Source organism: Marmota monax, unplaced genomic scaffold (assembly GCF_021218885.2).
Source record: "Marmota monax isolate L192 unplaced genomic scaffold, Marmota_monax_Labrador192_F-V1.1 WCK01_AAM20220418_F8-fsc00170, whole genome shotgun sequence".
Lineage (NCBI taxonomy): Eukaryota > Metazoa > Chordata > Mammalia > Rodentia > Sciuridae > Marmota > Marmota monax.
Window position 1 is genome coordinate 1,759,137 of NW_026692395.1, and position 69,304 is coordinate 1,828,440.

The window sequence follows — 69,304 nt, forward strand, 5'->3', positions numbered from 1 at the left end:
GCCCGGAGCTTCCTACTCTACCGGGTGATCTCCCATTCAAGCCTCTGTAGGGTGTGGGATCTGACTGGGTGGGCAAGGGTAACAGGATTATTCTGGACAAGTCTTAGTGAATGTTACTTCTCTTGCTCACTCACTTACACACACAAGATTGGTATCACACCGCATAACTGAAATACCCCCCAGTCTCTCCAGATTCAAGTTATTCCCAAACACATCAACCAATCACTGGGAGTCACTAAGGTCCCAAAACAGCACCTCTGCACCCCATTATCTTTCTTCCACAGAGAGAAAGGTTCCAGGATTTCCTTAAAATCAGTATATCCTCAATCAGTGTACCTGACAATGTACCCTCAAATTCATTCCTTTCATGCCCAACTCAAGGACCCCACATTCAGCCTCTAATTAGCCTCCCAAGTTCTGATACCTCAGACTAGTTTCTGGATACTACAGAATCTGCCATTGTAGACCCAGTCAAGGGCCCCCAAAATCTGACCCTGCCCCCTTTAATGCACTCTCACGACTCCTTTAAGCCTCAGTCCAAGCAGGCCACCACAGGATTCCTTAGGTGCCCCCCCAAGATCGGCGCCCCAACGTCCTCCAAGCCTAGGCCAAGGGCCTACAATCCCAGTCAGGGGTCCCAATGCTCTCAGATGAGCACCCCCCCCCCCGAACCCCAGTTAGCACTCCCGGCCCCAGGCAGCCCCGCACCTGAGCAGCTGGGCCGAATCGGCCGGCCTGCGCTCCTCCAACAGCACGAACACGGCTCGAGGGCCCTCCTTGTTGGCCTCTACGCCGTCCCGAGCTGGCTCGGCCGCATGAGACATGACGCCCGGCCCCGGGCAAGCCCTGCCAGGCCGGTCGGGCCTCGGCCCGGTCCCCCTAACAAAATAAGAGTCCCCCTCCCCCCGCTCGCTACCGCCTCCTCCTCCGCTAAGCCATGGAGCTAGCTCTGCGCGGGCGGGCGGCGACGGAGAGATGGGATGGGCCGTGAGTCATCCCCCGCCCTGAACGGACCGACACCCCCCCCACACCTAACCCCGGACGACCGCCCTCCTCCCCCTCGTCCTCTTCCCCCTCCTCCCTGAACTGGGGAAACTCCACAGGAAGTGACCACACTGGGGATGGACAGCTCATATAGCCACACCCCTTAGTGAAGCATCCAATCGTTGAGGTGAGACTCCAGGGGCCCGCCCTAAGACACGCCTTTGAGGCGGACTGAACATTGAATTTGACCCGCCCTCATTCAGGGAGGGGGCACCTAGACTACGCCCTCAGTGACGGAGGCAAATAGGCGAGGGGTGATTTGGTTGAGTCACGCCTCCATGTTTGCATCGGTGTCTGAGCCACGCCTCCCCTTCTCAAATTATCCCTCCGCAAGATAATATTAAGCCGCTCCTCGGCTTTTCTGCGTCTGCGCACCAATGGCCAGTGGGCTAGCCTAGGGTCTCCAGGCCAAGCATTTAGCTTCAGGAACCGCGCCCTCTCCCGGTTCACGTTTGCAATATCTGCGTCCTATACCGCGCTACAACCTCGATTTCACCGTGCCTTCTCAGCCAAAGCCATAATAACTACGAGGCAGAAGCAGCTACACTTCCTGGAGGTGTTGGCCAGAAACCCTGCCCTTTCAGTACCCACAGTCCAGTCCCTCATCTGTCATGTTCTCTGTTATCTAAAGTAGTTATTGTACTATGGTCGTTGTTCTACAGAATAGATGCTTAATGAATCCTTGATGGATGGACCAATGACTTGTAGAATCATAGGGAGCCAGGTTTGAATATGGTAAGGGACTTCCCTTCTCCGAGCCTTCGCTTTCCAGACCTGTCAAATGGAATCCAAATACCTGTCTGAGCCAGGCGCGGTGGTGCACGCCTGTAGCTCTGGAAGCTGAGGCAGGAGCATCACAAGTCCAAAGCCAGCCTGGGCAGTTTAACGATACCCTCAGCAATTAGAAAGACCCAGCCTGAAAATAAGAAATAAAAAGATCTGGGGATGTACTTCAGTGGTAAAATTGCCTCTGGGTTCAATCGTCAGTTAAAAAATAAAAGAAAAAATAAAAAGAAAGAAAAAAACGGAAAAAAACCTATATTTTGAAACAGGATCTTGCTAAGTGTCCCAGGCTGGCCTCAAACTTCATTTTTCCTGCCTCAGACTCTCAGTTGGAGAGTTCTTGCTTAGCATGTAAGATGCCCTGGGTTCAATCTTCAGGACCTCAGAAAAAAATCAAAATTGAGCTGGGAGTGTGGCTCACCCCAACTCTAAGCCCAGCTCTGAAAACATAGACCTCACAAAAAAACCCAAAAGATTTTTATGGTGCCCTACATATGCAAGAATGGATAATTTTATGATAGAAGAAAAAAACAGGAGGGTATCATCTTAACAGATTAAAATATTACAGCTGGGGGCTGGGGTTGTAGCTCAGTGGTAGAGCACTTGCCTCGCATTCATGAGGCACTGGGTTCGATCCTCAGCACCACATAAAAATAAATAAATAAAATAAAGATAATCTGTACACCTACAAACTAAAAAAAAAAAAATTAAAAAATATTACAGCTGGCAGGATAGCACATGCCCTAATCATAGTGGCTCAAGAGGCTGAGGCAGGATGATCACAAGTTCAGCAATTTAGGGAGACCCTAAGCAACTCAGTGAAACCCTGTCTCTAAATAGAATACATAAAAAGGGCTGGGGGATGTGGCTCAGTGGGTAAGCGCCACCGGGTTCAATCCCCAGTACCACCCCTGTCAAATATATATATATATATATATATATATATATATATATATATATATATATATATATATAACGTGGCTGGGATCCCAACACCATGATGCATGCCTGTAATCCCAGTGACTTGGAGGCTGAGGCAGGAGGATCACAAGTTAGAGGCCTGCCTCTGCAATTCAGCAAGGCCCTAAGCAATTTAGTGAGATCCCTGTCTCAAAATTTAAAAAAATAAATAAATAAAAAGGGCTGTGTATGTCACTAGTGGTGAAGAACCCTTGGTTCAATCATGAGTACCATAAATAAATAAATAAATAAATAAATAAATAAATAAACAAACAAACAAACAGCTAGCACTGGGGATGTTGCTCAGGTGTAGAGCACCCCTGAGTTCAATCCTCAGTACCAGAAAATGACAACAAAAATGGTGACTTGGGTCCTGATAGGAATTAGTAAATGGTATTTCTTCCCCATCCACTCCCCTCCCCCTTCTCCTTTTCCTCCTCTTCCTTCTTTTCTTTTCTTTTTTTTTTTTTTTTGCAGTACCAGGGTTAGAACCCAAGGTCTTGCACATGATAGGCGAACACTGAGTTACATCCCTAACCCTTTTATTAATATAGTTTTCAGTTGTCAGTAGACCTTTATATTTATTTATTTATTTATATGTGGCACTGAGAATCGAACCCAGTGCCTCACACCTGCTAGGCAAGCACTGTACTACTGAGCTACAACCCCAACTAACCCTTTTTATTATTTTGGGGGGTGGCTACTAGTGATTGAACACAGAGGTGCTTTATCACTGAGCTATATCCCCAGCCCTTTTTATTGTTTTTTAAATTCAATGTCTCACTAAGTTGCAATTGAAGGACTTTGGAGGAATGGGGTGGTTAGGAGACAATTTGAGTATGTTAGTAGGAGCTAGTGGAGGGTGGATCATTAATACAATTATGAGATTAGAAGATGATTTGAGATGCTATCTTGTTTTCTTTGGGGAAAAAGGATGGTTTAGGGGTCTATCAGAAGATAGTGGGTGTTTAGGGACAGAGTTGCAAGGTAGTTAAAGAGTAGAGCTGTTAATTGCCATAGAATGGTGTGGTAGGCTAAATAATGTCCCTTCCAAAGATATCCACATCCTAATCCCTGGAACCTCTGAATGTTACTTAAATGGAAAAGGACTTTGTAGATATGATTAAGTTAAGGATTTTTTTTAGGGCTGGGGATGGAACTTAGGGCCTCACACATGCCTGCCAAGCACGCTAAGCACTCTATCATTGAGCTATATCCCCAGCCTTTTTTTTTTTTTTTGGTACCACATATTGAACCTGGGGCCCTGTGTATGTTTTATTTTGAGACAGGGTCTTGTTAAATTGCTTAGGGCCTTGCTAAGTTGCTGAGGCTGGCTTTGAATTTGTAATCCTCCTGCTTCAGCCTCCTGAGTCACTGGGATTATAGGTGAGTGCCACCACATCAGCACAGATGTTTTATTTTATTTTGTTTTGAGACAAGGTTTTGCTATATTTCCTAGGCTGGTCTTGAACTTGTGAGCCTCCTGCCTCAACCTCCTGAGTGGCTGGGATTATAGGTGTGCACCATAGTGCACAAGTGCATTTTTTTTTGCTTGTTTTTTTTGACAGGTTCTCACTATTTTCCCCAGGCTAGCCTCTGACTCAAGCAATCCTCCTGCGTGAGCCTCCTGAGTAGCTGGAACTGCAAGCATGTACCACCATGCTCAGCTTCTAAATTAAGGATATCAAAATGGGTATAAATCCTAATTGCAATCACAAGTGTTCTTTTTTTAAATTTATTTTTTAGTTTTTGGTGGACACAACATCTTTATTTTATTTTTATGTGGTGCTGAGGATCAAACCTAGCGCCCCACACATGCCAGGCGAGCGCATTACCGCTTGAGCCATATCCCCAGCCCCACAAGTGTTCTATAGAAGGTAGGAAGAAGCAGATTTTACTGACAGAAACTAAAGCAATGTGGCCATCAAGACAGATTATGGTTATGTGGCCACAAGCCAAGGAATGCTAGCAGCTACCAGAAACTGCAAGAGGCAAAAAACAGATTGTCCCCTAGGACCTCCAGAGAGAGTACATCTCTGGTGACACCTTAATTGTAGTCCTAGTTCAACTGATTTGGAACTTTCCCAGAACTGTAAAAGAATAAACTTCTCTTGTTTAAAGCCACCAAGTTTGTGGTAATTAGCTATAGCAGAACCATTGGAAAGTATTTGGGTACAACTAAAGCCATTGAAGGGATGTGAGGTCAATGGAGGGTGGTTTGGAGTTTAGTTGGGAGGCTGTGGGAAGGTAAATTGTGAATGTTTACAGGTAGCATTGGGGGCCATGGGAGGGCAGTTTAGGGTGTGGTTGGGAATTCTTGGAGGGTGATTTAAGTGTTATGGTTGGGAAAAACTGGAAGATAAAGTTCTATAGGTATAGTTCCATGTATTTTTTTTTTTTTTTTTTTTTTTTGGTGCCAGGGATTAAACCTAGAGTGCTTAACCACTCTGCCACATCCCTAGTTATTTTCATTTACTTCCTTATTTAGTTATTTATTTAGTTTTGGTACCAAGGATTGAAACCAGGGGCGCTTTACTACTGAGCTACATCCCCAGCCCTTTTTAGTTTTCATTTGGGGACAGGGTCTTGCTGAGTTGCTTAGGGCCTCTCTAAGTTGCTGAGGTTGGCCCCAAACTTGTGATCCTCCTGACTCAGCCTCCTGATCCTCTGGGATTACAGATGTTCACCACTGCACCTGGGCCCAAACTACTGTTTAATGACTTTCATACCCAACCTTATCTTAAATCATGTGGAACTGCTGGGTGTGATAGTGCAGGCCTGTAATCCCAATGATTTAAGAGGCTAAGGCAGGAGGATCGCAAGATTGAAGTCAGCCTCAGCAATTTAGTGAGATCCTGTTTCAAAATAAAAAAATTAAAAGAGCTGAAGAATGTGGCTCAGTGGCAAAGCATCCCTGGATTCAATCCCTGGTACAAAATAAGTGGTTTTGGGGTACAGTTCTGGGACCAAGGAAATGTAGTTAGGAGAAACAGAGTTGGGGGCTGTTGGAAGGCAAATTTTGGCAGTGAGACTTGTAATTATTGGACAGTAGTTTGGGGTTAGGGTTGGGTATCATTGAAAAGATACTTTTGGGATACACTTGGCAGTTTGTGTGTGTGTGTGGGGGGGTTACTGGGGATTCGATCCATGGATGCTACCACTGAGCTACATCCCTATCCATTATTTTTGACGGTGTAGGGATTGAATTCAGGGCCTTGTGCATGCAAGGCAAACACTACCAACTGAGCTATATCCCAGCCCCTCCAGTTTTCATTTTTCATTTTGAGATAGACTCATTAAGGTTGCCAAGGCTGGCCTTGAACTTGTGATCCTGCTGCCTCAGTTTCACAAGTAGCTAGAATTACAGGCATGTGCCACCACACCCAGTGAGGTTTTTTTCCCGTAAGAGCAAGGGTCTCACTATGTTGTCCAAACTAGCCCCTGAGTCCCTGTGTTCAAGCTATCCTCCTATCTCAGCCTTCTGAATAGCTGGAACTACAGGTGTGTGATACTACTCTGCTTTCTCAGGAGTTGATATAGGGCAGTTTGAGGGTATAGTAGAAGCTGTTAAAAGGGTTTTGGGGTATAAAAATAAGGCCGTGAAAGGGTAGTTTAGTGATGATTGAGGATCAGTGGAGTGGTTTAGGGATGATGTGGGGTATTGTCTGGGAGCTTATGTGTGTGTGTGTGTGTGTGTGTGTGTGTGTGGTGCTGGGGATTGAACCCAGGGCCTTAGTGCATGTGAGGCAAGTACTCTTCCAACTGAGCTATATCCCCAGCCCTTGGGAGGAGCCTATTTTGAAGTCTGGATTTCAGGAGCTATTGTAAATTGTAGTTAGGGAGCTATTTTTTTAAATATTTTTAAGGAGAGAGAGAGAGAGAGAGAGAGAGAGAGAGAGAGAGAGAGAGAGAGAGAGAGAGAGAATTTATTTTTAATATTTGTTTTTTAGTTCTCGGCAGACACAACATCTTTTGTTTGTATGTGGTGCTGAGGATCGAACCCGGGCCGCACGCATGCCAGGCGAGCGCGCTCCCGCTTGAGCCATATCCCCAGCCCTAGTTAGGGAGCTATGAGTGGGTGATTTGGGGAACAGTTGAAAGATGATTGGATAAGCCAGGTGTGGTGGTGCATGCTTGTAATCCCAGTGACTTGGGAAGTTGAGGAAGGAGGATCACAAGTTTGAGGCCAGCCTGGGCAAATTAGTGAGACCCTGTCTCAAGGAAACAAAACAAAACAAAAAAGTGTTGGGGATGTAGCTCAGAGGTAAAGCACCCCTGGGTTCAATCCTAAGTACCTCAAATAAAAATACAAAGAAGATAAAATGTCATTGGATATTTAACTATTCAGAAATAAAATGAGCAAACTCCTGATACATGATGCATGTTATGACATAGATAAACCTCAAAAAACTTATGCTGGCCATGCACAATGGCACATACCTGTAATCCTACCTACTCTGTAGGCTGAGGTAGAAGGATTACAAGTTTAAGGTCAGTTGCAGCAAATTAGTGGAAACCCTGGCTAAAATTAAAATACAAATGGTTCTGGATGTAGCTTAGGGGTAGAACACTTGCCTAGCATGCACAAAGCCTTGGGATCAATTCCCACTAGTGCCAAAACAAAGTTATGCTAAGTGAAAGATGCCAAGTCCAAAAAAATCCTCATGTTGCATTCATATGAAATGTCCAGCACAGGCAAATCTGTAGAGACAGAAAGTAGATTAGTAGTTGCCTAGATCATGGGAATGTTAATGGGGATACATTGTATTCACACAAAGAATCTTATTGAGATAATATAGATGCTATAAAACTGGGTTATGGTGATTGGTGCATATCTTGGTAAACTTTCTAAAATCATTGAGAACTTTTAAAAGTGAATGACATTTATGGATTGTTAATTATATCTCAATTAAATGTTTTTAAGAATGATCATTGGGCTAGGCGTGGTAGTGCACGCCTGTAATCCCAGAGGGTCAGGAGGCTGAGACAGGAGGATCGCGAGTTCAAAGCCAGCCACAGCAATTTGGTGAAGCTCTAAGCAACTCAGTGAAACATTGTCTCTAAATAAAATACCAAAGAGGGCTGGGGATGTGGCTCAGTGGTTGAGTGCCCCTGAGTTTAATCCCTGGTACCTCTACCCCCTAAAAAAGAATGATCATTGAAAAATGCTTTGTAATTTGGTTCCCTAATGTAGTATTTGGTGTGCAAATGGAGTCATTGGAGGGTTTGAGGGACATGTTTTGGGTCACTAGAGTATGATTTGGGGGATCCCTATAGCAAGATGGTTGTTGGTTATTGGGAGGACTAGTTGAGGACTGTTGAAGAGTGGTTTGGTGATGCAGTCTGAGTCACTGGACTGTGGTTTAAAAGTGCAGAGTGTGTTAATGGTGATCTGAAGTGCAGCTAGAAAACCACACAAAGTGTATTTGGGAGTATTTGGGATATTGGTAGGGGCTATTGGAAGGTAATTTTGTGGAAAAAGGAAGGGAGGTCAATTGAATGTATTTTGTTGGGGAGTGTGTATGGAGCTTGGTTTGGAGGTAGAACATGATATGTTTGGAATTGATTTGAAGTGCAGGTGAGGCCCATGTCAAGTGTAATTGGCAATGTTTGGGGTGGTGATGGGGGCTCTTGGAAAGCACTTTGGGGATTGATAGAGTATGGTGGAGAGCACATGGACAGCAATCTGGGGTCAAATGAGGGTGTTTTGGATACATACTAGGTGATTCAGAAGTAATGTTTGGGGCTGGGAATGTAGCTCAGTGGTAGTTTGCATTCCAGAGGCACTGGGTTCCATTCACAGCACTGCAAAAAAAATGCTGTTTGGAAGCTAGTAGTTTTGGGGCTGATTGCAGTTAGTTTGGGGGGAACAACTTGCAGGTACTGGAGGGTAGTTTATTGGTACAGTTTGAGTATCCACGGAAAGGTGGATTGGAGGTACTGCTTGAGATCAATAGAAGTAGCTTGCAGATACAATTTAGAGAACTGTGGAAGGTGGTTTGAAAGTTGAAATTAAGAGGTAAATAGAGTGATTGGGGAATTGGGTCCCTTGGGAGGGATCTATGAGTAATTTTTTGATGCAATTTTGATATCCATGGAGGGTAATTTAGAGTTATACCTTGGAGTCAACATAGTGTGCTTTGGATACAGCTCAAAGGTCCTTAGAGTGGTTTATTGGTGCAGTTTGGGTGTTCATGAAGGGTGGAATGGAGAGACTGCTTGGGATTAATATTACTTTGGGGATATAATTTGGTGGATGATGAAGGGTGGTTTGGGGTGAATTTGGGGAAAGGCACAGAAGGTCGATGGGGAGTTTAGAGGTGTATTGATGGCTTACAGAAAGCAGTTTGGGGTACTGCTTGGGGATCTGTGAAAGGAGACTAGTGGTGAGGGGCGCCAGTCTGCTTACTGAAGGGGCGTGGCCTGGGCAGGGGCGGGCATGGCTGCCCTCGAGAAAGCGTGTGCGCACGCGCTCCCAGTTTGTTCGCTCCTGGCGCTCCCAGGGCAGGAAAATCGAAGACCCGAGCTGGCGCCTGCGCACTTCGTCTCCGCCGCTGCTGTGGTCTCGCGCCCCACTCCCCAGTTTTCCCCAGGCTCGAGCTCAGCAGCGGAGGTGGCGGTGCTGCCGGGAGCGGATGCACCGAGTTAAAGGTGGGGGTTGGGGGTCCACAGCCTGCAGAGGGGCCAGCACACCTTTCCCATCCTCGGGGCGCCCCCCATCTTGCCCCCACGGCTAACGGTCGCGGGGCCGAATGCGGCCCACCAGAAGGGCGCGGAAGGGGTGTAGGCGCGTGTCCAGGGACTAGCAGGGCTCAGCGAGGGAGGGGCGCGCCCACTATCCCTGCTGGCCTACACCGACCCCGCCTACACCGCGGTGCAAGGACCCTAGGTGAGTAACAACCCCCTCTAGGGGAAGAAGGGAGGGGACAGGGTGGGGTGATGGCCTGGAAATGCAGGCAAGAATGTACCTGCGTGTACACTCACGACCTCTGACCTTATGATATCACCCCTGACCCCTGTCTGACCTCTTTTTTCAACCCCGGACCCCTGCCAACCTTGGTCTTAGGACCTTCAGTTAGATCCCTGACCTAATCATATTCTGGCCTGCTGTGATCCTTAACCCTTGCTTTGTCCCCCCTTAATCCAGTATCACCCCCAAACCCTTGCAGATTTTTCCTCAGGATCCTTGGTCTGACCCTAGGTCCTTGTCTGACCATGTCCTGTATCTCATCTTGCCCTGTCTTGATACCCAGCTGACCCTAGTTTATGTCTGGTTGCTTGGATCTGTGTGTTCCCAAAACGCTTATCAGGTGTCTGAAACTCTTCCATTTGTGATCTGTCTTCCTAACCCCAATCTGATCCAGTTCTATCCTGATTCCTGGCCCCTTATTTCTGTACTTTCTCCCCACCCTGTACTATCCCTCTGGTCTGTTTCCCACCTCCTGATCTCCCTCTTGGCCCACCACTTTTAAACATCCCCCTATGTCTCCTACCTGTCCCTGTCCCCAACCCTTTCCTGTTTTTCCCTCTTTTTTTTTTTTTGGTCCCATCTCTACCTCTTTCCTATCCTCATTGTGTCCTGGTCTTTTCCTGTTCCTGATCTCCCTTATGAACCTGCCCTTTTTTCCCTTTTTTCCCTCCCTTGACAGGCTTAACCCATCCAAGTCATGTCTTCTTGGATGCTGTTCTACACTGACTTTCACCCTGCCTTGCTGTTTTGTCTTCTTGTACTTTTTCTCCTGTCCTGAACCTCACTCCATCCTCTGGCCAATGTCCTGGCTCATTCCCTGTCCTGCCTCTTTTTTTTTAAGCAGTACTGGGAATTGAACCCAGTGGTGCTCTACCACTGAACTACATCCTCCAGCCCTTAATTTTTTTTATATCTTTATTTTGTTTGTTTAGTTTTTGTGGTGCTGGGGATCGAACCCAGTGCCTCACACTTGCTAGGCAAGTGCTCTACCACTGAGCCACCACCCTAGCCCTCCAGCCCTTAATTTTGAAACAGGATCTTACTAAGTTGCCCAGGCTGTCCTTGAACTTGTGATCCTCCTGTCTCTGTCTACTGAGTTGCTGGGCCATTGTGCCTGGCCCCGTTCTGCTTAGTGATCTCTATCCTGTATCCCCTGTACTCCTTCCTTTCCTGTTCTTTTATCCTATTCCCAATCTTTTTTTTTTTTTTTTCAGAGTAGAAATTAGAAGTTTATTAAAGGACAGCAGAAAAGACTTCTCCTGGAGGAAGAAGGGGACCCAAGAGGTGGAATCCCCCTATTCCCAATCTAACACTACTTTTCTACCCCTTACCATGCCCTTCCATCCTATTCAGGTCTTCCTCCTTTCTAACATCTACTTCCCCTCCCTTCTGAGTCCAGTACATTATACCCTGCCCCTGAACTTGAAGGTTCCATTGTTCCCAGGGTTTTTAAAGTATACTCCAAATGCTGAAGAGCAAGCAGTACTGTGAGCTCTGTGTGGTTGATGGGATTTTTGTATGTGATCTCTCCCTCCCTCATCTCCTCTCCAGTGATCTCCAATAGAGCTTGCATTTCTCTTCCTGCAGGAGGGCATGGAAATCTTCCTATGTCCCCTGCCCTCCCTAAGTGTGAAAAACACCCTAAATTATTCAGTGACTCTCTGGGAGTCAAGAGGTGCAGGTCAGGTTTCCAGCCTTACTATGTCCAGGGCTGTCACTAGTTGGGGGGAGGCAGGGAGATTGAGAACATATGTGGGGTAGGGGCCTAGAGTATGTATGAATCTTCTAGGTCACATTACCCGCCTTTCCTGATTTTTTTGGAGAGGGTACCAGAGGTTGAACTCAGGGGTACCCAACCTCTGAGCCACATCCTCAGCCCTCTTTTGTATTTTATTTAGAGACAGGGTCTTACTGAGTTGTTTTTTTTTTTTTTTTTTTTAAAGATAGAGTGAGAGAGGGAGGGAGAGAGAGAGAGAGAGAGAGAGAGAATTTTAATATTTATTTTTTAGTTTTCGGCAGACACAACATCTTTGTTTGTATGTGGTGCTGAGGATCGAACCCGGGCCGCACGCATGCCAGGCGAGCGCGCTACCGCTTGAGCCACATCCCCAGCCCCCTTACTGAGTTGTTTAGTGCCTCGCTTTTGCTGAGGCTGGCTTTGAACTCGTGATCATCTTGTCTCAGCCTCCTGAGCTACTGGGATTACAGGCATGTGCTACTACACCTGACCCCTTCCCTGTTCTTGATCCTAGGTGTGTAATCCCTGCTTTTCTGGCTGGAGAAAAGTCTATTGTAGGTCAGAGGCTTGGTGGGGGTAGGTTGGAGGTTGGGGTTTATACACTTCTCTCCTGGTGGTAAACAATAAAAATTTGGGTGCTAAGTCCATCCCACCTCTGTGGGACCAGTGTGTGTGTGTGTGTGCACGTGCACGCTTTGGGGGTAGGGGGAATGCAGGCTGTCACTGGATGTTAGAATCAGGCCCATCTAAGTGGGTGTGGTTGCACACACCTGTAGTCCCAACTATTCAGGAGGCTGAGACAGGAGAATCACTTGGGCCAAGGAGTTTGTAGCCAGCTGGGCAACACAGCATGATAGTCTCAAAAAAAGTATTTTTAGTTGTTCCAAAGGAAATGAAATATTTACGTCTATACTTAAAAAATATTTACAGAATCTGTTTGCTTGAAAATTATGAAGTGGTAAGACAATAAGCTAAGGAAGGCTTTAAAAGAGTCAATAGATTGGATCCCTCAACATAGAAAAGCTATCAATTTACAGGTTTAATAATTTTTTTTTGATACCAGGGATTGAACTCAGGGGCACTCGAACACTGAGCCACATCCCCAGCCCTATTTTTGTAATTATAATTTAGAGACAGGGTCTCACTGAGTTGCTTAGCACCTTGTGGTTGCTGAAGCTTGTTTTGAACTCGCAATCCTCCTGTCTCAGCCTCCCGAGATGCTGGGATTATAGGCGTGCACCACTGCACCCAGTTTACAGGTTTAATAAATTTTTGTTAAAGTCCTAAAAAAAAAAAAAACAGAAAAAGAATCAGGCCATCCAGTAGTAACAATTACAACAATAACGTGAGATTCCTTTGCTATGTGAATATTCTTGATTTTAAGGATGGATAGGGTGAATAGTGAGATGGTAATGTGTTATTCACTTATTCCTGCATTTCTTATAGAGTAGTGAATTTGAATGATGAATATCAGACCCATCTTATTTATTCAAGACATTTCTCCAAATCTGTCAATAACAACTAGTTGTTCTTCACTGTCCCAATCTATTTAGTGTCTGAGTTCTGAGTCAGGAAGATTTCTTGGAGTTCAGACAGTGAAACCTAACTGAAGGTACTTTGTGGTCCCATCTTACATAGTGAGAAGTGAAAGTTCAGATAATCAGGGATAATGACTCCAACTCAAAAGGTATTCAGGAAGGGCATGGTGGCGCACGCCTGTAGTCCCAATAGCTTGGGAGGCTGAGGCAAGAGGATCACAAGTTCAAAGCCAGCCTCAACAATTTAGTGAGGTCCTCTGCAACTTAGCAAGAGCCTATCTCAAAATAAAATATATAAAAAGGGCTAGGGATGTGGCTCAGTGGTTAAGTGCCCCTTAAATGGGTTCAATCCCTAGTATCAAAAAAAAAAAAAAAATCCAGGGGCTGAGGATATGGGTTTGTGGTAGAGTGTTTGCCTAGCATGCACAAGACACTGGGTTCTGTCCCCAGCACAGTTTAAAAAATTTCAATTCCTATATTTGATAGTGAGAGTTCCAACAATTTATCTGAATGTATTTGGTTTCTGCATTTTTACTTTGGTACCTGGGATTGAACCTAGGGATGTTCTACCATTGAATTATACCCCCAGCTCTTTTTTTTTTTTAATTTTGAAACAGGGTCTTGCTAAGTTGCCCAGAGTGGCCTTGAATTCCTCAGCCTGGAATTATAGGTGTGCCCCATGGCGTCCTTGTTTCCTGAATTTTTAATTTTTAATGTTGAGTTGAGGGAGAGGTTGGAGATTAGGGAAAACAGCCCTGTTTCAAAAAATGTCTGGTTTGGCAAGTAGGGAGGGTTTGGAGGCTGAGGGATACTAGCTGTCTTTGAAATGCATCTGAATATATTTATATCCTGATTTTGGATAGTGAGAGTTCAGACAGCTTATCAGAGAGAAAATAGGTCTGTTTCAAATTTATCCAGTGAGGTTGAGAGACACCGGCTGCATCTCAAAAAACAAAACAAAACAACAACAACAAAAAAACCCCACAACCCAGTCCAGATATATCTGTTTGATTCCTGAGTTCTTTGGGGAGGAATACTTGTGATTATGACAGCCATCATAACTGAGCACTTACGGTAGTCTATTAACTGATTTAATGCTCACAACAGCTCTGTGTGCACTACATACTGTTCTCATCATCCCCATTTAACAAATGAGAACATTGAGGCACAGAGACATTAAGTGAGTTGTCTAAGCCGGCATACAATAGTAAATGACAGAGCTGGGTCAAATCCCACATCTACAACTTATTAGCTGTGTAGTATCCATGGGAGACTCAGGACCCACTGGAGTAGGGCTGAGAGTTTGGGCCATCTTCCAGGCTGTTAAAAATCATCAGAGCGGGGCTGGGGTTGTGGCTCATGGTAGAGTGCTTGCCTAGCATGTATGAGGCACTGGGTTGGATTCTCAGCACCACACATAAGTAAATGAATAAAATAAAGGTCCATTGATATCTAAAAAAAAATTTTTAAAAAATCATCAGAGCAATGATATGTGTGGGTGACTCTGCCCTACTTGTCTAAATGGCCAAGGAGGTCCAGCTACCTACTCCTCTCCACTTCCCTGCACCCCAATCCATCAATGGATGAGTTTATTATTGTTATTACCAGTCATTAATGATGTGGTGAGTTTCCTTGCACTTTGAAATACCTTCCAGAGTTCCTTTGGCCTTTATTATCTTTATACTCACCTTTTACCCATTTTATAGATGAGGGAACCTAAGCCTTGAGATTCAATCTGCATTGCCAGCCTCAGTCTCTTGTCCCTGTTGGCTCTGATTTTATATACATCTCACTTCCTACCGTCCTAACATTCTTGGTGGCCCGCAAGAGGTGGCAGAGGCCATGGCCAAGAAAACACTCCCCACTAACACCGAGCTAGTTGCCCACCTTTCTGTTGTCCGACTCCACCAGCTCTGGGCAGAGAAGGAGGGAAGAAGGGGGAAGTAATGAAAGGGGCCTTTGTGTGCCACACCGGAAATCTCACACCCAGGAAGAAAGGTGGGCAGGGATGGCAGGAGGCCTTAATAGCATGTGACAAAGGGAACTCTCTTGCTTGGCACACCTGCCAAAATAGGGAGAGAGCATTCCTCACACTCTGCTCTTTCATGTTGTAGCAGGGCTGCTGCAGGGACCTGGGTTAGGTTTGGGCCTTGAGGTCACAGAGCAGACGATCCCATATGGAGCACAGGATGTGTGGTGTGCGCTGGGACAGGCCCAGAGCCCATGTGGTGTTGTCCTTACATTGTAGGGACTTGGAACCCTCAATTTCCTTGTCTGGCATGAAGCCTGACTCCTGTCCAGAAATGGCAAGAGGAAGAAATGAAGGAGACCCAGCAAGGATGTGAAGAAGCCTGAACCTCCTTCCTACTCCTCCTCCTTCAGGAGCAACCTCTGCCTGCCTTCAGACCCAAGATTCTGATTCTACCTGCTTTTTTTGGCGGGGGAGGTGAATACTAGGGATTTAATCCAGGGGTGATTTACCACTGAGCTATATCCCTGGCCATTTTTTGTTAAATATTTTTAAAATATATTTTTAGTAGTAGATGAACACAATACCTTTATTTTATTTATTTATTCTTATGTGGTGCTGAGGATCCAACCCAGTGCCTCACATGTGCTAGGTAAGCATACTACCACTGAGCCACAACTCCAGCCCCGCCCCAGCCCTTTTTTCTTTTTTTATTTTGAGACAAGGTCTCACTAAGTTTCTGAGGCTGGCCTTGAATTTATGATTCTCCTGTCTGAGCCTCCTGCACTGCTGGGATTACAGGCAAAGGTCCCCTCCCCCACTCCACCTGCTCTTGTGGGTAGTGATCTGTATCAGGCCTCTTCACCTCTCTGAGCTTCAGCTTCCACATAAGTACAATGGCTCTGAGAAGGTAGGCCTATTACATTCTTCCATGTTTGTAGGACATAAATTATTGTGGTTGGTTTACTAGGATTACTTCTTCTGGACCTGTGGAAGGCTGTAGGGTCTTGAGATCTGGCCTCTTAGAAAGGTTGACTTCCTCTGTCCCCAACTTGGAAATTTACCCCAATGAATTACTCCAAGGACTTCTCCCACCCCACCTTGCCCTAGGAGGAAGGGCAGGGGCCTTGGGAATGTGATACATACTCCTAAGAGACACAAATTTGGTGTAACACCTGAGCCTCCAATCTGTTTTACAGTTCCCCAGTCCTCTGGTCCCCCAACCCCAAGGCGCTACCATCAGCAGGCAGGCTCTAGTCCTCTGGAAATCTGGGCAGCATGAGAGGCAGTGTGTATTCCAAGACTCTTAGCTCTTCTTTCCCAGGTCTCTACTTAAGTATCTGAGGTGAGGGGGGGTATTCCAAATTCTCTACTTGGCCATGCAGGGCACTGTGAAGGGACTAGGCCCTGAGGCTGCCCTCCAGGGATAGCCCTAGCGCTAATGGTAGACAGGCAAGGGTTAAAAGGTGTGGGCCGGCCCAGTTCCTGGCCAGGTAGGCTGGGCCATTACCTAGTGGGAGGCAGCCAAGGCATCCGCCACTGTTGCTCACTGCCACTGCCAGCCGATTGAGACAACTATTTTTTTTTTTCTGAGGTACCCGAAGCTACCCCACAGCACTCTCTGACATTGGTGAGCACCTGGGAGTAGTGGGCCCAGGGGTGGGGGGGATGAGAGCATTAGGAACCGGGGTATGGTGTACTAAAGTTCCCTTCAGAAGAGAGCCAGGTCTGTGGGAGAGGTACACCAACAATGTGGGGTGGGGCTAGGGGGGTGTTCAGCACAGAAGGAGGGCCTGAGAATCACAAAATGTCCTACTTCCTTTCCTGGGACAAAGTAATTTGGGGCCGGAAATGGACGAAATGGACAGGGGAAGGATGGGGGAGAAGACACATGAGTTCCCCTTCTCCACTCCCCTTAACTTCCTCTCTTCCTTTCCTCCCTGCCAGAGTAGCTTCTGTCCTTCTGCAACCCAAGGCCAATGCTTCTGAGAAGCCAGACTGAGCTGTTTGAAAAACCATTGTCTAGACACCTGCCTGCCCACTCCCTGTTTGTTCACCTAGAGTGGAGAAAGCTGGCACAGGGGGACTCAGGGGGCAATTCAGACTTTGAGAATGTTCCAGGGGTGTCAGTGTGTGGAAATGGGGGGTCTTGGTGACAGTGTTGGGGTGCCACCCCGGTGAGGTGTCTTGGTTGTAAACAGTCATTACAGCCAGGAATTTCTCGGCTGTGGTGTCAGAAGGGCAGACCTGAAAAACCTGCTGGGCCCGCCTCTGGGTGTGGGGGGTGCCTTCTGCAGCTCTCTTGCTGCAGCCCATCCCTGTGACAGGATGTCAGGACAGGGTCATGGGGTCATCAGTGGAGGTCCCAGGAGCCCGTGTGGGGACACGCTGGGGAGGAGATTGCTCAAATCCCTTTTCTACCATCTCTGGATAGGGACTTGGCAGCCCTAGGTTTCCAGGCAAGAGTGCAGAGGACATGTGAGTGGAGGCAAAGATTTTGGAGCCAGGTGTGGGGCGTTGACCCTGTGTCTAGCCTGCCCAGTGACCCCATGACTCATACCCTAGCTATGTCCCTGAGGTCAGGTCGACAGGGTAGAGTCAGGGTTCCTGTGTGGACCCTGTGTTGATTTCTAAGATGCTCTGAGCTCCCAGAGAAGGGAGGATTGAGGTAGCCCCATGTGAAATGTGGGGCCACTCATAGTGAATGGAGTAAATGGGCCTATGTGGGGAGGAGTTGTGTTCCTTTGGTTGTGTTCCTTTTGAGATGGAAGAAGGTTCAGGGGAGCCTGGGAAAATTTCCCAAATCCAAATGGGACTTGGGTAAAGTAGGAACTCTAGGAGCCAAGGGGCAAAGAGAAGTTGAATTGGGACATCAAGGAAACCCTGCCATTCTGGGAAGGGTCATACCTTAGATGGGTAGCCATGTGAGGGCCTCTGCAAAGTACATGCTGTGTCTGGATTTTTCCCCCTTTTTGGTACTGGGGATTGAACCCAGGGGAGCTTAACCATCACATCCCCAGACCTTTTAATTTTTTTAAAATTTTGAGACAGGGTCTCACTAAGTTGCTGAGGCTGGCTTTGAACTTGTTATCCTCCTGCCTCAGCCTCCCGAGCTGTTGGCATTATAGGTGTGTGCCACCTGTACCCAGCTTTCATTTTTATTTTGAGACCAGGGTCACACTATGTTGCTTAGGATCTCTCTAAGTTGCTGAGGCTGGCCTCAAACTTGTGTTCCTCCTGTCTCAGCCTCCTGAGTTGCTTGGATTATAGGCATGTTCCACCCCACCTGGCTGTGCCTGGATTTATAAAACGACTCTAGAGATTGACCTCATACCTGATGTTGAGGACAGGGCACAGCTGCTTTAAGACAGTGATACAGACCCTATGGGGCTGATAGGAGGACAACAGAGAATCCAGGAGCAACTTATAGGCAGCTTGGCCATACCCCACAATATAGAGATGGGTAAGGGGCTTGTACCCCTGCCTCTTTGGTTGCCTGGGTCTTCCCTTGGCTACCAGATCCACAAGCTCTGGATTTCAGGGTAGGTGGAGATGGGAACTCTGTGGCCCCATGAGGCCCTCCCAGTCACCTGTCATGAAGGTTAGGCCAGGTGGTGGGAGGTGATGTAACCCTGCTGCCCAGCTGGGACCAAGCAGGGTGTGGGAGGGAGAGAGCAAAGTCTAGAGGAGAGGATGAGGGAGGGCTGGTAGCTGGCCAAGGCAGACTTCATGGTCCATCAGGGTTTCTGGGCACAGAGAAAACAGGTGGCTTGTTATGTGGTTATGGACTTCACTTCTCACAAATCTCTGCAAGGTGACCTCCATATGCTAGTCTCAGACTAACCTGTGGTGGAGAGAGGGGATGGAGGGACCTTGGGCTAGGTGAATATTCCTTGTTACACGAGGGCTACAGGATGGAATTAGGACAGGTATGGACCCACAAATCTGGACTTGAACCCTAGCTTGGCTCCCTCAGCTTTCATTCACTCATTTACTCAGTCAGCCAACAGACATTCATGAGGCACTTGCTGTACAAACCTCAGTGGTTAGGGTGCTAGAGATACTGATTTAATAGTATCTCCTGATTCAACATGCCTCATGGAGGTACAGGGGAGGCACAGTCTCTTGTTGGACAGCAATTGTTAAGTGATATTTAAGCCCCAGAATTATAAATGAGAAATGGGGCCGGGTGGGTAGGAAGTTTAAAACAGCACTCCAGATGGCCATAGCCTGGGCAAAGGCCCCTATGTGGCTTGCTGGACCAGGCAGTTTATGATAAAGTTGGTGGGGTTAGAACAGCCTTAGTGGTGGAGAGTGTAGGGCCAGGGAAATGGGCCTGGGGTATGTCCTTGACTGTGGGCAAGTTATTCACCTCTCTACCTTCCTCTCCTCACCTCTAACATGGGGTAATAATAATCAGAGAACTCCTATCCCCAGCTAGTTGTGAAGATTCAGTGTGACATAGTAGGCAACTCTTCCAGGCAGCCGGTGCTTTATAAGTGCCAACTAGTGTGATATTTGATTGAATCTTTACCATCATTTCTCTCTCTCTAGGCAAGACTCCCGGCTGTGGCCCATGGGCCTCTGAGGAGGCGTAAGTCTGCCCAGCTTCCCACTTGCTGTGTTCCCACTCAATGGGAAGGGAACCAAGGTACCAGGGTAGTGTGGGTCCAGTCATTGACACAGAATCAAAGGCCAGGCCAGGCAGGTGGGTGGGGCCCAGGGCACTTTGTATTCCCAGCTGGAGTGTGGGAAGCTGAGTTGGGCTGGGTACCGGAGTATCATGGGATGTGCTTTCTTAATGGCTCCTGTGTGTCACTGCTAGGCCTTGTCCACCATCAGCCACGGCCTCCTGACAACACCAGGATGGAAGTTAAAGGTCAGCTGATCAGCTCTCCTACCTTCAATGCCTCAGGTTGGTGGCTGGTTTCCCCCTCTTGCGGCCTCTTCCCCTGCTCTCCATCACCACCTGTCTGTTTGGGAAAGGTTGGTACCTGGCCCCACAACTGCTTCAGGATTGCCCAGTTGTCCCATTGATCTTTGTTTTTTCTGTCCAGCTGCCCTTTTTGGAGAGGCTGCCCCCCAGGTGAAGTCAGAGCGTCTGAGGGGACTGCTTGACCGGCAGCGGGCCCTGCAAGAGGCCCTGAGCCTGAAACTTCAAGAACTCCGAAAAGTGTGTCTCCAGGAGGCGGTAAGAGTTTGGCCTGAGGGGTGTCAAGTGGGAGGGGGTGAGGGGCTGGGACCCCTAGATAGACAGACTGTGGTGGAAATTGCTAAACCACTAATCTGGACTGTAGGTCACCCTCTGTCTTCTCAAAGCTCAACTGAGATTTCTTAGAATCAGTGAAATATGGTGATACAGGCCTACAGTCTCTTGTCTACCCTTTAAACCCTCCAGATCCTCAACAAACAAACAAATATAAACAAACTGGAGCTCAGCAGTAGAGTGCTTGCCTACTAGCATGTGCCAGGTGCTGGGTTTGATCCTCAGCACCACATAAAAATAAATAAATAAAATAAAGGTATTATGCCCATCTATAATAGAGAGAGAGAGAGAGAGAGAGAGAGAGAAAGAAAGAAAAATTTTTAAAAAGGCTGTGTCCAAAATTTGGTAGCAAGGCCTACTCTGAATCTGTCATGGGGTGATTTCTAGGTTTGATTTATCCTTCTTATTGTGAATGCCCTCATAGCTTGCTAGAAACCTTGAAGGGAGTGTTTTTAATATGCAATATATAGAATGTGTTGCCTTTGTAAAAACTAAAAGCTTCTGGACTATAAAGCAGGCTACCCAGCCTCCCACGCACATACCTCAGGGATTTGGGCTATTGAGGGGATGAGAGTCTACACTGCCCACCACCTTGGTGGAGATCTTGGGAGAAGGAAGAAAAACAATGTGTGGGATGCTGAGAAGGGCCAAGCTCCTTGGAGGACTTCTGTACCTTCTGGGATCATCACTGCTTTACTCCATCTCCCTAACTAACCTTTGGTAGTCTCTCTCCCTCCCCGGCCCCTCCAGGAGCTGACTGGCCAGCTGCCCCCTGAGTGCCCACTGGAACCTGGCGAACGGCCCCAGTTAGTGCGCCGTCGGCCCCCTGCAGCCCGTGCCTACCCTCCACTGCATCCTAATCCAGCACATCACTCCTTGTGCCCTGTTGAGGTGAGCAGATGGGTGTGGAAAGTAAGATGGTGAGGGGAAGTAACAGCGCCAGGCTTGGGATGGGGAGGAGGTTGTGGCCAGGGGAGAGAGAGGCTAAGATAAGAAGGGAAAAATCTTCAGGAGTTGGATTCTTGGAACAATGCTAGTCCCTACGTCTTTCAGGACAGGTTAGCCACTTTCAAAAGACAACAGGCCCTACCCCTCATCAATATGGACCCCTCTGCCAGAGAATGCTTAAGCTTCACCCCTAGGCAAATTGGTCTGCCCACAGGAAGAGCAAACTGCACTTCCAGTATAGATGGGCTCCTCCACTCTCTGGCCCCTGTGCCTGGCAATTTCTAACATTTGGTTCTCTCCTACCCATCTTGGGTCCCGTAGGAGCTGGAACGGGAAGTGTCGGTGCAGCAGCAGATTGCAGCCGCTGCCCGACGCTTGGCCCTAGCCCCTGAGCTGAGTGGTGAACAGCGGCGACGCAGGCGCCAGGTACAGGCGGATGCACTGAGGAGGCTGCATGAGTTGGAGGAGCAGCTGGGGGATGTCCGGGCCCGCCTTGGCCTCCCAGTTCTCCCTCCCCAGCCACTGCCGCTGTCTGCAGGGGCACTTATCACCACCCAGGGAGTCTGCCTGGGCACACGCCTAGCTCAGCTCAGCCAAGGTGAGCCAGGCCTCAGCACCCTACCAGTGAGAATGGGAAAATGGGCCAGGAAGGGACTCTTTTAAGTAATGGAAGTGGTAGGGGTGGCATGGATGAGCAGCCAGTGAAGCCCAGAATTTAAGGGAGCCACTGAATGAGAAGAATTAGAAACTGACTCACAGGTAAGGGCAGGCCCTAGGGGACTGAGCACTAGACACCAGGAAAGTGAAGACCCAGCCTGTGGTGGTCATGCATTCGGATAAAGGTGGATTCTTGGGAGAGGGAACAGGGTGAGATGGTATACTCCAGAAGGTGAGCTAAGCAGAGAGCCCATTCAGTGGTGTAAGGGGTTGGTACCCAGGTCTTGGAGTGATAGGCCTGGTTCTCCCCCTTCTCACCTGTAGAAGATGTAGTTCTGCACTCGGAGAGCAGCTCCCTGTCAGAGTCTGGGGCCAGCCATGATAATGGTGAGGACTCCTATTCCCCAAACCTGCCCACAGTTCCCTTTTCTGTCTCCTCAGCCCATCCTGTTGCTCAGACCCTTACTTGTTTAGCTCCTCCTTAGCCATGCCCCATCTGGTTGTACCACCCCCCATTTTAGCTTCATCATATCCCTCACCCCCTCAGCCCAAGGATCTACTTTTCAGCCTCTTCCTTACCCATTTTACCCCACCTCTCCCCTTATTTCTTTAGCTTGCTTAATTATGTCCTAGCTCTTGCCCTTTCCTTACTTCTCTAGTCCCTCCCTGTTGCTTCGCCCCAGTCCATACTGCCTCTTCTGACCTCTAATTGAATTATACCCCATTCTCTCCTTCCATCCAGAGGAACCCCGTGGCTGCTTCTCTCTGGCAGAGCGCCCCTCACCACCAAAGGCTTGGGACCAGCTGCGAGCAGTATCTGGGGGGAGCCCTGAGCGACGAACCCCATGGAAACCACCTCCTTCAGATCTTTATGGGGATCTGAAGAGCCGGAGGAACTCTGTGGCCAGCCCCACCAGGTGAGGATGAACCTCTTCCCCTGCCTTCCCCAGGAGCCAGGAATGGAATCCTGAGCCTGGGCTGGCAAGAGGGCCTGCTGGTGGGTACAGTCTCTAACCTGGGCCCCGACCTGGGCCTGCCCGTCTCTGTCTAGCCCCACACGCTCGCTGCCCAGGAGTGCCTCCAGTTTTGAGGGGCGAAGTGTGCCTGCCACCCCTGTCCTCACCCGGGGCACTGGCCCCCAGCTCTGCAAGTAAGGGGACTCTGAGGGAGGGTCTGAGGATCAGAGAAGGGAACTGTTAGTTTTAACTGGAAGTGTTAAGAAATTATCAAAATGTGGGGGCATGGGCAACTGGGTTTAAAAGGTGAATAGGAGTTGTCTTGGAGAACAGGGTGGGAATTGGGGGCAGAGGCACAGATGCTTGAGTATGTTTCTTTTTCCTGTATCTTCTCATCTCTGAATCCTTGTGTCCTTATTTGTGAAACAGGCACAGTGACATCTGCCTTTGAGAGACACAGGCATAATAATTTCTGGGCAACATGTCCTGGGTGCCTATACTGTCTGCTAGTAATCAGTGTTTTGTGTGATATCAACTCATTTAATCATCACAAGTTCCCTCTGAGAGCTGTGGTCTTGTCATTCCTGTTTTACAGATGAGGCACAGAGGGTTAGTTAATGAGCTGGTTAGTAAACTGAAATCCTGGTGTTTGAACCCAGGCAATCTTGACTCTGGAGTCTGTGCTTTTAATCACTATACTATATACTCTTTGTTTTGTCTGGTTTGGTTTGGTTTGGTACTGGGGATAGAATCCAAGGATACTACCACTGAACTACATCCCCAGACCTTACTTTTCATTTTGAGACAGGGTCTTACTAAGTTGCTGAGGCTGGCTTTGAACTTGTGATCCTCCTGCCTCAGCCTCCCAAGCCACTGGGATTACAAGCATGTGCCGCCACGCCTGGTTTATTCTATTGTTTCTTAAACAGTAGGTACTTATTAAGTACCTACTTTCCCAGGTTGCAAACAAAACCAAATCCCTCTGTTTTTGAGGCCTGTGTTCTGTGCATGGTGGCTGTTGGGATGATTGTTTTGGGCAGTTCATAAACATGGTGGTGCAGAGTTTAGGCAGGTCTTAAATTCCAGGCCTAAGGACTAGGACTTGGTCCTGAAAGTAGTGAGGGTTAGGGTTAGGGTTAGGGGATAAGGAAGAACGCTCTGTTTGACTGCTCCTCTGCTAATATTTTCTCCCCAGCCCTATACATATTTGCATCTCCCTTAGTGTTAACTGCCCTTTTTGTCTATACATTTCCAACCCCAGGGGCCCCCAGTCTGGGACCAAATTTCAGCTGTCCTTCCTAACACCTTCATGCATCCAATTTCTGGTCCTGGGCCCATTTTAGAGATATGCAAGTGGAGGCTCAGAAAGAGATGGTGTGGGGAGGGCATTCAAACCCCTTGCCTGATATTTTTTGACCGTACTCCCATTACCCTCACCTCTGCACCCCAGGCCCGAAGGCCTCCATTCTCGACAGTGGTCCGGCAGCCAAGACTCCCAGATGGGCTTCCCCCGGGCGGACCCTGCCTCAGATCGCGCCTCCCTCTTCGCAGCTCGCACTCGCCGCAGCAACAGCTCTGAGGCCCTGCTGGTGGACCGGGCTGCTGCTGGGGGAGCTGGCTCTCCGCCTGCCCCTCTGGCTCCCCCTGCCACTGGCCCACCAGTCTGCAAGAGCAGTGAGGTGCTGTATGAGCGCCCCCAACCAACCCCTGCCTTCTCCTCTCGCACAGCAGGGCCCCCAGACCCTCCCCGGGCCGCCAGGCCTAGCTCAGCTGCCCCTGCTTCCCGTGGAGCCCCCCGGCTCCCACCTGTGTGTGGGGACTTCCTCTTGGACTATTCCTTGGACCGAGGCCTGCCCCGCAGTGGCGGCGGGGCAGGCTGGGGGGAGCTGCTGCCTGCAGCTGAGGTCCCAGGACCACTCTCCCGCCGGGATGGGCTCCTCGCCATGCTCCCTGGCCCACCACCCATGTATGCAGCTGATGGCAGCAGCCCCCTCCTCCGCAGCAAGGACCCCCACACCCGTGCCACCCGTACCAAGCCCTGTGGCCTGCCCCTGGAAGCTGCTGAGGGTCCAGAGGTGCATTCAAACCCTCTGCTATGGATGCCCCCACCCACCCGGATCCCCCCGACGGGTGAGCGCAGTGGCCACAAGAACCTTGCCCTGGAGGGGCTGCGGGACTGGTACATCCGGAACTCGGGACTGGCCATGGGGCCCCAGCGCCGGCCTATGCTCCCTCACGTGGGCCCACCACACCCACCCTTCCTTCATGCCCGCTGCTATGAGGTGGGCCAGGCGCTGTATGGGGGCCCCAGCCAGGCTCCGCTCCCGCACTCGAGGAGTTTCACGGCACCCCCTGTTTCCAGCAGGTATGGGGGGTGCTTTTACTGATGGGTAGGGGTCTCTTGAGGCAATTGGTGAAGATATCCAGGCCAGGGATCAGCTAGTCATGATTGCTAATGACTGGGACCACAAGGAAACTAGCTGCAGTGTTGACACCGGTCATTTCCAGGTGTGACCTGCACTAGGCCTTGAGGTCCTGGTAGAGGGGGATCCTGGGCACTGGTAGCAGTTCCTTACCAAGTCCTAGAAGGAGTTTAATGTTTTAACCAGTGCATGTTGGCTGGAAATGAGCCTTGAAGCCAGGGTGCTGGGAGGAAGGGACGTCATGTGCCCTCACCTTTCTCTTCCTCTTTTCTCCATGCCCCATGCTCGGGAGCATAAAGGTGCTTTTCTGTGCCTGCCTCCACCTCTTTAACGAGACTCTTTTCCTCTTTCTTTCTGTGTCTTGTCTGTCTTTTCCTCTCTCTTCTCTGTCTTCCCCACCCTGTCCTCCGGATTCCTGCTGTCCCCTTCTAAAGATACTACGCGGACTTCCTGTACCCCCCGGAGCTGAACGCTCGTTTAAGTGACCTGACGCTAGAGGGGGACCAGTCTTCCAGTTCTGACCCCCAGACCCCAGGGACACTGGTCTGACCCCTTCTGATATGCCCCTTGTTGGTCTGGGCATGGCTCTAGTCCTGGGAGCACAGAGCCGACCTCGCTGAGCCCTGGGATGTGGTTGCTCTCACTCCTGGGAGGGGCGCCAACCTGATCTTCCAAGGCCCCTGGCTCCCCATGGGCCCGGGAAGGTGTCTAATACCCTGCTTCTCTCACACTGTGCTGGGGACTGGGGGACCTCAGCCAGCTTCAAGGAGAGTGAATGATGTAATGGGGATTCCAATCCCCTTCCTCCATTTCTGTTTACAGTTGTGATTTAGTATTCACTGTCTTTGCCCAATATTAGGCATTTTATAAAAGGGAAACTGTGAGCTCGTCCTGGTTGGGTTCATTCCTGTTCCCCTGCCCAACCTGTTCTGTTCAGGTCCGCTGCCCCCTCCATAATGGACCATATAGGGTCTTAGGACCCTTTTGGGGGGTAGTCAGGAGACTCTGTTGTGAACAGAACTCCCTGCCACTCCCCAAACCAGGGCAGTTTGGATTTCTGCCCACATTTGGAAGGATTAAATTCTGGGTGGGGTGCCCTATCCCTCTCTGTGCTGATCATTCCCAATCAGGAGGCCCTGTAGGAGGCTAACAAGGGGCAGAGCCATTCAGTATATTGCATCCTGGGATGCTGTGGTGGTTGAACCTGGCATCTGGTAGATGCCAGTACAATCCTCAGGTGACGTCTGGCCACAGGCCACGTCACATCCTCCTTGGCTTTCCTTCAATTCAACACTTTTTAAACAAATCCATACAATCTGTGTTTTCTATGATACCTGTCTGTGACTTTCTGGAGCTGGGGGTTCCCCTACCCCCTTTACCTAGTGTTAAAATTTTTCTTTTTGTACCAGTGGATCTGGGCCCAAGACACTACCCACACTGGAAGGGGATTTCTATAATAAATGTGTAAACTGAACCTTGTGTTGCTTCTCTAGTCTGCTTTGCCTTGGGGCCCACACCTCTCATTAATACATTTTTACAGGAAGAAAAATACCGGATAGCCTGCAACAGTGTCATCTGTTTTGGCTTGCTTTGTGATGTGGGACAACTTTGCCTGTCTGGTCTAAGATTCCTAGACCACCTCAAACAGGAAATTTTTTTAGGTACTGGGGATTGAACCCAGAATATTCTACCAATGAGCTACATCCCCAGTCCTTTTTTTTTTTTTTTTTTTTTTTTTACTTTGAGACAAGGTCTTGCCAAGTTACCAAGCTAGCCTCAAACTTGCTGTCCTCCGGCCTCAGACTCCTGAGTCACTGAGATTACAGGTGGGGGCTAGCACACCCAGCTCAAACAAGAATTCTTAGTAATTCAAAATGGTGATAGTATACACTCTGTTCCCTTAACCTCCCCATGCTTTATTGATCATCCAGAGGTAAAAGTTTTGAGAAAGGGCCTAAGCCCTTCATCCTACACACTTGACAGGGAGACCTAATCAGGTAGAGGCTAGCAGAATTGAAGAGCAGACCACCCTGTCCTTTGAAAGGTACAAGAACTTCACTCAGGAGGCCAAACTGGCTTGAGAGATGCAACGGCTTTATTGTTGCAGTAATACTGATACAGATATTCTCTTCCCTGCTGGGGCTTCTCCACCCCTTGGTCCTTGACACTGGAATGTTGGGGAAAGGAGCCAAATCTGGAGAGCTGGAGGGAAGCTACTGGGACTTGTGAGGGTTGGGGATCACCTGGGACCAAGGATCCAACAGTCAGGTATTCTGATTCCACCCAGGTGAGGCCTGAGAACACTTGGTTTGGGGGTCAAGATTTGGCAATGCCTTAATCTGGTTCAAAGCAGGGGTGGGGCTAGAAAAGCCTTGGTCCCGGTATCTTCTGTTGACAATTCCTTGCCCTGGGCATGGGATCCCAGAACGGAATACCAGTGAATCCCAAATTTGGGTTGGGGGGTATCTCTTGAGTCCATAGTTTGAGATTGGTCAGGGATGCTCTGGTCTCGAGCCCCAGTTTTGGAGGTGAATGTAGGTGGCTCTGGGTCCCAAGTTCAGGGCTGTAGAAGTCTCTGGTATCTAAATAATAGGGGTTTGGATCCAAGGAAATCCTGATTTTGCATGTGGGGCACATTCACAGAGGTCTTGTTTGGACTAGGGGGCTCTAGGCTCCTATCTTAAAGTCTGGGAAAGAGCTCTGGGTCCCAGGTATGGGCTGGGGTGGGATGGTGTTCTCCAGGCCCTTGGGTGCAGATTCCAGGCCCTTAGGATCCAGCCTCCTGCTCTTGTCCCAGGGCCTCTAGTAGCAGCCCCATTGGCGTTCGCTTGAGACCAATGCTCTCGATCTTGTTCTCGATCTTGTTTTTAAGGTTGCGCAGGCGCAGCGAGGCATGCACCAGGATCACTGTGGGCGGTATTCAGAGGAGTCGGGTCAGTGGGAAGGGCCCTTATTTTTCAGCCAGTAGGGGCCCACTGGAGGGAATTGGCTCACTGGCAGGCCAATCATCAAGTGGAGTGGCAAGGACGCCTCTGGAGTAGTTATCTTTACATGGGGGCGTGGCCAGGAAGGGAGTCCAATAACAGGGACGTGGCCAGTTTAAGGCACTTAACACCAGGAGACCCAAGAAGGTGGTAATAAGGGAGGCGTACTCTTAAGTAGGGAGCAGCGCCAAAGAAGGCGCATTTAATAGAGGCCTTGCTGCCCTTGTGTTGCTTCTCTAGTCTGCTTCCCAGCCCCCTCTCAGCCCACGGACCAGCACAGGGCGGGCCTGCTGACTTAAGCGCGCTGGCCATTTCCCCGGCCATTTCAGGGTAGTGAAGACTCACAAAGGACCGGCCCGGCGATGCTGATCAGGAAGGTGCAAGCGCCACCCGCGACCCAGAGAACGAGGAGACCGACGGCAAGTACTCCTGCCAAGCAGGCTGCTGGGTGGCTGCGGCGGCAGCGGCGTACTGCTGCGCGGGTCTCAGCAGCCCACACCAGCACGCCGAGGGCTACCACCACTGCAAGCGCACTCAGGAGCGTGTGCAGCGGACGCACGTACCTGCGGGAACAAGGGCACTAAGCTAGTCTCACCATCCACTAGGTCCTGGGCCCCAAGAGCGTAGATCCCCGTTTCTGGACCCTCCAGCCCAGCAAACACTCATGCCAGCTCTGTCCCCGACAGGTCCATCCACCAGATTCACATTCCCTGTGTGTCAATCCTACAGTCTGAGTTTCTTGTTCCCTGATTTTGGTCTTCCCATCTCACTAGATGCCCCGGGCTCCAAACACTTTCCTGGGTCTTTCTTCTGACTCTACCCCCAACTCCTGAGCAGGGATCCTTCTCCAGCAACCCCACCTTCACCTCACCCCACATCCTCCATTTGAGCCGAGCCCCTGCAGATCCAGCATCCAGGCCTCAAATCCTGTCACACATTTCTTTCTCCCTAGGCCCAGGGTCTTTACAGGACCACCTTCCAGGCGTCCTCCACATCAAATGTCCCCTCCAGGCTCCCATTTCCCAGTAGATTCCTCCATCATCATTGCTAGAACTCCAGGTCTTCAGTCCCACGCTTAACTTCCAAGTTAAGAACCCCACTCTTAATTGCCTAAGTCCCTCTTCTATTTAGATTCTCCATCCCTCTGATCTCAGGCTTTTCAACCCTGGGTCCTCCCTCTGGGACCAAGTTCCCCAACAGGTACCTCTTTATCTTCATGTCCATCTCCAAGCCCACTTTCCCCTTCAGTTCCACACTTCTCCATCCTCCCTAGATCTTTCCTCCAGACCCTCCATCCATCCCCCGCAGGCCTTCCTTATAACCAGGATTCACTTCCTTCCGTGTACTTTAGGCCTTCCACTTCTGCCATATTCACCCTTCTTGCCTCAGCATTTCCTTAGGTTCCCCCTCCCAGTCCTCAAAGACCAAGCGGTCCACCCTCTATGCCCTGTTGGCATCCCCAGCCAACCGTTGCCTCCCTCCCTCACCCAGCCAGAGCGAGACCAAAGCCAAAGCAGAGAAGGTAGTTGGTTTGATAGTAGAGGAGGTTGTTGATGACGCGGTGGCACCATCGCTGCGGGTCGCATAGATCCGGAGCAGCCAGACGTGCTGATCCCAGAACAAAGTCGTCTAGGGCGCGTAGCGGTGGCAGCCGCACCTCCGACATCCTGCGGGTTGCTGGACCAGTCCGGAGGGCGGCCGGACTACAACACCCGTTATACCCCGCGGCAGCGCGGGGCACCCCGGGAAATGGAGTCTAAAACAAACCACATAGATATACTGCGCAGATGCGCATGTGACCGGAAATGCAAATAATTTGCCGGCAAGTAAGGCAGCAAAGGCTGCCGGGAAATGATGCCTCAGCCGCGCAAGAGGTTCTGGGAACTCTTCAAATTTTGAACCGCCCCTAGGCGGGGCATCAAGATTGGGAGCAGTACTGGGCGGGGCTGGCGGCTCAAGCACTCGGTAGCAAGACCGGAGATGTAAGGCCGCAGGGACTTTCAGAAGAACCCGAGCAGGATTCCACTTCCTGTCAGGATCCAGAGAGGGTCACACCTCTCTGGCCAACTCAAAGCCCCACCCCTGAGGTCAAGCCGTAAATGCCTTTAAGGGCCTTTTATTCACATCCGTTACATCAAAGATCATCTTTTCCTGGAAAGCTTTTTTAAATCCCCAGGTTGGATTAAGACACGCCCTCTTGAGTCTTTGGCAAATTTTTCTGGGCGAGGAGCCCCAGGGAATCTGCCGGCTTCCCAGTCATGGCCCTTGGGGCAATCATCAAAAAGTGCTTGGAGGAAGTGAGCTGTTTATTTAGACATCTCTCTGCTGGGTGGAGAGTGGCACAGGCCCCATTAATGCTTGATGGTTGGTGAATTCCACAGCACTTCCCCACCCTCAAGGTTCAGTTCTACCACATGTCACTGCAGGTTCCTAGCACGTCCCCCAGGGTCCTTAAAAATCATCATCATCACAGATGTCAAGGTACACGTCGAAAGCCTCTCTGTTGCAGTTTCCATCAGGAGTGAAGACATATTTGTGGAAGGTTCCATCTACGCAGATGGCTGGGGGGGTGGGAGGGGTGGTAAAAGGTTAGGGGCTGCCACAGCCACACACTGCAGCCTTCTCAGGTGTCGCATGGTCTAGGGTCTACCTCCAAGTCCTTTGTCCAAGTGCCATACCCCTTACTGATGATGTGTTGAGCCACACACTCCAGCTCCCTCAGGCTTCTGATGGCCCTCAAATTCTTCTAGGTCCAACCTGCAGACCTTTGCCCATGCAGTACCCCGAACCAAGGGGCTTTTTCCACTCACCAATTACAGAATTGACGTTCTTGGACGTATTGCGACCAAAGGCGCAGATGCATGCTGACTCAGCAGGCACAGTAAAGCTCGCCAGGCTCCACTGAGAGTCCACGTATTGCCCAATCATAGGCCCCACCTTGCCCACACGAGCCAGCCTGCAGGCAGCACTGGGTAAGCCCAGATGGGGTACATGGGCAGGGGGGTGGGGATGATACAGGGTGAGACAGAGGGTACTCACGCAGAGCGTCGGTTGAGGCGGGTATCCTTGAGAGCAAAGATATGGACAGTGCCTTTATCACTGGAAGCGCAGAGGAAGGAGGAGTCGTGGCTGAAGTTAATGCTGGAAGACAGACCAGCCAAGTGCACATGTAATGCGTGTCATGGGGTCACCACCCCACCATACATATCTTGTGCTCACCAGTATAGGGTTGCAGGGTCAGTGCCTCGTCGCAGCTCCACCAGTTTTTCCTTGGACTGAGTGTCAAAAAGGCGAATAAGGGTGCCCTTCTGGGAGGCAGAGGCCACTACAGTGCCTGGCTGGTTCAGGGACACACAGGCTACATCACTCTGATGTGCATTGATGGTGAAAGGAGCAGATGAGGTGCCAGGCTTTGTGCTTGCCAGATCCTGAGGTAGGAGGGAGCTGCTTGGCCTTGGAGTGGCATGGAGGGGAGAAGCCAAGAGTCCACAGGGAGAGCCAGCCCACCTGTATTCTTGCCCACTGGACAACTCACCACAAGTTGCAGACTTCCACACTTGTGTCCTGGGAATACAAGCAGTTGCTTCTCCAGGCTGGGACAGAGGTCACAGAGCCCTAGGGTGTGAGGATGCAGGAAGGATGGGCAGGTAAAGAGGAGAAAGGTGAGGGTACAGTCTCTCGAAATGGGCAGATTTGGGTAAGGGACAAACTTCAAATCTCCATAATGGGGACATGTTATCTATAGAAACTGGGGGTAGAGTGGGTGGTGGCAGAATTTTGTTCAGCTGCACTCCCCACCAGATTCCTATCCTCTCCCAAGCAGCTGTGGATTCTAATATGCTTCTATGACAGCCTAGAAGCCCAGGGCTCCCTAACACACCCACCCACATCTTCACTAGGTGTTTCTGCTCTCATCTGAGGCATCCAGAGATGGGACAGTGCTGAAGGTGGGGAGAGAGAACAGTGGAATAGAAGGATGAATAGACTGCACCCTTCAGCCCATTTGAGCATCTCTGTGCATGAAGCCTTTCTCCCTGTTCTTTTCCCCATGTACTGGGGATTGAACTCAGGGATGCTCTACCACTAAGCTACATCCCCAATCTTTTCAGGGTCTCATTAAGTTGACCAGGTTGGCTGTGAACTTAGCATCCTGAGTAGCTAGGATTAGAGACATGAGCCACCATGCCTGACCTCTCTTCCTAATTTTTAAAAATACATCACAGATTATTACACTTTAATTATAACAATTCATAAATCCATAGTGATACTTTCTAAAAGTATTTTTTTAATTGTTGATAGACCTTCATTTTATTTATTTATATGTGGTGCTGAGAATCGAACCCAGTGCCTCACACATGCCTGGCAAGTATGCTACTGCTGAGCCACAGCCCCTCTTCCTATTCTTTGTGTGTGCTCCCTTCCTTTTTCTCCTATCTCTGTCCCACTCCTGGGCTCACACCCTTACACCTGCATATCTGGGTCCTCTCACCCTTGGGGTTGTCTCTGGTGTCAAATTCAAACAGCTTTCGGGGATTGTCAGGAAAAGAGTACACGTAGATACGGTTCCTCAGCACGATCACAATCCTGTGGGCATCACACAACACAGGATGGCCATGAGGGGAGGGAGGGCAGGCTTCCCAGATAGAACTCACTCTTTCACTTGCTCTGGGGACCTCCTGCCCTCCACCCCAGTCCTCCTCAGGCTCACTTGTCATGGCGCATGCGCACAGCCAGCACTGGCTTGGTGAAGGTGAACTCCAGCACCAGCTTGTCCTTGGAGTCCTTGCCCTCCCGGGCATCATCCCAGATCAGCACTGCTGGGCAGGTTGGTGGGTTGGTGGGGCCAAGGTTTAGGGTGAGGGGCAGCCCTGGTGACACAGGACCCACCCCTTCTCTCCATTGGACCTTACCCCACTCCCTTGGCCTTTCACTAAACCCCCAATGTGAGCTCTGCACAGCATGATCACTCTGGGCAAGGTCCCTGAGGGACTAGGTTCTAGAACTATTATGCTTGTTTGGTGATGAGGAAACTAGGGTTTGAAGGGGTTTTGTCTGACCAGGGACCTTACAGCCCATCAACAACCAAGAAGGGGCTCATACCCAGGCTTATAACTTTCCCTCAGCAACCATATCTACTTCCAGGGTCTCAGTCCATACCCCTCAGAGATTTCTGTGAGGAATCCTAGGGCTCTGTGACTCACCTAGGACAATTCTTCCCATGCTGTGGTGGGATTGACAAGAAAATACCTTAAAACAAGATGGCACTTAAGGCTCAAGCCAAGGAGGTGTTTGAAAGACAGCACCAAGGTGTGAAAAAACTATTGATTGTGTGATCTTAGGCAAGTCAACCTCATTGGGCCTCAGTTTCCTCATTGATAAAAATGTGTGGCTTAAGATGTGACAGTCATAGGTTCTCTCCCTAGCAGTGTAAAAATAGGAGGGGGGAAGAATCATGATACTTCCTACCAGAGTTACTGTGAGGATTAAATGAGTCAATACAGATGAAGTGCTTAGGACAGTGTCAGGCTCACAGTAAGTGTTCCATAGGTAAGAACATGGCACATAGAGGGCACTGGGTTAAGTGTGTTTGTTGTGCTCGGGATTGAACCCAGGGCCTTGTGCATCTCAGGCATGTACTGTACCACTGAGCTATACCCTAAGCCCCAATAAGTGTTTTAAAAATGAAAACAAAACATCAAGCTTCTCATCAAACTTCCAAGCTGTGGGCCTCACTATGGGAATCTGAGGTGCTCTGACATTCATCTGCTAGTGCTTCCCAGATTCCTGTGGGAGGCCAGGAATCCCAGGAATCTGGGTCAAGGGCAGGATGAGGGCACTTACCTGAGATCTCGGAGAACTTGGGGCTGCCACCACCGCCCACCAGGGCCAGCAGGTTGGAACGGTGCAGCATCTCTACCAGGCCCATGCTGCCCACCTGCTCGTGGTCTGAACAGGGACCAGGATGTCAGTGGAGGTAGGTGCCAATGCCCAGCCTTCTGCCCACCACCCCTCCCCCACTAAGTGGCTCACCCAAATGCCCCTTCTCCATCAGTGGTTCAACATTGTAGATGCGCACACCTGTCTCCATGGCACAGCAAAAACAGCCTGGGGATGGAAGGAATCCAGAACACCTGGAGAGGGGAGCTTAGGCCTATGGCCCACCTCTGACCCTTCTCTCCTCCCCTCCCTCAAGGGTACAGGTACAAGCATTACTCACTTTGGTCTTGGTTGAAACGTAGGCTGGTCACCCCTCGAAGAGGCTGCTGAGTCATGGTTCAGGATTGTACCCCTAGATACAATAGTATAGAGTTGACAAGGGTCCTGGGATCTCCCCTGCACACCCTAGAACTTCTGTCCCTAAGTGATTTCTTCTCCTCCCCACTCTGCTAACTTCTCGACCAGACTACAGAGAAGATAAAATGGGAGGAGAGTCCTAAAGTCTCTGCTCTAAGCTCCAAAGTCCCCAAACAGAATGGCCAGAAACCCTATTTTGTCTCACACATATTTTCACAATCCCAGACCCAGGCCTATACTGACTTATTCCTTGTACCTCCTCCTTAGACACTGACCCTTACTGACTTGACAGGAAGTAATGTGGTAGGGGACACCCCAGTGATACCTCCTCCCTACCTCCAGCCAATCTTAAGGTGGCCTCAAACCACTGCTTACCCACTTCTGATCTTCACACATGCATACAGCACCCAACTCTGACTGTCAGTATATAGGGGAAAAGGGGTCAAATACATTTACTGATTCTTGCACCTCCTGAGACTGACTGCAGTGTGTGGTCCACCACCCACAGGAACTTCCCTCATGCCCTTCCTACTCTACCGCAACTCATTCATATATTTGAATCTTCTCACAATTTTCTTCCTCACAAACCTTCCCCATCTCCTTCTCACACCTTGCAAACTCTGCCTACCAAGGCCAGCTTAGACTTTCCCCTGGATCCCATTATGACCTGAAGACCCTACTTCAGTATTCCTGTATCACTTTCAATCTTCCACTCGTGGAACATCTGATTTCTTGTCTCTGCTGTCCCTGGCTCCTACTTGAACTGGCTTAGATCCACCGTCAGGCACCCATCCCCCTAATAGTGCTTCTCTAAACCCTCTACCCTCTCACCAAGACCCTGCTCCAGGGAATAGCTAACCCTAAAAACCTTTTCCCAGGACACACCACCCAAAACCCCTTCCTAAGAAAACCTTAACCTTGTAAAAAAGCCTGTTCTGGTCCCCCCCCTCCCAAGATTCCTGCCCTAAAAAGCCCCCATCCTCCCTTCAAATCCAATCTCTCTCAAGACCTCTACCTAGATACACTCCCCTGCCCATCTTCTAAAGTCTCCTACCTTTCCCCCCTCCATCTGACAGCCTCACTCCCCCAAGACCTACACTTTTGATAGCTCCTCCTTCCAAGACCCCTTTTTTTGGACTTCCATCCATTCCAAATACCAGCACCACCCAAGAATCCTACACGGGATGCCTCAGGCCTCTTCTAAGACTCCTCTCATACCCCTTGCAACACCAGCACTCACTTTAAGACCCCTGGCCCAGATCCCTAACCTACTAAGACCCCTCCTCAAGACCCCACCCCGCCCGTGACCCCGATTAGCTCTGGGATGTGCTCCAATTTCCCACCGCCTTCACCGACCTGACTTCAGTGCGTTCCTGACCCCCGGCCTCGCTGTCGGTGCTGCCCGCGGCCCGGCTTTCTGACCTCCCAGGCCTTGGTGCCCAGCTCAGGTGTTTACATCAGGCCCCGCTTCCGGGGGAGGGAGTCTGCGACCGGAAGTGGCTTCCTGGCCTGACAACTTGATCGCACAACCCTTCTCGTCCGGTTTGCGGGTCTTTCGAGCATCCCGAGTGATACCAGGGTCCTCCATGGAGGGCTCAGGGAGCAGAGGAAGGTCGGCTATGGGGACAGAGGATACCCAAGGGCAAGGTTGCCCGAGGGCGTGGGAACCAGGAAGGGGTTGGGAAGAGAGGGCCTTCCCTTTGCTAAACGGAAATGGGCCCAGCAGGCAACTCTTTAACCCATAAATAGCCAGAGGCTTTTAACCTTCCAGGCGAACAAGACGTGGTCCTCCGAGTTGGGCTAGAGTAGCTTCCGGCTGTCTTAGGAGTGGTCTCAGACTTAGGGAGGTGGCTTGAAAGGCTTGGGGCATAGGCGGACTTAGAGACCTTGAAAGTTAAGCCTTTATCTCTTTGGTCAAGGAAACTCAGGGATGGAATTACACTCTCCTCACTGCACCTCTGGTCCTGTTTTATTTACAAAATGAGAAATAGTTTTTTGACGATAAAAGGTATGAATGCTTACTGTAGAAACCAAAAGGCTTCCAAATTATGTGCATGCTGGAAGTATTTCTTTTCTTTTTCTTTCTTTCTTTTTTTTTTTGGTGTGTGTGTGGTGCTGGGAATTGAACCCAGGGCCTAGTGCCTGCGAGGCAGGCACTCTACCACCTGAGCTATATCTCAGCCCATGGAAGTATTTCTTAAACTTAAAAAATTTTGAGACAAGAATGGTTTCATACAATTTTAAGAAATATAAATTGTTACAATCAGAATACTAACACTAATGCAATATACCTTTTTTCCCCCCTGGTACTGGGGATTGAACCCAGGGTTGCTCCATCACTGATCTACATTCCCAGATATATATGTGTGTGTGTGTGTGTGTGTGTGTAAAATTTAGAGATAGTCTTGGTAAATTTCCCAGGTTGGCCTTGAATTGTGATCCTCCTGCCTCAGCCTCCCCAGGAGCTGGAGTTACAGGCATTCACCACCATGCTCACCCTACTCTTTCTCTAAGAGTATTTTATTTGTTGTTCTTTGGTGGGACTGGAGATGGAACACAGGTCAGTGCATGTGCTAAGCAATCATTCTATCACCGAGTTTCATTCCCAGCCCCTGAAGTATTGTTTTGATGCCTTTTTAATTATAAGAGCATCTGTTTAATTCATCTTTTTAACTGGCTCATGATATTCCATGTTATAAATATAGTTTTGTTCAGCTGTTCCCTCATTGATGGACATCTAGGGTGTTTCAGCTCATGTATCATTAACAGCCATCGAAATGTTTACCTGTGCACTTTGACCCCATATACCCTCCTAGGCATTTGACTCCTCAGCAAAGCCAATCTTCTGGCTTCCTTCAATGTCTACTTCCTCATGTCCCAGACCATATTTAACTTAATTCAGTTTGGCCTCTGTCACTGAGACTGCTGTTAACCAAATCACTGATGAGTAACAATCTTGCCAAAGCAGCAATCACTTCTCTGCCCTCTCCTGGGACATTCCAGTGCAGTCCACAGTTCTTCCTGCTCTTACTCTCCTCATGTTCTCCATCTCTGGCTATCCCTCCATTTGTATACGATTGATTTCCAAATATTATAATCTTTGGGTATTGCTATTGTTTGAATGTGTTCCTCAAATTCATGTATTGGAATTTTAATCTCCAAATTCATATATTAATGGCATTTGAGGGTGGACCATTGGATGGTGATTGGGTTCAAGAGGTCTTTGCCCTCAGGCCCTTGCCTTGGGAGTGGCTTTATTGTTGGCTTTACAGTTGCAGATGGAACTGTGTATGCTAGGCAAGTGCTCCACTACCTAACTACATTCCCAGCCCCATTTATGCCATTTACTAGTGAAAGTTTTTTTTTTTTTTTCATTTTGTTTTGTCTTGTGGTGCTGGGGAAGGAACCCAGGGCCCCAGGTACTTAGGCAAGTGCTCTACCATTGATCTATATCCCTAGGCCTTAGGTTACTTTTTTCTGTGTGTAAAGATTAAGGCAGAGGGAATTACATTATCATGCCAATTGAAAGTAGCCTTTTTGAGAAATTTGGCTTTTATCTCTGTGATCCTGATTTCTTGTAGATCAGATTTAAAGTTTAGTTTCAACTTGCCTTAATCCTTCCACAAAAAATTAATCTAAAGTAACCCGATATCCAATTTTTTTTGGTATTTGGGATTCAACCCAGGGGCGCTTTACCACTGAAGCACATCCCCAGCCCTTTTTAGCTTTTAATTTTGAGACAGGATCTCACTAAGATACCTAGGGCCTCACAAAGTTACTGAGGCTGACCTTGATTTTGCAGTCTTCTTGCCTTATCCTCCCTAGTGCTGGAATTTTAGGCGTACACCACTGGGCCCAAATCCAATCAGTTATTTTTCCACTGTTCTTTCTCCCTGTCCCTGCTGTACAAGAAAAGTAACTTTGAAATGAACAATCTGATTTTTTTGTTTCAGCTTTCTTCAGCCTTTCTGTACCTATAAACCAGCCTTCTTTCTTTAGCTCATTGGAACAATTATGCTTTTATGAAAAAAGTATTACCAAATTCTAGAGTCACAGTTAAAGCCAATTACAAATTTTAAATGGATCTGGGCAAGATGATAGACTCCTATAATCACAAAACTTGGGAGGCTGAGGCAGGAGGATTTTAAGTACAAAGCTAGCCTGGGCAATTTAGTGTGACTTTGTCTCAGAATAAACAATAAATTAGACCAGGCATAGGAAGGGCTGGGGTGTGGCTCAGAGTTGGAGCACTTGCATAGAATGCGTGAGGCAGTGGGTTTGATCCTCAGCACCACATAAAATAAAGGTATGTGTCCACCTACAACTAAAAAATAAATGTTTCAAAAAGAAATTAGACCAGGAGTGGTGGTGCATGCCTGTAATCTAAGCAACTCAGGAGGCTGAGGCAGGAGGATTTCAAGTTTAAAGGCAGCCTCATCAAATTAGCAAGGCTCAACAACTTAGCAAGGGGCTAGGGATGTGGCTTAGTGGTTAAATGTCCCTGGGTTCAAACCTCAGTACCAAAATAAATAAAACAAAATTAAAAAGGCTGGCATTGTCACTCAGTGGTAGAGCATCCCTGGATTCAATCCCTACTACCACCAACAAACAGATTTTCACTGGATGCCATGGCACATGCCTGTAATCCCAGTAACTGGGGAGGCTAAGACAGGATGATCACAAGATAAAGGTCAGTCTCAGCAAATTAGGCCCTAAGCAATTTAGTAAGACCTGTCTCAATTAAAAATAAAAAGGGCTATTCAAGGAGGCTGAGTCAGGAGGACTGCAGATTCAAAGCCAGTCTCAGCAACTTAGTGAGGCCCTAAGAAATTTAGTAAAACCCTGTCTAGAAAGAAAAAAATAAAAAGAGCTGGGACATGGCCAGTTGGTTGAGCACCCCTTGGTTCAATCCCTAGTACCAATAAGTAAGTAAATAAATAAAAGTAAAAAGGGCTTGGTATGTGGCTCAGTGGTAAAGCACCCTGAATTCAATCCCCAGTACCAAAAAAAATTGCAATTTTGCCCTTTGACACTATCCTTTCTTTATAGATGATTGCCCTGGCTGCCTCTAATTCTTTGTACCACTAGAGACTGCTCTTTGATGGACCCCTAGGAATTGTGCTTTGGGATGTACACCCAGAAGCAAACCAGTGGAGTCAGAGGGTATTGAATCCTTCACTTGGTGAAGGACATCATGTTATTGTTCTAGAGGGACCCTTTCAGTTTACATTCCTATTCCCAGGCCTAAGTTCTTGGTCTCTACTGACCCTCCCTGAGCATTTTCTGTGCCTTTTTTTTTTGTACCAGGGATTTTGGGGATTGAACCCAGGAGTGCTTAAACACTGAGCAACATCCCCAGCCCTTTTTAATATTTTATTTAGAGACAGATGCTTAAGGCCCTGCTAAGTTGCTGAGGCTGGCTTTGAACTCTCAATCCTCCTTCCTCAGCCTCCAGAGCTGCTAGGATTACAGATGTGCAACACCTTGCCCAGCATTTTCTAGCTTTCATAGTTTTCTTTTAATATTCTTTTTAGTTGAAGATGGACACAATACCTTTATTTTATTTTATTTTATTTTTTTTTTATTTTTATGTGGTGCCAGGGATTGAACCCAGTGTCTCACGCACTGAGCCACCCAGGCCCCATAGGTTTAACAGTTAAGTAGGTGTTAATTGGTCCCTCAGTTTAACTGACATTTCTCTGATTATTGAATTCAGTCATCTTTTCATGCCCTTGCTTGGCTTTTGAAGTTTCTCTCTCTCTTTTTTTAGAGAGAGAATTTTTTAATATTTATTTTTTAGTTTTCGGCGGACACAACATCATTGTTTGTATGTGGTGCTGAGGATCGAACCCGGGCTACAGGCATGCCAGGCGAGCGCGCTGCCGCTTGAGCCACATCCCCAGCCCCTTGAAGTTTCTCTTATTTCCTTTCTTTTCTTTTTTTTAATTAGGGATGGATCTCAGGGCCTCCTGCATGTTAGGTAAGTGCTCTACCACTGAGCTATACCCCCAGGCCATCTTTTTTTTTTTTTTATCTTCTGTCATATCCCATGATCATTTTTCTTTTGAGATTGCTGTCTTTTATGCTGGGCACAGTGGTGTTCATCTGTAATCCCAGTGACTTGGGAGGCTGAGGCAGGAGGATTGCAAGTTCGAAACCAGCCTCAGCAATTTAGCAAGACCCTAAGCAATTTAGTGAGACCCTGTCTTTTTTTAATATTTAGTTTTTTGTTGTAGTTGGACACAATACCTGTTTTGTTTTTATATGGTACTGAGGATCGAACCCAGGGCCTCACACGTGCTAGGTGAGCTCTCTACTCCTGAGCTACAACCCCAGCCCCAGACCCTGTCTTAAAATAAAAAAATAAAAAAGGGCTGGGGATGTGACTCAGTGGTTAAGCACCCATAGGTTTAATTCCTAGTATAAAGAAAGACAGAAAAAACAAAAAGGAAAAAATTGATTTTCAAGAATTCCTTGAAATTTTGAAATATGAATATCTCCATAGCTTTATATACTTTTAATATCTTCCATTTTGAAATCTGGTTTAAAAATTTGCCTACAAATTTGCTTTGTTAAGTAGATTTTTTGTGGTGTTTGTGTTTTTGCGTTGCTGGGGATGGAACCCAGGACTTCCTGCATGCTTGGTAAGCACTCTATCAGTGAGCTACATACAGTAAGAATACTAGAAATTATTATTTTTATTTGGACTACTGGGAATTGAACCCAGGGTGCTCTGTCACTGAACTACATCCTCAAGACTTTTCGTTTTTTAAATTTTGCTATGTTGCTGAGACTGGCCCTGAACTTGCAATCCTCCTGCCTCTGCCCCCTGAGTAGCTGGGATTGTACCACTACACCTCGGCGCTTCTAACATTTTCTTGAAGACTTGCTTCCTCTCCGACATTATATTTTCCTACATTTCTTTCAATCAATTTCATCTTTGTCATTTAGGTCTTCAATCCATTCAGAATCTACTGTGTTTGGTGGTATAATGTATGAACCTAGTATTTTATTTCAGTTCATGCCACTTTCCCACACCATCTACTGAAAAGTATATGCTTTACTCATTGATCTGTGCTGTCATTTATGCACGTTTGGCTTCAGTCCATGCAGGGGTCTTTCACTGACCTCCCTACTCTTTCACTGGCCCTTTTCTGTAGCAATACCATGCTGCTTTTATTATCTTGTGTGACATTGTGAAATAAATATTATAAATATTTAGCCATTTTTAGGCACACACTCCCTGGAATTTCTTTCTTTTGGTGGTGGTTTACTAGGAATCAAACACAGGGACTTCCAGGATTCTAGAAGGCTCTACCACTGAGGTATGCCTTTAACCCTCATTGGAATTTCTTAAGTGATAAGTGCCTTTATATGATAATGAGATGATGGGTACTTAGGGAATCCCAGACAGCCTTAGGGTGGGGGCTTGTTGCCAGGGGATCCAAACTTATTAGAGGGTTAGAACTTTAATCCTGCCCTTGAGCTCCCTCCAGTTTAGGGAGAGGAGCTGAAGGTTAAATTGAACACCAAAGGCTAGTAATTTAATAAATCCTGACTATGTAATGAAGCTTCCATTCAAACTCAGATGTGGGCTGGAGCTGTAGCTCTGTGGCAGAGCACTTGCCTAGCATGTGTGAGGCACTGGGTTCAATCCTTAGCACCATATAAGAACAAACATATATAATAAAGGCACACTGTCCATCTACAACAACAAAAAAAATTTTAAAAATAACTCAAAAGTACTTGGTCCTGGATGCTTCTCCACAGATGGCAAGTGGACATGTGGGGCTTCAGGAGGGTGACACACCCCTTCTCTCATATTTTATATGCATCTCTATTATCTGGCTGGTTCATCTGAATACTTTATAAAATCCTTGGTAATAAATGATTAAACATAAGTATTTCTCGGAGCTCCTGTGCTGCTCAAGCAAGTTAACTGAACCAAAGGAATGGGTCATGATTCAAATAAAAGGTGGTTTTTAAACAGCACAGATCATAACCTGTTCTTTAGGATCTTAGGTAGCCATCAGTCTTGTGAGACTGAATCCTCAACCTCTGGAATCTAAAGGTATCTACAGTTAGAGTCACAATGAAATTAATCAGAAGACACCCAGCTGGTGTCAATGGCAGAAATGATTGCTTAACAATCCCCACATAAATTGGTGTAAGAGTGTTGTGTTGGCTGCTTGAGAGCAGGAAAAAAACTGGTTTTCCCCCACATCTTGTATCTTTCTTATTTATTTATTTATTTTAATATATTTTTTTTTTTAGGTGTAGATGGACATAACACAATGCCTTTATTTTTTATGTGGTGCTAAGGATCAAACCCCGATCCTGCCTGTGCTAGGCAAGCCATAATCCCAGCCCCTCTTATTTATTTATAATTTTGAAGACATTGTCTTTCTATTGCCCATGCTGCTCTTGAACACTTGAGCTAAAGCAATCGTCCTGCATCAGCTTCCCTAGTTACTGGGACTATGGACTACACATCTCTCCTTACCCTGTGTATCATCAGGTTTCAACCAGGGGAGCAGAACCTGTAGGTGTTATATATGAAGAAATTTATTGTTTGCTATTGTTAGTGTAGAAAGTTACTACAATTACTGGCCATTTTGCTAACTTCAATTATTGGCCATCTTGCTAAGGCTTATCAGTTAGCAGTAGTGACTGGGTATCCTTCTTCTTAGTTTTAAAGGATATGGATCTAAAATTCTTCTATGCAGTATGATGCTTGCTGTGTACTTTTGGGCACGTAACATTTTTATTTTCATTTTTTGTTGTTGTTGTACTAGGGATTCAACCAACAGGTGCTCTACAACTGAGCTCGTCATCAGCCCATTTATTTTTTTTAAATTTTTTTTAAAGAGAGAGATAATTTTTTTAATATTTATTTTTTTAGTTTTTGGCAGACACAACATCTTTGTTTGTATGTGGTGCTGAGGATCGAACCCGGGCTGCACGCATGCCAGGCGAGCGCGCTACCACTTGAGTCACATCCCCAGCCCAATTTTTTAAAATTTTGATACAGGGTCTCACTAAGTTGCCCAGACTGGCCTCAAACTTGTGATCCTCCAGCCTGTACTACCTCTCAAGACAGGGCATGCATGACTTTTGATAAAATTACCCATCACATATTTTACTTTTTCTATGATAACTATATATATGTTTGTGTATACATATATAATTTGTCTTAATTAGTGATTTTCATTAATTAAAAAATATATGTTCTAGCCAAGTGCAGTGGTATATGGCTGTAATTCCAGAGACTAGGGAGGCTGATGCAGGAGGATTGCAAGTTTGAGGCCAGTCTCAGCAACTTATTGAGGTCCTAGCAACTTAGTGAGATCCTGTCTCAAAATACAAAAATAAGGGCTGGGGTTGTAGCTCAGTGGTAAGACGCTTGCCTAGCATGCATGAAGTATTGGGTTCAATCCCCAGAATCACATAAAAAAAACAACTAAATAAACAAAATAAAGGTATTGTGTCCATCTACAACTAAAAACATTTAAAAAAATAAAAAGTGGGCTGGGGTTGTAGCTCAGTGGTAGAGTGCTTGCCTAGCATGTGTGAGTCACTGGGTTTGATCCTCAGCACCACATAAAAATAAATAAAATAAATAAATAAAATATCCATTTACAACTAAAAATATTTTTAAAACAGGGGCTGGGTATGTAGCTTCATAGTAGAGCACCCCTGGGTTAAATTTCCAGTACAAAACAAAAAAGCTATGGTCTATTTTATAAATTTTAAAATTTATTAACCTCTAAAGTTCTTCAGTATACCTACTAATCACAATCTCTTCTTTAACATTGAGCCACATCCTCAGTCCTTTTTGTTTTTTATTTTGAGACAAGGTCTAGCTAATTTGCTGAGGCTGGTTACAGAGTTGCAATGCTCCTGCCTTAGCCTCCCAAATCCCTGTGATTACTGGTGTGCACCAATAGCGCCCACCTAATCATTATCTATTCTTTCCTAAGAACAAGAAGAAATTCTTTAACAGTAGAGCCAGGAAGAGGACTGTAATCAGCAGCCGCTATAATCGCTCACAATGAGTCCACCTTCTGACAATCACAACCCTGTGGAATTTCCTCCCCTTCAGTGTAAGCTGAACCTAGTGACGAACTTTTAATCAATGGAATGTGGTAAAAGTTACAGGATGTTACTTCCATGATTAGATTTCAAAATACTGGCTTGTGATATGTTAGTGTTCTCTCCCTGTTGCTGCCATTCTCTGCCCACCCCCCTTTTTTGAACCAGGGATTTAACCCAGGGGCATTTAACCACTGAGGCATATCCCTAGCATTTTAAAAAAATATATTTATTTATTTATTTATTTTTTAGGTGGACACAATATCTATATTTTATTTTTATGTGGTGCTGAGAATCGAACCCAGTGCCTAATGCATGCTAGGTGAGCGCTCTACCACTTGAGCCACATCCCCAGCCCCTCCCCAGCATTTTTAAAACAAAAATTTTATTTTGAGACAGGGTCTTACTAAATTGCTGAGGGCCTCACTAAATTGCCAGGTCTGGCTTTGAACTCATGATCCTCTTGCCCCAGCTGCCCAAGCCACTGGGATTATAGGCATGCACCACCACTCCCAGCCTCTCTGGCCCTCTTGTTGGCTTTTTCTGATGACACTAACTACCATGCTATGACTGACCCATGGTGAGGCCCATGTGTCAAGGAACAGAGTCCCTTGGTCCAGCAATCCTGTGAGTCAGCTTGAATCTGTATCCTTTTTTTATTATTAGTTGTTCAAAACATTACAAAGCTCTTGACATATCATATTTCATACATTTGATTCAAGTGGATTATGAACTCCCATTTTTACCCCGTATACAGATTGCAGAATCACATCGGTTACACATCTACTTTTTTACATACTGCAATACTAGTGTATGTTGTATTTTGCTGCCCTTCCTATCCTCTACTATCCCCCTGGATCTGTATCTTTTACCAGTAAAGTCTTCAGATGATATCAAAGCCCCAGCTGGCACCTTCCTGACCACCTTGTGTGAGATCCAGAGCCAGAGGACCCAGTTAATCTCTGGCCAGACTCCTTAGGCATAGAAACTATAGTTTTTGTTTGTTTTAGTTTTTGTACTGGGGATTGAACCCAAGGGGTGCTTAGCCACTGAGCCACATCCCCAGCCCTTTTTAATATTTTATCTAGAGATAGGGTCTTGCTGAGTTGCTTAGGGCCTCATTAATTTGCTGAGCCTGGCTTTGAACTCATGACCCTCCTGCTTCAGCCTTTTTAGCTGCTGGGATTACAGACAAGCATCACTGCACCCAGCTATCAGGAACTGTAGACAATAAATGTGAGTTGTTTAAAGGTGCTTAGTTCTGGAGTAATTTATTATATAGTAAAGAGAACTAATGGAAAGACTTCTGTGAATACTCTATCACTTTCACACTGGGCATGTTATTTCATCTGCAAGGTTCAGTTTTCTCATTTGTAAAACCAAGCTAACAATATCTACATTGCATATGAGCTTTTAGGACTGTTAGTAAGATCTATAAAGGCACAACACACAGTAGGTCTTCGTCTTTATGACTTCCATTCTTATAAATCTGACACTTGTTCCAATTGCAGTGCAACCAATTATAGAATACAGATTTCTTCACCACTGAAACTGCTTTGTCATGAAAATTTCACTCAATTTGTTGTGTAATAGAACAGGCAGCCTTCTACATCCATTGGTTCCACAAAAATGGATTCAACCAATTATAGGCTGAAAATGTGTTTGTATTTTGTGGTGTTGGGGATTGAACCCAGGATCTCACACATGCCAGGCAGGCATACTTCCATTAAGCCACATCCCTAGTCCCTGAACAGGTTTTTTTTTTTTAAATGCATTTGTGCTGGTGTGTTGGTGCACACTTATACCAGCAATCCAGGAGGATCACACATTTTAAAACCAGCTTTAGCAATTTAACAAGCTCCTGAGCAACTTGGTGAGACCCTGTCTTAAAAGAAAAAAAATTTTAAAAAGAGCTGGGGATATGGCTTAGTGGTTGAGCTACCCTGGGTTCTATCCCTGAAATGAATGAATGAATGAATGAATAAAACCCTGCATTTGTGCTGAACATGAACAGATTTTTTTTATAATTTATTTCCTAAATAATGTAGTATAGTAACTATTTACATAATATTGTTATTTAAACTTTACAGGAGGCTATGGATAGGTTATATGACAATATTATACTGTTTTCTTGGAAAAGGTGATTAATACCTCTAATTCCAGCAATTTGGGAGTCTGAGGCAGGAAGATTGCAAGTTAAAGGCCAGCCTGGGAACCCTACTAAGACCCTGTCTCAAAATAAGAAATAAAGAGGGCTGAGATTGTACTTCAGTGATAAAGTGGTAAAGCATGCCTGGGTTTGATCCCCAGTACTGAAAAAAAAAAATAAAGAAACTCCAAATACTATGCCTTTTTTTAAAGCAACTTGAGCTCTGCAGATTTTGGTATCAGTGGGGGTTCCTGCAACCAATCCTCCTTGAATGCTGAGGGATAATTATTTATAATGTACCTCAAAATGTATTACCTTTCAAATTAACATCTCCATTTTGAAGCCAGGCACAGTGGTGCACACAAGTAATCCCAGTAACTCAGGAGGCTGAGGTAGGAAGATTGAAAATTTAAGGTTAGCTCCAGCAATTTAGCAAAGCCCTAAGCAATTTAGTGAGACTCTGTCTCAAAATAAAATGGTTTGGGATATAGTTCAGTGACAAATTGCCCCTGGGTTATATCCCCAGTATGAAGAAAAAAAACAAAAACCTTCATTTTTCCAATTCAGTGCAACACACACACTCAAATTTTGTGTGGGCCACAATTAACTATGTTACAGGAGATCATGAATTAGGCCTGGATACTGTAACCAATGTTTCCCATTCAACATCAGATCATGCCATAAAAAGTTTTCTTTTTCTTTTTTGAGGTGCTGGGGATCAAACTCAGATTCTCCCACATACCAGCCAAGTGCTCTATCACTGAGCTACATCCCCAACCCCAATAAAATCTTGTTTCCTCAGAGAAAAAAGACAGTCAAAACAAAAATAAAAAATAAAAAGCCAGGCATAGTAGCACATACCTGTAATCCCAGTGGCTCAGGAGGGTGAGGCAGGAGTTCAGTGAGTTTAAAGCCAGCCTCAGCAACTTAGCAAGGCCATAAGCAATTTAGAGAGACCCTGTCTCTAAATAAAATATTTTAAAAAGGGCTGGGGATGTGGCTAAGTGGTTGAAGGGACGTCCTGGGTTCAATCCCAGTATCAAAAAATAAAAATACCTATAAATAATAAAAATAGAATAAAAACCAAAAAAGAAAACAAAGGATCTTTGTAGTTGCTATGTAAATGGACCTCTATATTTTGGATTTTTTTTTTTTTTTTTTTTTTGTACTGGGGGATTGAACCCAGGGACACTTTATCACTGAGCTTTATGTCCAGCTCTTTTTAATTTTACTTTGAGACAGGGTCTCGCTAAGTTATTTAGAGCCTCACTAAATTGTTGAGGCTGGCCTAGAATTGTCAATCCTCCTGTTCCAGCCTCTGGAGCCACCAGGATTACAGGTGTGTGTTACCAAGCCTGCTAATAGTTTGGATCTTGAATATCTCTCAAAGCCCATTTGTTAAAGGCTTGGTCCCCAGGATGGTGCTATTGGGAGGTGATGGAATTTATGAGAGGTGGAATCTTGGTCTTTTGGCCATTGGTGATGTGACCCCAACAGGGATTAGGGAACACCCCTTCCTCTTTTTCTCTTCCTGAGCATGAGGTGAGCTGGTGTGGTCTGCCATGTGCTCTTCACCATTTACATCCTGCACCCCCACTGGAGGCCTAATAGCAATGGGTCTGCCTGATCTAGATTGGAATCTCTGAAACTAAGCTAAAATAAACCTGTTCTTTTTATAAATTGATAATCTCATATATCTCGTTATACAGACGAAACCCTCTCTGAAGAGCAGTTGCCCACACCTGACAGGGCAAGAGAATGTGGGGACATCTTCCTTACTAGATCCTCATGGATACATGGCTCAAGTCTGGCTTTTTCCTGTACGAAATCTCCCTATAATTTTTGTGTTTGCTCATGAAACTTGCATTCACGCTGAGAATCTTTATGCATAGACTCACAGACAAACCTAGGAAATAGAAAACAAATGCCTGCCAATGATTATAAAAAATGAACACAAAACGGGCGCGCACACCCCCACGGAGGGGATGGGGGGCAGGGAGGAGAATATAAAACGAGAGGCGGGGCGCGCACCGCGGCAGAAGGAGCGAAGCTCTGGCCCAGCGAGGAGTGGGCGAGTACCGGGACGCGGGTCCAGGACGCGGGTCCTGGGCATCGGGCTGTGTGAAGTCAGCGCGCTCACCTGACCGTGATCCTCGCCACCCCGAGCCAGGAACGGCGATCTCCTAAGGCCCGCCTGAGGCCTCCGTTCCCGTCCAGCGGCAGCGACAACGTCTTGCACCCTGCCAGCTCGGCGCTCCCGACCCTCGACCCTCTCGTGCCCCCGCCCTGCCTCCGCTTCTCCGCAGCCCAGCCGTGGGTCTGTGGCGGATGCAGCCCGAACAAGACCACTCAAGGTGAAGGATAATCTATAATACCAGCACTTTGAATGAGAATTTGTTTCTCTGCCACAAACTGAACTTTTCTTTTTTCTTTTTTTCTTTCTTTCTTTTCTTTCTTTCTTTTTTTTTCTTTTGGTGAAGGAGTTGAAACAAACCTAACTTTGTGGCATAGCAGCTATGCAGCTTGAAATCCAAGTAGCACTGAATTTTATTATTTCATATTTGTACAATAAGCTTCCCAGGAGACGTGTCAACATTTTTGGTGAAGAGCTTGAAAGACTTCTTAAGAAGAAATATGAAGGGCACTGGTATCCTGAAAAGCCTTACAAAGGATCAGGGTTTAGATGTATACATGTAGGGGAGAAAGTGGATCCAGTGATTGAACAAGCATCCAAAGAGAGTGGTTTGGACATTGACGATGTTCGTAGCAATCTGCCAGAGGATCTTAGTGTTTGGATCGACCCATTTGAGGTTTCCTACCAAATTGGTGAAAAGGGACCAGTGAAGGTGCTTTATGTGGATGATAATAATGAAAATGGATGTGAGTTGGATAAGGAAATAAAAAACAGCTTTAACCCAGAGGCCCAGGTTTTTATGCCCGTAAGTGACCCAGCCTCTTCAGTGTCCAGCTCTCCATCGCCTCCCTTTGGACACTCTGCTGCTGTAAGCCCTACCTTCATGCCCTGGTCCACTCAGCCTTTAACCTTTACCACTGCCACTTTTGCTGCCACCAAGTTCGGCTCTACCAAAATGAAGAATAGTGGCCGGAGCAACAAGGTTGCACGTACTTCTGCTATCAACCTCGGCCTGAATGTGAATGACCTCTTGAAGCAGAAAGCCATCTCTTCCTCAATGCACTCTCTGTACGGGCTGGGCCTGGGTAGCCAGCAGCAGCCACAGCAGCAGCAGCAGCCATCCCAGCCGCTGCCGCCACCACAGCAGCAGCAACAGCAGAAAACCTCTGCTCTTTCTCCTAATGCCAAGGAATTTATTTTTCCTAATATTCAGGGTCAAGGTGGCAGTACTAATGGAATGTTCCCAGGTGACAGCCCCCTTAACTTCAGTACAGTAATGCCTTTGATGTACTTGAGGTCTATGGTGACCTCAACGAGAAGTCTTTTGTAGGTGGCTTGAATTTTAGCTTAAATAACGTACAGTATTCTAACCAGCAATTCCAGCCTGTTATGGCTAACTAAGAAAACAAAAAAGTGTGTCGTACCAGTTAAAATGCACGGGCGCAAGAGGACTTTTTTTGCACCTCCTTGAGATTTTTTTTAAGCTTATAGTAAGGATACATTCAGGCTTGGTTACAAAAATAAAACATGAATCGTTTTTCATTTGCCAACCAAGCACAAAGTTATTTTATACTGACTGTATATTTTAAAGTATACTCTCAGATATGGCCTCTTACAATATGTAAGATATAGCAAGGACATGGCTGATTTTTTTTTTATAAAAAATTACCACTAATAAGTGGGTTTATTGGTCTTTTCTAATTGTACAATTTAATTTGGTACAAAATTTGTAAAATATCAGAGGATATATATATATATATATATATATATATATATATATATATATATATATATTGTTTCTATGACATGGTATTGCATTTATATCTTTTTACTTCAGTGATCTGGGACAACAGCAGCTTCATGTTGTATTATTTTTTTTTACTGAAATTGTAAAATATCCATCTTAAAGATATCAATTATTCTAAAAATTATGTACAAGATATTCCTTTAATGGCAGAATTAAAGTGTACAAATATTTGCTTTTTCAAAAAATGTATTTTCTGTTAAAGGTCTAAAGATTTTTGCTATATATTATGGAAGAAAATATAATCGTAAATATTAATTTTGTACGTATTTGTGCAATACTTGAAAAAATGGTATAAAAGTATTTTGAGTCAGTGTCATACATGTTAAGAGGGACTGAAATAGTTTATATTAAGTTTGTTTTAAAATAAAAAAAAATTAAAAACGATTAGTCTTAATTAAAAACTATTAGTCATAGGTTATTTTCTAAATGTATATTTTCTTGGTATTGGTAGACAGACCTGCTGGCACCCAGAAGCACTCTATCACTTAGCTACATACCCAGCCTTTTCATTTTTTTTGAGATAGGATCTCACTAAGTTGTACTGCTGAGATTGGAATGGGTTTCCCCCCAAAGTGTGTGTTTGAAAATTAATCCCCAACGAAACAGTGTTGGAAGATGGGACCTCACATTAAGCCACGAGGGTGATGTGAATGGATTAATGTGTTATGGAAGGAATGGGTTCTTTACCATTGGAGTGGGTATCCTAGAAAAGGATGTATTCAACTCCTCTTTCTCACTCCCTTACTTTCTTTTTTGCTCTTCCATTATGGTATGATGCAGCAAGGCCCTCACCAGCTATCAGCACCTTAATACTGGACTTTCCAGCCTCCAAAACTGTGAGTCAATAAATTTTTGCTCATTATAAATTACCCAGTCTCAGATTCAGGAGCCCTGGCACACACCAGCTCAGGTGGCTGAGGAAGGTGGATCACATGTTCAAGTTCAGCCTGGGCAACCTAGCGACACCCTCACTGAAAAAAAAATTAAGAAGCACTAGGGATGTAGCTAAGTAGTAGCGTACCCTTGGGGTTAATTCCCAGCACTGCAATAAAGTGTAGAATACTTTCAGTAATTGACCTAGCCTCAGGTATTTTGTTACAGAAGTTCATAATGGACAAGACAATCACATACATATTGTACAATTTTCTCCATCTCACCCAGGTACTGTGGAGGAAATAGAGAAGTATGAGTCATTATTCTGTCCTACAACTACTCTGCACCTCCTTGGAGAGCACAGCACTTTTACTGTACATGAAGGAGATTAGCAGAAGCAGAGGCAAGGACAGGGGCTCAAAGTCTTGAGGATAAAGAATGCATGACTGAGGGAAGCTCAATGGAGGACCAGGATCCAGGAGGTGAGAGCAGGGAAAAGGGGACAAGTAGTGTCCAAGGGTCCTGTAATTCCCAACAAATGACTAATCACTTGTAATAATAAGCACATGTAAATAACGAATTTCTTGAGGTGGAAGTATTTGTATGTATCCTACTTATCAGCATTTGACCTCTAAGGTAACAGGTCAGACTCTTCCATGTATAATCTGTATTAATGTGATTGTTATTATATTGAAATTGAGAAACTAAATTGGAATAATCAAACTTTACTTCCTCCTCAATGACATCATTTGATTTTCTTCTTTCAGCTCCCTCTCCTTACTGCCTGTGCTAGTCTATTGGGGCTGCCATATCAGAATAACACAGACCAGGTGGCCTGTAACTAATAATAGTGGTCAGGCATGGTGGGGCATGCCTATAATCTCAGCTACCAGGGTGTCCAAGGCAGGAGGATTGCAAGTTTGAGGCCAGTCTGGGTAACTTTGCAAGAACCTGTCTCAAAATTTAAAAATGGGGGAAAAAATAAAAAGTGGTAAAGTGGCCCTGAGTTCAATTCCCCAGTATTGCAAAAAGGAGAGAAAGAAGAGGGTTTGGGGATGTAGATTAGTGTGGTCTAGTGCCCCTGGATTCAATCCCCAGTATCAGAGGACAAAGAAAAGCAGAAATATGTTTCTCACAGTTCTGGAGGCTGAGAAATCCAAGATCCAGGCATTGGCAGGGTCTGGCAGATTTCTTATGAGGGCCTCTTCCTGATTCATACATGTGCTTTCTTTCTGTATTATCACAAGATAGATTGGCAAGAAAGGTCTTTTATAAGGGCATTAATCCAATGAATGAGGGTTTTGCCTCTCAAATGTACCAACTGCAAATACCATCTGTTGATGATTACATTTCAACATTTGACTTTGGGGGTGCACATTCAGACCACATAGCACAGTGCTCTCCTTTTTTTTTTAAGAGATGTATTTAATTGTTTTTATTTATTTTCTTAAATCATTCATTTTTTTTTAAAGAGAGAGAGAGAAAGAGAATTTTTTTAATATTTATTTTTTTTTTAGTTTTCAGCGGACATAACATCTTTGTATGTGGTGCTGAGGACCGAACCCGGGCCGCACGCATGCCAGGCGATCACGCTACCGTTTGAGCCACATCCCCAGCCCCCACAGTGCTCTCCTGATTCCTAGAGCACTGCCCACCTCCTCACCAGAGCATACTGCCTGATGTTCAAATTTTTTCTAGATGGTCGGTTTAGCATTGCTCCCACAAGGCCCATGCTCATTCATTTTTGTCACTTTTTGTTATGTCCCCTCTCCAGGAAGAACAGCATAGACCTGGACTTATGGAAAGAGGCAAAATGTGTGCTAATGAGCTGGCCATGGTAGCTCACACCTATAATCCCAGAGGCTCAGGAGGATGAGGCAGGAGGATTTCAAGTTCAAAGCCAGCCTCAGCAATTTAATGAGGCCCTAAGGAACTTAGTGAGACCCTATCTCAAAATTAAAAAATAAAAATAAAAAGGGCTGGGATGTGGCTCAGTGGTTAAGTGCCCTGGGTTCAATCCTCAGTACAAAAACAAAATGAAAATCTGTGCTAAGAGAGACTATGGGTGTTTGTAGGAACCTTTGGAATGTATCATGAGCATTTTTTTTGCAGTACTGGATATGAAACCCAGTGCCTTTCTTATGCTGGACAAGTGCTGTACCATCATGAGCAATACACTAAGTCCATATACCCAGTCCCATTCACACATTCATTTATTTACTCATTCAACACCTTCTTCTTTCTCCTCTTCCTTTCCTTCCTCCTCCTATTCTGCTTCTTTCTGTTTTGTATTGGGGATTGAACTCAGGGGTGTTTTACCACTGAGATACATCCCCAACCCTTTTTATTTTAATTTTTAAATTTTGAGATGGGGTCTTGCTAAGTTGTTGAGGCTGTTCTTGAACCTGTGATCCTCCTGTCTCAGGTTCCTGAATCACTGGGATAACCAGTGTGCACCTCTGTATCTTGTTTAACTATATTAAATTAAATCTATCTACCTATATTTTTTATTACTTATTTGGTACTGGGATTGAACCCAGGGGTGCTTGACCACAGCTATATTCCCAGTTCATATTCTCTCTCTCTCTCTCTCTCTCTCTCTCTCTCTCTCTCTCCTGCTTTGCCACTGTGCCACATCCCCAGTCCTTTTTTTTTTTTTAATTTTGAAACAGACTCTCACTAAATTCATGAGGCTGGCCTTGAATTTGGCAATCCTCTCACCCCAGCCTCCCAAATTGTTGGGATTACAGGCATACACCACTGTGCTCAGGCCCAGTTCTTTTAATTTTGAGGCAGTGTTTTGCTAAGTGGCTGATAGGCTCAATAAATTGGTGAGGCTGGTCTTGAACTTGATGGTCTTTCTGCCTCAGTCTTGCAAATTACTGGGATTATAGGCATGAGCCACCATCCCTTTTTTGGGGGGGGGAGGGCAGCAACCCAGGATTGAACTCAGGGGAACTCAACCACTGAGCCAAATCCCCAGCCCTATTTGAGTTACTTAGTGCCTTGCTGTTGCTGAGGCTGCCTTTGAACTCTTGATCCTCCTGCCTCAGGGACCTGAGACATTGATAATACACGTGTGCACCACCATGCGCAGCTGGTTTGACTGTATTTTTTTTTTTTTTTTGAGAGAGAGAGAGAGAGAGAGAGAGAGAGAGAGAGAGAGAGAGATTTTTTAAAATATTTTCCAGTTTTCGGTGGACACAACATCTTTATTTTTATGTGGTGCTGAGAATTGAACCCAGCGCCCTGTGCATGCCAGGCAAGCGCATTACCGCTTGAGCCACATCCCCAGCCCTTGACTGTATTTTAAAAGACACAATTCCAGCTGTGGTGCCTCATGTCTGTAATCCCAGTGGCACAGGAGGCTGAGGCAGGAAGATCGCAAGTTCAAAGCCAGCCTCAGAAATGGTGAGGCACTCAGCAACTAAAGAAAATATAAAGCAGGGCTGGGATGTGCCTCAGTGGTTGAGTGCCCCTGGGTTCAATCCCCAGAACAACAACAACAAGAAAAAAAAACACAATTCCATAGCAGTATCTTTAGAATGAGAAGGGTTATTAACTGAATTGAGTTTAGATTCATTTTGGAGCCAAGTAATAACAAATGTCTGGTAGCTGGACATGGTGACACACACCTGTAATTTCAGCAATTCAGGAGGCTGAGGCAGGAAGACTATATATTCATGGTCAATTTGGGCAATTTAGTGAGACCTTGTCTCAAAATAGAAAATAATAAGGCCTTAGGGGTGAATCTTATTGGTAGAGTGCCCCTGGGTGCAACCCCCAATATTGTAAAAGAAAAAAAATCGGCTGGTGACCAGTCCATCTTCCTTACTAGATAGAGGCTCTGTAAGGCTGCTGTTCTTCCTATGTTATTTAGCACAGGGCTGAACTCTGTGCCTGGGAATAATTGTCACTCAAGATATTTGTTGATGCCTGGAGTGGTGTTGCACATCTGTAATTCCAGTGATGAAGGAGGCTGAAGCAGGAGAATAACAAGTTCCAGGACAGTCTCAGCACTTTGGCAAGACTCTGTATCAAAATTAAAATAAAAAGGGCCAGGCATCCCACCTATAATCTCAGCTACTTGGGAGGCTAAGGTGGGAGCATTGCAAGTTCAAAGTCAGTCTCAGCAATTTAGCATGGCCCAAGCAAATTAGTAAGACCATATCTCAAAAAAAAAAAATAAAAATAAAGAGGGCTGGTGATGTAGCTCAGTGGTAAAGCATCCCTGTGTTCAATTCCCAGTACCAATAATAATAATAATAATAATAATAATAATACATTTAAAAATAATTAAAAAATAATTAACGCCAGTCATGGTGGTGTACACCTGTAATCCTAGTGACTCAGGAGGCCATGGCAGGAGGATTGCAAGTTCAATGCCAGCCTCAGCAACTTAGTAAGACCCTGTCTCAAAATAAAAGGGGCTGGCTATATGGCTCAGTGGTTAAGCATCCTGGGTTCAATCTCTGATGCCAACATATAAATAAACAAATGAATAAATGAATGAATAATAAAAGGACTGGGGATATAGCTTAATAATAAAGCACCCTGGGTTCTATTGACAGTAACACACAAACACTCATTACTTCATAAAAATATGAAATGATGGATCTGGGGCTATAGCTTAGTGGCAGAGCTCTTACCTAGCACATGTGAGGGACTGGGTTTGATCCTCAGCACCATATATAAGTAAGTAAAAAAATAATAAAGGCCCACTGATGACAAAAAAAATACTTAAAAAATATGAACTGTAGGGGCTGGGGCTCTGGTTCAGCAGTAGTGCACTTGCCTGCCATGTGTGAGGCACTAGGTTCGATTCTTAGCACCATGTATAAATAAAAAAAAGTCTATCAACTACTAAAAAAAATATGAAACAAATTCATATCCTGAAACTCAATGTTCATTTGGGCAAGGAATAAAAGACCCTCTCAATAGTATTGCATTAAAGAATGTTTTAGAAGCCAGGCACGGTGGCACATACCTGTAATCCCAGTGGCTCAGGAGGCTGAGACAGGAGGATCTCGAGTTCAAAGCCAGCCTCAGCAATGGTGAGGCAATAAGCAACTCATTGAGAGCCTGTCTAATAAAATATTAAAAGGGGTGGGGGATGAGGCTCAGTGATTGAGTGCCCCTGAGTTCAATCCCTGGTACCAAAAAAAAGAGAATGTTTTAGAAAATCATTAGAAGAAGTCATACTTGGTAGAGGAAGGCTTACTTCCCCCTTGCTCAATGTCCAATAATTGCTGCTGGAGATTGTAATGTATTTCAACATTATGAGTTTTGTTTTGCAACCAACTGAAAATTATAACTACTTTTTCACAATGTAACAAATTTTGTAATAGAATGGTTAAACAGTATTATTGTTGTCATTATCATTATTGTTATTATCATTATTATTATTTGGGGTATTGAACCCAGGGAGCAAACATATTAAAATAGGCAATTTTGATTGTCTTTTCCCTCTGGAACTTGAAGGATGCTCTTTCCACATTTGAAATTAGACAGTATCTTCATTTTGGTGGTTCAGACTAATAATTAATACTGAAATTATTTTTTATTTGTTTATTTTTATGTGGTGCTAAGAATCGAACCCAGTGCCTCACACATGCTAAGCAAGCACTCTGCCAATCAGCTACAGTCCCAGCCCTAAGTACTGAAATTATATACCAACATTGCCTATAGTATGCCTTGTAAAAGCACTTCTTTGGCAAAGGATTGTAATTGCTCAAAAAAAATTTTTTTTCATTTCCCAAAGTTATCACCCATACATAATTTTAAGGACAGCCAAGGTGCTTGACTCTGAATCTGGGTGCCACCAGGGTTAGTTTCTGGTCAGTCCTCTCCTTAGCCTGCAGATGGCCCCCTTCTTATTGTTCCTATTCTCTGTGCATACACATCCCTGCTGTCTCTTCCTCTTTTTATGAGAACATCAGTCCTATCAGTAGAGATAGGACTTATGACCTCATTAGCCATAATTATTTCCTTAAAGGTCCTATCACACACAAACACACATATACACACATACATATTTTGGGCTGTGGGTTGTTTGTGGTGCTGGAGATTGAATCCAGGGCCTCATGAGTGCTAAGCAAGAGCTGTTACCACAGAGTTATAACCTCAGCCTAATGGCCCTATCTCAGATACAGTCACATTTGGGGTTAGGGCTTCAACATGAGAATTGGGTGGGAACAGAATTTTATTCAAATCTTTGCAAATGATCCACCTCCAAATGCATTTTTTAGTTGTAATTCAACACATTATCTTTATTTTACTTATTTGTTTTTATGTGGTACTGATGATGGAACCCAGCACCTCGCATGTGCTAGGCAAGTGCTTTACCACTGAGCCACAACCCCAGCCCCCACCCCCAAATGCATTTTTTTATAAACAATTACAATATGTTTTATTCCATTTATTTATTCTCATTTTAATACATGATTTATTTCTTCTGGGGAAATAAATCTTTGGAATGAGGAAAGTGGCTCAGAAGCTGACTGGAGCTCTCTGGCCACAGACTCCCCTGTATTCAGGCATCTGTTTTTAATTTTGTGGTAACCAAATCACTAAGTTGTTCAGGGACATCATAAGCTGATATTCAGAGTGTTATGGAAGGAAGATAGATCCCCAGCACTTTTTTTTTTATATTAAGGGCTGAACTCAGAGGTATTTAAGCACTGAGACACATCCCCAGCCCTTTTTATTTTTTTATTTTAAGATAGGGTCTACTAAGTTGCTTAGGTCCATGCTAAATTGCTGAAGCTGGCCCTGAACTTGTGTTTCTCCTTCCTAAGGCTCCTGAGTCACTGGGATTAAAGGCATGAACTGCCACACTTGGCTAAGGAGAAGAGATTCTATTTCACTCTGCCTCACTCATGCCAAATACCTTATATTAATATAATAATACTGAACCCAGGGTCTGGGGTATGCTAAACAAACACTCTATTACTGAGCTACACCCCCTACTTGGGAAGGTGAGAATTTTTAATTATTTTATTCTTTTCACATAGACTTATCACTTATTCTTTTTTAAAATTTATTTAGTTGTAGATGGACACAATACCTTTTTATTTATTTATTTTTATGTGGTGCTGAAGATTGAATCCAGTGCCTCACACATGCTAGGTAAGCTCTCTACCACTGCACCACAACTGTAGCCCCAAGACTTATTCTTTTATTAAGAAGCTAAAGATTTTCTTCTGTTCATTCCTACCTTTTTTTTTTTTTTGGTGGGGGAGGGTGTTACTTGGGATTGAACTCAGGCATACTGACCACTGAGCCACATCCCCAGCCCTATTTTGTATTTTATTTAGAGACAAGGTTTCTCTGAGTTGCTTAGGGTCTCACTTTTGCTGAGGCTGGCTTTGTACTCAAGATCCCCCTCCCTTGGCCTCCAGAGCCTCTGGGATTACAGGCATGCGCCACCCAGCCTGGTTCATTCCTATCTTTGTAAACTATGACTTTTGGTGTCTTTTTCTGAAAAAGATCATATAGTTCATTTTTGGTTATACCATTTCTATTACCAGTAGGGTGAGACCCCAAAGAGTAACAATGGACCACTCACCTGCTATGTCCCCTAAAGTGAGATATATATGTTACAAACCCAGTTATGCACATAAACATTCAGTGATGGCAAAATGCCCACATTTAAGATAGGTTATCTCTGTCTTACCCCAGATTTTTCTTAAACTATACACACCCCCCCACACACACACACACTTTATATATATTGTTTTAGATGGACACAATATCTTTGTTATATTTATTTTTATGTGGTACTGGAGATGGAACCCAGTGCTTCACACGTCCTATGCAAGTACTCTACCACTGAGCTACAACCCCAGCCCTACTTTTCTTGAACTTTAAGGCTCAAGTGGTCTTCTGGTCTCAGACTCGTGAGTAGCTGGGAAAACAGACACTTGTACCATTGCAACTGGCAAATGTCAACCATTGGTTTATCTACCCACCATCCCAGTCTCTTATATGTACATATTTAAAATAATAATCTTGGGGCTGGGAATTTAGCTCAGTGGTAGAGCACTTTCCTACCATGATTGAGGTCCTGGGTTTGATCCCCATCACCAAAGAATATATAAAATAATAATCTTAGCCCCATGTGGTGACACATGCTTATGAATTCCAGCTAGTTGGGAAGCTGACATAGTAGGATCATAAGTTCAAGGCCAGTCTGGGCAACTTAATGAGACCCTTTCTCAACATTAGAAAAAAGGGGAGGGAGGTGGTGCACACCTGAAATCCCAGTGGTTCAGGGGCTGAGGCAGTAGGACAACAAGTTCAAAGCCGGCCTCAGCAATTTCACAGGGTCCCATGCAACTTAGCAAAACCCTGTCTCAGAATAAAAAAAGGGCTGGGGATGAGGTTCAGTAGTTGAGTGCCTCTGCATTCAATCCCTGGTATCAAAAAAAAAAAAAAAAAAAGATAGGGGGAGGGAATGGGAATGTAGCTCAGTGGTAAAACAGTTGCTTACTGTGCACGAAGCTCGGGTTCAATCCCGAGTACCACAAATAATAATAATAAATAAAATAAAATGATCTTCCTCAGGATTAAAGGTTGGCTTGGGTTTTTAGTGGTGCAGGCAGCACTGGGAACAGATTTGGAGCTTCCAGTCTAATTTTAGGAAAATTTGTTCTGTTTGTTGGAGGTAAGGGCCACAGGGCTGAATATTCCTAGAATTTTGAGCCCCAAGTTAAATTATCAACATTCCTTCCCCTCCAGTGTGTGAATGACCTAGGGCTGTAACCTGACGCTCCACTATTCCATCTATTATCATCTCTGTCTGTATCCATATGGATCATGTGTTTATTAATATGTATTCTTTTATGATTCATGCACCATAGTATGTCTAATTTACACATATGTTTAATGTAAAAAATGCAAACTTCAAACAGGTGACTGGCTACATCACCTAGATATGTATTAAATAACTCATGTCAACTGTGCCAACCTTGTTCCACCTGGCCAGGCCTAATACTCCAAAACCATGAGTTTAAACATGAGAGAAACAAAGTATTTATTTATTTATTTATTTATTTATTTATTTTTTTTTTTTTTTTTACCGCTCACAGAGGTGGTTTAATAGTTCCATTCCCAAAAGACTATTTCATATGAATTTTAGCAAAAAGATATTTACAAAGTGATATTTTACTACCTCTACGTTTAACATACATCGGGCACTTCTAAACATCTAGACAAGACTAGATGTTTCAAGTAAGGACTCAATTTGTCCACTATGTACATGACAGTCTTGAATACACTGCACACATGTAACAATAGTTCTAATTTGAAAATGTCTTCAAAATATGAGCATTCTGGCCCTTCACCGACCCAGTGGGCTATAATGCTCAAAATTTTCAGAAGACAATCTTTCCTAGGAATTTTAACACAAAATATTCAAAACTGGTTTACTAATTCTACTTTTGTCATACACTGGCAACCTCTTTAACATCTAGAAAGGCTAGATGTAGATTAGGAGGACTCATTTGTCCTTTATATACACTATGTACACAGCAAAGTAAAACAAAACCCAGACAACTCTTGGCTCTCAGTAAGCACACTGGCACGGTGCTCCCCAGGACCAGCACACAACTGTACTATTCAACAGGGGTTTGGCTATTGCACCCCCCCCCAAAAGAAACCATTTCATAAGAATTTTAACAAAATAAATTTACAAAATGTGTCATATATTTTACCACTTCTACTTTTAACATATATCAGGCACTTTAGAACATCTAGAAAACCTAGATATTTAAAAAAAAAATATTTAGCATTTTCAACTATATATACACTAATGAGTAATAAAATGCACACGCAAAACAATGGTTATTATATGAAAAATGTTTTTTACGTAAAACCAGTCTGGCACAGGACCTCCTTCTCACGGTCAGTCTTCTCCATGTCCAACAACCCACTGAACAAACGTGGACAAGTGTCGCTCCTAGAGGTGGTCTAACAAATTCATTTCAAAGTCACTTCCAGAAAACATTTCTGATTTTTTCAAACAAACGGACATTTACAAGACGTTATTTTCTAACTCTATCATGCGTCAGGCATCCTCTTTACATTTAGAATGTCCAGATGCAGCACAAGTTTTAAAAGGTTGGGGGGCAAGTTCAGAGCAGCTTTTTCATATTATATACACAGGCCTTTTACAAAGGGCCAGGAAATCTCCCCAAAGGGTGGCGGGCGTTTCCAACTGGGTAGATGCGGCTTGTGACTACCGTTTCTCTCTTTGGTAGAACGAACACCAACCGCCCGAGGCCGCTAACCGTTCCACCCGTCGTCGTCTTCCGGGGCTTCGCTCACCTTCCAGGACGGTTCCGGTCTTTGTTGGCCGAGACAAGGTGCGGTCTCGAGGAGCCGGCACTGAGCGCTCACGGAGAGCCCTGGTCTGTGCGGCTCCGCTGTCCAATGGGTGGTCGAGCTTTCAGGCGTCTATCCTCCTTCTTGGGACCTTGAAGCCCCTGCCGGCCTCCGCGGCGTTTGGGCGGCCGCCATTCTTCTCGCCATGCCACGCCCGCCGCCACCCAAAGGCGCCACGTCCCAGGTGGCGGCTTCAGCTGGGACGGGCACGATTGAGCCAGAAGACCCGGCAGCCCTCGGGGTCCGGGGCCCGACAGGTCGCCGCCGCCATCAGGTCATCCATCTGGGTGGCAGGTTCACCGGTCCTTCACAGCCAGGGCCAGCCAGTGGGCACTCGCAGCAGGAGCTCCGGGGATCTGCAGGAGAGGCCGCGTCCTGTCCTCGGGCCCCCCAGCGCACCCGCCGGCCTGGGGCCGGGGGGGTCCCAGAGGGCCCGGGGGAGCAGGCCGCACTCCCGTTTCTCACCACGCTCTCTGCCGGAACTCCAAAGTATTTATTTTTCAAAAAATTATCAAAAGCCCAGCCATTTAAAACATTTATTTATTTATTTATTTACAGTACTGGGATTAAACCCTGGGGGCACTTTACCACTAAATTATATCCCAGCCCATTTTATTTTGCAACAGGGTATTATAAAATTGCCCAGGCTGACCTGCAACTTGGGGACCCTCCTACCTCAGCCTCTTGCATAGCTGGGATTATAGGTGTGCACAACCATGCCTGGCTCATTTACAGCTTTGGGAAGGCTTTAAACTTTGGACCTGTTTTGTCAGAGGAGTAAAACTAACATAACTTTAAAACACTATTAAAAGACCGTGGGATACCATTTGACCCACTATTCCACTCCTTGGTCTATATCCAAAGGACTAAAATCAGCATACTATAGTAACACAGCTACATCAATGATAATAGCAGCACAATTCACAATAGCTAAACTGGAAACAACCTAGATGTCCTTCAATAGATGAATGGATAAAGAAACTGTGGTATATATACACAATGGAATATTACTCAGCATTAAAAGAGAATAAAATCATGGCATTTGCAGGTAGATGGATGGAGTAGGATGATATCATGCTAAGTGAAGTAACCCAATCCCAAAAAACCAAAGGCTGAATGTTATCTCTGATCAATGGATGCTGATCCAAAACGGGGAGCGGGGAGCTTGGGGAAAAATGGAGGAACTTTGGGCAAAGGGGAGGAAGGGTAGAGAGGTTGAGGGGGCAGGAAAGATGGTGGAATGAGATGGCCATCATTACCCTAGGTACATCATTACCCTAGACTGAACATAGGGTTGATGCCACATCGTGTACAACCAGAGAAATGAAAAGTTGTGCTGCAATTGTGTACAATGAACCAAAATGAATTTTGCTGTCATATATACCTATTTTTTTAAAAAAAGACCATGTGGTGTTCATTTGGCAATTTGTTTTGTGGGTATTTCGTGTGTGTGTGTGTGTGTGTGTGTGTGAGAGAGAGAGAGAGAGTGAGAGTATATGTGGGCAGTAGATGCTCTATCACTGAGCCACATCACCACCGCCTTTAAAAAAATTTAAACAGGGTCCTGTTAAGTTACCCAGTCTGGTCTCTTAACTTGGTGATCCTCCCAGCAAAGGCTCCAGTTTCTGGGATTACAAGCATGCACAAGTGTTCTGTGAGATTTATGGTTTGAGACAATCAATTACCCACTGTGCGTGTCCCACCAGCAGATCCAAATAGTATTTTTTTTTAATATTTATTTTTCAGTTTTCGGTGGTCACCTTTATTTTATTTTATGTGGTGCTGAGGATCGAACCCAGCACCCCACGCATGCCAGGCGAGCGCGTTACCACTTGAGCCACATCCCCAGCCCCAAATAGTATTGTTTTGAGAGACTGAAAAATAAATGAATTTAAGAAGGTTTGGATTCATTCTGGCAACAGAAACATACTGGGCTTGTTAAGAGGTTAAGATGGAAACGCCCAGCTCACCAGGTGTCACATCCTGATGTGTAGTGTCACTAAGTTCCAACCCTAAGCACCCTCCTCTGCTACTTTACAGGTGAATAGTGCGATACAATGAGGCACCCTTGGAAGGCTAACTCCTGATGTACCAGCATTAAGGAGTGATGGAACCACCACCTTGCCCCAATCAGTGACTAATCGGAGTTGGGGGGGGCAAGAATGCAGGTGGGGCTTTATGCGCAGCAATTCGTTCATCCACCAATCAGAGCCCGCAGAGGTCCAGCTCCTGAGCCAATTGCCTGCTAGGGTGCGTTGAGAGCTGGTTCAAAATTAAAAAAAAAATAGAGGAGGGGTGAGGTAATAAAACGGCCATTGTGAGAGAGGCTGAGGGCTGACCGAAGAGTGAGATCCGTCCAAAGTGAGTGTTAGTAGGCAGGACAGGACCCGACCTTGCGACAAGCAGGCCCGTCCCTATTACATGAACGAGATATTCCTTCACTGTATTCCATACTCCTTCCCCACAAACAAAATGGTACATTGCAAGATGGCCGACCCTTGGTAGTGGTATGCTCCGTCGTGCGTTCTTCCCCACGCCTGGTGTGGTTCATTCCAGGTTGCCACTCCTGAGGTCACACAGACTGGGGAATGTACTCACACGGGGATTTGGACACGGCCACCGTCACATACTTGGGGGTGGACATTTCTGAGGGCACACAGATTGAGATGTGACTATTTTCCTGACGCTACAAAAATTGGTACACGGAGAGTTGGTTGGACCTGAAAGTCGGATGGAGGAATGTGCGGAGGGGATTGAGTGGGTGGGAGAGTGCTGGGCAAAACGGATATTTCTTTTATTCATTTTACTCAGCTCTTTTGTTAACAACAACAAAAGCATTATTATACCTTATCAAACTTGGTCCTAATTGCTTTACACGAATGATCTCAGTCATAACAACCATAACTACTATTATTATCTTCACTTCGTGGGTGAAAAGACTGAGGCATTCAAAATTACCAGAAGGTACACAGCTGAGATGAGTTAGGCTGGAGGGCTTCAGATTCTAGTTTTAACCACTTGGCCAGCGCTTTTTTTCTCCACTAGTTTTGAGGCTCAAACCCAGGGCCACACACATACCAGGCAAGTGTTCTAATACATACTGTGTCACTGTGCTATACTCCCAATACTCCGAGGCAATCTTTTTTTCCTTTTTTTTTTTTTTTTTGGTTGTTTTTATTTTGAGACAGGGTCTTACCAAGTTGCTGAGGCTGATTTTCAATTGGGATCCTGCCTCAGCCTCCTGAGTTGCTGAGAGTACAGGCATGTGCCCATTCTTTTTTTTTTTTTTTCTAACCTTTATTTATTTATTTTTATATGGTGCTGAGGATCGAACCCAGCGACTTGCACATGCTAAGCCAGAACTCTACCGCTGAGCCACAACCTCAGCCCCACGTGCCCATTCTTACCTTTTTAAATTTTTTTTTAAATTTTCATATTTATTTTTTAGTTGTAGTTGGAGACAACACCTTTATTTCACTTGTTTTTTTATGTGGTGCTGAGGATCGGACCCAGGGTCTCGCAAGTGCGAGGCGAGGGCTCTACTGCTGAGTCACAACCCCAGCCCCACATTCTTACCTTTATAGATGTCTCTGCTTTTCTGTGCAGACCCAGTCCTCACCTACCCCCACCAGGACTGAGAGATCCATCTGTCCATAGCTTTAGTGAACAGTATGGACAACTCTATGGGAGGAGGCTGGACCTCTGGCACTCATGAGTTGTTTTTTCTCCTTTTCCTCTGGCAGGGGGAGTGAAGAAAGGACAGGGAAGCCTTGTTGGAAGAGGACAATAAACCATAGCATAGATACCTAGACTGTACAGTTTTCTCCTCATTGCATGCAGGGTCTTGTTCTAGGTGGTGGGGATACTGCAGTGAACAAGACAGACAGGGTTCTGTTCCTGCCTGCCCTGGAGGTGTGTTTTGGGATTCCTGATAGGCAGATTCTGGTTTTCACCATGATGATGCTTTGGCATTCAATGGGCTTGGGCCTGATTTTGGCAGCAGCCTCACACAAGAATGGTAACATACGTGAATGTCACTTCAGGATGATAAAAAGAGGCCTCCAAAAATGTTTCTTATTAAAAGTAAGCACTTCAGGCTGGGGTTGTGGCTCAGTGGTTGAGAGCTTGCCTAGGATGCCTGAGGTACTGGGTTTGATCCCCAGCACTCCATAAGAAAAATAAAATAAAATAAAGATATTGTGTCCATCTAAAACTAAAAAGAATTTTTTAAAAAATGTAAGCACTGGGTCTGAGGGGTTGGAAATGATGCTCCCTTAGGTTGTTCCTGTCCACAGGAGGTACCCCACAGTTGTGGATACCAAGGGCCAGGAGTGGCAGGAAGGTAAGGGGAGGAGGATGGTGTGGTAATGTAAATTTTGCCATCTTAGCCTCAGTTTGGTCTTAAAGAACAGCAGCTGAACTCTCCCCATGCCAAGGTCTTCATCATGTAATGGGGATCAAAGTGTGGAAGACCCCCATATCTTATTACCTATTCAGAGCTTGAGGTGTGGGGATCAATATCTTGTAAGCAATATCTTTCCAAAATACAGTGGTTACTAGCTGGTCATGGTGGCACATACCTGTAATCCTAACTATTTGGGAGGGTGAGACAGAAGGATTGCCCATTAAGATGGGCAACTTAGCGAGAATCTGTCTCAAAAAGTAAAAATATCTGGGCATGTAGCTCAGTGGTAGAACCCTCTGAGTTCAACTACCAATAACACAAAAAAGTGTGTGTGTGTGTGTGTGTGTGTGTGTATTGTGGTCTCTTGGTACCTGTGGGGGATTAGTCACAGGCACCCTCTCCCTTGGATACCAATATCCTGGGATGCTCAAGTATATTTTGTAAAATGGTATAGTGTTTGCATATAACCTATACATATCCTCCATATACTATAAATCCCCTTTAGGTTACTTATAATGCCTAACACAACGTAAATGCTATGTAAATAGTTGTTACATTGTATTGTTTAAGAAATAGGGGCAAGAAAAATAGTCTGTGTATGTTCAGTACAAACGCTGTTTATTTCCAAAATATCTTTTGATTCTTGGTTGCTTAAATCCATGGATATGGAAGGAGGACTGTAAAACAAAATACGCACAAGCCGACTCAAAGGACCTTTAGCAACCAGTTTTTCTGCACCATAAACAAAAGGCAGATTTGACAAGTCTCCTTACTTTGTGCAAACATCTCTGAAGGTAACAAGTCCTGTCCTCAATATGAGGGATCAGGCCTCCTCTCAAGGGGAAACATTGAAAGCTCAATGATCTTTCAGGGAAACCAGGTATTCTGCCTAGGGCTAGGTGTTCAAAAGGGCTATACTCACAAACTTTAGAGCTCATTTTCAATTGTGGGTTCAGTAGAAACACTAATTCCATGAAATCTGAAGCTGATAAAAATCTGTTTTATTTTAGTATTCTGGCCCATGAAAGAGATGGAGAGAATGTCTGAAATGGCTTGTCAGACCACGTTACAGGGCAGACACAGAGGACCAGTGCCATTTATTCCCCAGGGAGCTTCTGCTCCTCCTGAGATGAATGGTTACCAAGATTGGTTTATTATGATTTCAAGAGGGGAGGAAGAAGACATTTTGTTTGGGTGAAGCACATCATATAGGAAAGTAATTATCGGACATGTCATGGTGGGAACCCTCCTCCCCTAAGATTAAATGTACATATGCCTAGAGTCCAAGCTACTAAGACTGAGGTAGGGGGGACTGTTTAAGACCAGGACCTTGGGACAACCTGGGCAACATGGCTAGACTGTCTCCAAAAACAAAATAAAAAAATTAAGTCAGCTTGGAATTCTGTGGACATTGTGTACAATCCCAATTAGGAATGGAGAAGAGGTGAGGGTTACTTCCCACTGTCTGCCTGTTTGGTCAATCCTGAAAACAGATGAATTCTTGAATTAATTAGGGATGACATATTAAATTGGTCTGTAACAACTATTTCATGCCATGGCTACTATATTGGAAGATTTTTAAAAATCATCCCTACTAGGCACATGACCATTTTTTCTATACCTGTTCATTTTGGCTATGAACTCCAGTTTGTCTTTGCTCAGCAGGGACCGAAATTTATCGCTGACTTCCAACTTGAAAACCTCCTGTCTCAATCTCTGGAGTAGCTGGGAATATAAGGTGTGTGCCCCTGCACCAGGATAGTAATTTAGATTATGCTTTATACTGTCATTTGCAGTGCTGGGGATGGAACCCAGGATCTTATGAATCCCAGTCCAGAAGCTACCACTGAGCTACACCCCAGCCTCAATTTATCTTTATTATCCATTCTAGGCTGAGTGTTCGTATGATACTCAGACAACCACCTTCTGCCTATCATTTCTTTTCACCAGTGGCCTAGATCTAAGTCAAATACAAGTTATCACAATAATTACTTAACAATTAGGGATGATTTAGAAACAATTGTTTCTAAAACTGTGATGTCTCTGGCTGATTTGTGTATCTCAGGTGATCAAACAGGTTCAGGATTCTCTGACAATAACTTTTCTTCATTGTGGTGCTGGGGAACAAATTAAGGTTCTCACACATGCTATCTATGCAAGTGCTCCCCGACTGAGTCAGACCCCCAGCCGTTTTTATTTCTGAAACAAGTTCTTGCTAAATTGCCAGGCTGGCCTCTAACTTGCAATCCTCCTGCTTCAGCCTCTGGAGTAGCTGGAGTTACAGGCATGTGCCACTTGGCCCCACTAACAATAGCCTTTTGAGAACATAATTACCTGGAAGAAGCAAAGAAATTTTACCTGAGTCAAGCAACACTTTTTACCACCAGGCAAAAGGTTTGGGACTAAAATAGGGGCCCATTAGTGAACTGGCTCCTTTATAAATTAGAACTCACAATTCCATCTGTAGATAGAAGCCTCCCTTCTTCTTGACTTGCATCAACAATTTGTTCACATATTATATGAATACACAGGGGCTGGGGCTGGAGCTCACCGGTAGAGCACCTGCCTAGCACGTGTGAGGCACTGGGTTTGATCCTCAGCACCACATAAAAATAAATAAATAAAAATAAAGATATTGTGTCCAACTACAACTAAAAAATATTTAAAAAAATAATATGAAAACACACACACACACACACACACACACACAATTTGCTGAGGATAGTTTCTGGGAATCTGTCTTGACCGTGAGTCAAACAGAACCCACTGCTATAGTTCTCAGTGTTATTAGTTGGTTTATCTCCACTATGATGAAATACCTGAGATAAGTAACTTTTTACAAGGAAAGGTTTATTTTGGCTATAAGTTTTGAAGGTTCCAATCCATAACTGACTGGCCTCATTGCATTCGGCCTGTGGCAAAGCGCGTATC

The 69,304-nt window shown here is 45.6% G+C and overlaps 5 protein-coding genes across 16 annotated transcripts in view; 2 read left to right on the top strand and 3 right to left on the bottom strand.

The window, feature by feature from the left end:
- The window catches only part of Tfe3 (transcription factor binding to IGHM enhancer 3), a 12,002-nt gene extending 11,036 nt beyond the window's left edge, over positions 1-966 (bottom strand). The window contains exon 1 of the mRNA XM_046442513.2: positions 709-966. Coding sequence (XP_046298469.1) covers positions 709-824 — 116 coding nt within the window. The 5' untranslated portion in view covers positions 825-966. The remainder of the gene's footprint in view (positions 1-708) is intronic.
- An 8,298-nt stretch (positions 967-9,264) lies between these two features.
- Positions 9,265-26,726, top strand: Ccdc120 (coiled-coil domain containing 120). 9 transcript variants are annotated; one of them, XM_058578694.1, is made up of 13 exons: positions 9,265-9,676; positions 15,282-15,479; positions 16,597-16,632; positions 19,557-19,653; positions 19,828-19,917; positions 20,060-20,193; positions 21,019-21,159; positions 21,538-21,814; positions 22,198-22,260; positions 22,616-22,790; positions 22,925-23,023; positions 24,280-25,194; positions 25,687-26,726. In XM_058578694.1, the coding sequence occupies exons 5-13, from the start codon at positions 19,869-19,871 to the stop codon at positions 25,799-25,801; spliced, it is 1,968 nt and encodes a 655-aa protein (XP_058434677.1). In that variant the 5' UTR covers positions 9,265-9,676; positions 15,282-15,479; positions 16,597-16,632; positions 19,557-19,653; positions 19,828-19,868; the 3' UTR covers positions 25,802-26,726. The 9 variants fall into 9 exon arrangements, with proteins under 9 accessions (XP_058434677.1, XP_058434680.1, XP_058434679.1 ...); XM_058578697.1 differs by having other exon boundaries at positions 19,557-19,596; XM_058578696.1 differs by lacking the exon at positions 16,597-16,632.
- Positions 26,727-27,325: 599 nt separating this feature from the next.
- Positions 27,326-29,988, bottom strand: Praf2 (PRA1 domain family member 2). The gene is made up of 3 exons (XM_046442531.2): positions 29,724-29,988; positions 28,582-28,799; positions 27,326-28,159 (listed from the first exon to the last, which is right to left on the bottom strand). The coding sequence occupies exons 1-3, from the start codon at positions 29,900-29,902 to the stop codon at positions 28,020-28,022; spliced, it is 537 nt and encodes a 178-aa protein (XP_046298487.1). The 5' UTR covers positions 29,903-29,988; the 3' UTR covers positions 27,326-28,019.
- Positions 29,989-30,524: 536 nt separating this feature from the next.
- On the bottom strand, positions 30,525-36,017 carry Wdr45 (WD repeat domain 45). Of its 4 annotated transcripts, none has more exons than XM_046442527.2 (11): positions 35,887-36,017; positions 34,454-34,525; positions 34,267-34,341; positions 34,078-34,182; positions 32,945-33,050; positions 32,726-32,820; positions 31,772-31,851; positions 31,456-31,664; positions 31,276-31,377; positions 31,047-31,192; positions 30,525-30,797 (listed from the first exon to the last, which is right to left on the bottom strand). In XM_046442527.2, the coding sequence occupies exons 2-11, from the start codon at positions 34,506-34,508 to the stop codon at positions 30,688-30,690; spliced, it is 1,083 nt and encodes a 360-aa protein (XP_046298483.1). In that variant the 5' UTR covers positions 34,509-34,525; positions 35,887-36,017; the 3' UTR covers positions 30,525-30,687. The 4 variants fall into 4 exon arrangements, with proteins under 4 accessions (XP_046298483.1, XP_046298482.1, XP_046298484.1 ...); XM_046442526.2 differs by having other exon boundaries at positions 32,945-33,053; XM_046442528.2 differs by having other exon boundaries at positions 32,945-33,053; positions 34,267-34,367; positions 35,887-35,937.
- Positions 36,017-50,668, top strand: LOC124091462 (protein Tob1-like). Its single transcript, XM_046442530.2, is given in 4 exon segments — positions 36,017-36,142; positions 48,481-49,125; positions 49,252-50,167; positions 50,170-50,668. Coding segments are annotated over 2 exon segments (1,017 nt in total). The 5' UTR covers positions 36,017-36,142; positions 48,481-49,125; positions 49,252-49,287; the 3' UTR covers positions 50,307-50,668.
- Positions 50,669-69,304: the final 18,636 nt, after the last annotated feature.

Coding starts and splice junctions, on each gene's coding strand:
- Ccdc120 (XM_058578694.1), top strand. CDS start 19,869: ATGGAAGTTAAAGGTCAGCTGATCAGCTCTCCTACCTTCAATGCCTCA. Junction 21,160..21,537: donor ACTCCTTGTGCCCTGTTGAG/GTGAGCAGATGG, acceptor TGGGTCCCGTAG/GAGCTGGAACGGGAAGTGTC. Junction 22,261..22,615: donor TGGGGCCAGCCATGATAATG/GTGAGGACTCCT, acceptor CCTTCCATCCAG/AGGAACCCCGTGGCTGCTTC.
- Praf2 (XM_046442531.2), bottom strand. CDS start 29,902: ATGTCGGAGGTGCGGCTGCCACCGCTACGCGCCCTAGACGACTTTGTT. Junction 28,800..29,723: donor TTTGGTCTCGCTCTGGCTGG/GTGAGGGAGGGA, acceptor TTGTTCCCGCAG/GTACGTGCGTCCGCTGCACA. Junction 28,160..28,581: donor CATCGCCGGGCCGGTCCTTT/GTGAGTCTTCAC, acceptor TACCGCCCACAG/TGATCCTGGTGCATGCCTCG.
- Wdr45 (XM_046442526.2), bottom strand. CDS start 34,508: ATGACTCAGCAGCCTCTTCGAGGGGTGACCAGCCTACGTTTCAACCAA. Junction 33,054..34,077: donor CAAGTTCTCCGAGATCTCAG/GTAAGTGCCCTC, acceptor CAACCTGCCCAG/CAGTGCTGATCTGGGATGAT. Junction 31,378..31,455: donor GACCCTGCAACCCTATACTG/GTGAGCACAAGA, acceptor TCTGTCTTCCAG/CATTAACTTCAGCCACGACT.